Source organism: Oncorhynchus kisutch, linkage group LG6 (genome assembly GCF_002021735.2).
Source record: "Oncorhynchus kisutch isolate 150728-3 linkage group LG6, Okis_V2, whole genome shotgun sequence".
Lineage (NCBI taxonomy): Eukaryota > Metazoa > Chordata > Actinopteri > Salmoniformes > Salmonidae > Oncorhynchus > Oncorhynchus kisutch.
Genome location: NC_034179.2, coordinates 70467794 through 70539882, shown reverse-complemented (window position 1 = coordinate 70539882; position 72089 = coordinate 70467794). Strand labels below are relative to the sequence as shown.

At 44.2% G+C, this 72089-nt stretch overlaps 2 protein-coding genes across 8 annotated transcripts in view; one reads left to right on the top strand and one right to left on the bottom strand.

Annotated features, from left to right (window-relative positions):
* The first annotated feature begins 22913 nt into the window (after nt 1-22913).
* LOC109893327 (serine/threonine-protein kinase 17A) lies at nt 22914-63086 on the top strand. 3 transcript variants are annotated; one of them, XM_031827328.1, is made up of 8 exons: nt 46944-47399; nt 51910-52015; nt 52952-53164; nt 58313-58457; nt 59765-59891; nt 60016-60064; nt 60239-60418; nt 61128-63086. In XM_031827328.1, exons 3-8 carry the CDS (start codon nt 53052-53054, stop codon nt 61411-61413), a joined length of 900 nt encoding a protein of 299 aa, XP_031683188.1. In that variant the 5' UTR covers nt 46944-47399; nt 51910-52015; nt 52952-53051; the 3' UTR covers nt 61414-63086. The 3 variants fall into 3 exon arrangements, with proteins under 3 accessions (XP_020342096.1, XP_020342095.1, XP_031683188.1); XM_020486507.2 differs by lacking the exons at nt 46944-47399; nt 51910-52015 and adding an exon at nt 22914-23362; XM_020486506.2 differs by lacking the exon at nt 51910-52015 and having other exon boundaries at nt 46926-47399.
* Nucleotides 63087-71131: 8045 nt separating this feature from the next.
* LOC109893326 (V-type proton ATPase 116 kDa subunit a-like) overlaps nt 71132-72089 on the bottom strand; it is a 22241-nt gene continuing 21283 nt past the window's right edge. For all 5 annotated transcript variants that reach the window (XM_031827323.1, XM_031827326.1, XM_031827325.1 and 2 more), the window contains one exon: nt 71132-72089. This exon is cut by the window's right edge and continues 146 nt beyond it. The gene's annotated coding sequence lies outside the window, so the exon portion shown is untranslated.

Below are 72089 nucleotides of genomic sequence, written 5' to 3'. Positions count from 1 at the left end.
AGATGAAAGGTATTTCTCCATTCTGTGAAACTCATCAGGTCTGCAGGGACAGTGGTGGGAGATTTAAAGAAATCCCCCTTTGAGAGAATTTGATCCAAAATGATAAAAACCAAGGAGCTATAACTTTATATGCCTGCTTAATGCTTCTAAACCACAAAAAGATGGGAAATGTGAAGAGTAGGAATAGTTCCATTCTTGCTACCATGGAGTAGATGGCAGGTTTACAGAGGCCGAGAGAGAAGAAAGAGCCTGAGAAATGCACAGCACATTTTTCACAAGCTGGCACGGAGGGAGCAGCTTTCACTCCTCTCTGGTAAAGTCATCAAGGCCCAAACACAAGAGGAAGTGTGGAAAGAATGGATCGCTCTGAGCTAACAGACTCACTTCGAAGCACAATCAGCACTTTTATACTGTGCACTTTTCACATTAGATGAAATGGAATAAGTTAAGTTCACATGTTTTCTAAATTACTCACTTGACAAAACAATAAAAATGGTTGAGGGAGCATGTCATACTGAAGTGATAATGCATGATAATAAATACGTCGTAATGAAATACGTTTTCAGAACATTGATCTTATCTTACCAATCTTATTGGTATTTGAAGCCGTGCCGTGGCACCGCTAATATCAATAATCTGAGAACTGGACAAATAAATGATAAATTGTACAGCTCATTGCAACTGCATTTCCAGGAAAAACATATTCGACATCCAATGGCTCCAGCAATAGTCTCCAGGGAAGCCACAGGCCAATCATATGCCACAGGATAAAGTAAAAGGTCACTCAGATCCTGTCACGGCCATGGAGCAGAGGGTCATATATTATGAATGTGTCTTTTCCCAGGGAGCCTTGGTGCAGGTCTGCAGAGTGATGTATTGGGCAATGGTGGGTATGGAAGTGTCCTTTACGGGACCAGAGTCTCAGTGCGTCGGTTTTAACAGCAACCGGTAGTTTGGCATTCCACTAGTCCAGTTTCTGTTTCGAGTCCCAGCATTCCACTAGTCCGGTTTCTGTTTCGAGTCCCAGCATTCCACTAGTCCAGTTTCTGTTTCGAGTCCCAGCATTCCACTAGTCCAGTTTCTGTTTCGAGTCCCAGCATTCCACTAGTCCAGTTTATGTTTCGAGTCCCAGCATTCCACTAGTCCAGTTTCTGTTTCGAGTCCCAGCATTCCACTAGTCCAGTTTCTGTTTCGAGTCCCAGCATTCCACTAGTCCAGTTTCTGTTGAGTCCCAGCATTCCACTAGTCCAGTTTCTGTTTCGAGTCCCAGCATTCCACTAGTCCAGTTTCTGTTTCGAGTCCCAGCATTCCACTAGTCCAGTTTCTGTTTCGAGTCCCAGCATTCCAGGAAATGCCGGGGATTGTGTCGTGGGAAATTTCCCCCCATCTACTTGAATAGACGGCCGGCCATTCTTTATTTTCAGTTATGTTGGGGACATCCTGTTCCCGGCTTCTCTTTTAGTCCGGCAGCTCTTGAGTTTGCTCTAGGCCCAGTGCAAGTCTGTTTTCATCCCTGAGGTCTTGGCTGTTGACTACGTCATGGTCTGGGTCAGTGGAGGACAGAGCTAGTGGGGATACGTGACCTGGCTATGCAGATGAAGCATCATGGTGGCTTTTCTGATGAATGAGTCCGTCAGATTGACAGGCATAAAAAATACATGTCAGAATGAACAGGGCTAATACGTATCTTCCCTGTTCAGTCATTACAGTGAGATCTGTCATGCTGGATGTTGTACATGGGAACGACAAGCCATTTTACTTTCTGCATAGATTCATCACATCATTAAATCACAGGTCAGATCAGGTAAACCCCATACTTTTAACATACGTTTACAAGTATGACATAATTCAAACCATTGTTGTTTGAGTGCATGAGACATGTACGTCAACCGTGAAAACAAGTTAGCAATAAGAGGACCCTGGCTCCATACTCAGAAGGTAATTGGAACATTTGATGTACAGTATCACAAATAGTATCCCAAATAGTGTGCCAGTAAACTAAATGCCAGAGCACTTTATCTTCTCCTCTCTGGCACAGTGTACCTAGCCCCAGGTGCTGCTGGGTCAGACTGCTAGGGAGAGCTCTGCCTGCTCACCTGTGATGAGGGAAGCTATAGTGACAGGGGGAACGCAGGCACAGCAGGTGAGTCAACCATACAGATATGCACCTAATTGTTCCCTGCAGTTTAACCAGACACATTTCCACCCCACTGCACAGCGCTCAGATAGGTTCACACACTATATACTCCCTCAACCAGTGCTTTCTCAACCTGCTACAGCCTCCTCCTGTCTCTATTCTTGTTCTCTCTCTTTATTTTCATCTTTCTCTTCCTATAGTACTGTATATGGAAGTGGAAATGTATTTGATCCTTCCTCCGTTCCCTCTCTCGCTCCCACACACTCACTATCGATCTCTCCATCTCTCGCTCCCACACACTCACTATCGATCTCTCCATCTCTCACTCTGACACACTCCATCTCTCGATCCGCCCCCTCATTGTTTCAGTATAGCTGCCTGCTGCCTGGCATGATTGTCTGTGCTCTCTCATCGATAGAAAGAGCTGATGAGCTGTGTGGACCCGAGGGCAGTGGTGTGCTCTTTCACCACCCTCCGTCCCTCTCTGTTTTCAGCTGACTCAGTGTGTAGGCATGATGAAGTGGGTTGTGGAGGTGGTTGCGACTGTCTGAAGGACAACAGAGTGCCTGTAGAGGTAAAGGTAACATGGGCCCTGACACACACACACACAAACACATTACTTTTGCACGTTTTGGCAAAACGTGTCTCTGCCTTCTCTTGTCTGAGGCTCTTTCCTGTGTTCTCTCTCGGTGAGTTGCAACACTTTGTGTGCTGGTTGCTAAGACCCACTTCCTCAGCCACTCTAACACAGGACATAGAACAGAAAACAAACACCACATCATTCTACAATGAAATATGCTTGTGATTAGGCTTTGGCTCTGCACAATACTACAATTTGTCAGGTGCCACCGTGGATTTTTTTTTGTAACAGTATTTTTATTGGAATTTCACAATTTTCACCCATATTAAGAGATACAACAACAGAGACTAAGCATACAGAAAATAAACAAGACAAACAGCACCCACTTACACATATCTACGTGTATATATACATACATACACACACACACACACACACACACACATACACACCCATACATATACATACATACACTCATGCATATACACACATATGCGGGTACGCACACACACACACACCCATACATACGTACACCATTTTCCTCTTCCCGTTCGGTGCTTCTCTCACCCCATCACCATCATTGCGTCTCTCAATACATACATTTTAAACCAACTTACAAACAGAAATTAAACAAAAAAGCTCAGTTTAAACCAAAAGGTTAGGTTCCACACATGGAACGTACAGTGTAGTTCTGAAATACATAGATCCCCGCCATTCTACGAGAATCCTTGCAGCATAATAGCTGATACTTCAGGTTCTAGGTAATTTAGATAAGGTTCCCATACTTTGTAGAACTGGTCTGTTTTAGAATGCAATGTACAAGTCAGATATTCCAGAGGCACCCATTCAAATAGTATCTTATGCAAATCTTTAATAGAAGGAACCTTATCACTAATCCACTGTAAAAGGATGTTTTTCCTCGCTGCAAAGGTAAGGATGTTGTAAAGCCTCCTCTTACCCACAGAAGTAACATGCCTACTAGGGAGACCTAACAGTAAAGAAACTGGGTCCAATTCTAGATCAACTCCTAGGATCTTTTCAATTTCTTGCAGAACACCAGACCAGTATCTTTGTATTTTGGTACATGACCATAAACAATGTGTTAGGGTGCCTGTATAAGTTTTGCATTTAAGACACTGAGGGGAAGAGGAAGTGGGGCTAAAAGCATGCCTGCGATTTGGGGATATATGCAATCTGTGTATTATTCTTAATTGGATTGCTCTAGTACGATTACATATAGATATTGTTTTTGCATATCTCCAAATGTCCTCCCACATCTCTTCGTCAATAGTAACAGACAATTCTTTCTCCCACACTTGTTTCACCCTCTGTGTGTTGACAGCAGAAAAGGACCTTAAAGTATCATAAAACAGACTTACAGACATTTTCCTTTGTGGGAAAAAAAAAGCATTATTTCAATGACAGACACATCAGGGTTACCAATTAAGGTGGTGCTCTTCAGAATATAATGTCTTACTTGTAGTAAGCGGAAAACGTCCTGCTTTGGGAGTTGATATTTCTCGACCATCTGCTCAAATGACAACAAAATCTTATCAGCAAATAAGTCATTTAGCCTGCGTATGCCCTTATTAAGCCAAAAGTTAAATCCAGCGTTCAACAATCCTGGACTGAAATCTGGGTTGTTAAGAATTGGGGTAAGAGCAGAGGTTAGTTTGGACCTTCCCAGGAAGCGTTGAACTGACCTCTATACTTTGAGTGTGTTAAGTGTAACGGGATTATTGCAGTGATCTTCTACAGACTTGAAACTTCTGAAAAATAAAATATCCTGTAAGGGGTATTTTGAAAGAGAAGTCTCAATGTCTAACCAAATAGAGGAGTCATCATTTGGGATCCAGTCAGAAATATAACAAAGGTGGGCACACCATTGATAGAACCTGATATTAGGCAGGTCCAAGCCGCCCATAGAACTTGGCAGCTGCAATATGGCCATCTTAAGTCTTGGCTTGCATTTACTCCATATAAAGGAACTTAGCCATCCATTTACATCCTTTATTACCTTATTGGAGAGTAATACTGGGATCATTTGGATTGGGTAAAGTAGTCTAGGTAAAATGTTCATTTTCAAGAGGGATATTCTACCCAACCAAGAAATCGGGAGAGAGTTCCAGCGCTCCAGATCCTGTCTTATTGTATCAAACAAGGGAACAGAATTGGCTTTATACATTTGCTGGAATTTAGGAATTACAAATATACCCAGATACATGAAACCTGAGGGAGACCATTTAAAAGGGAAGGGGGAGAAGTATTAGGTACAGAGTGTAGGCTACCAAGTGGCATAGCCTCTGACTTAGTTAGGTTAATCTTGTAGCCTGAGAATTCGCTGAATAATTCAATAATATTAATAAGAGATGTAATTGAAGTCTCGGGACTAGAGATGAATATCAGGACATCATCAGCATACAAGCTTATTTTATGGTGAACATCACCAATGAGCAGCCCCTGTATAGCAGGCGTTACCCTGATGGCCTCGGCCAGTGGTTCCATAACGAGTGCAAAGAGGAGGGGGGATAAAGGACAGCCCTGTCTGGTACCTCTGTTTATAGAGAAACTATTTGACCTTAGCCCATTAGTAAGGACAGCAGCCTAAGGATCATCATATAGAACTTTCACCCATTTTATAAAGTTGTCACCCAGACCAAATTTATTTAGAGCAAATAATAGGTAAGACCACTCCACACGATCAAATGCTTTCTCAGCATCTAGGGAGAGCACAAGACCATCCACAGCACTTTGTTGGTAGGCTTGAATTACATTAAGAAGCCGCCTGACATTGTTGCATGACTTATGGCCCTTAATGAAGCCAGTTTGGTCTCCTTTCACAATTAGTGGCAGTGAGTCCTCTAATCTTGTGGCTAGAATTTTAGAAAGCAATTTTCTATCCACATTCAGAAGGGAAATTGGTCTGTACGAGGAACAAGACTCTGGACATTTTCCCTTTTTGAGAATAAGTGAAATGTTGGCTTCTCTCAGCGTTTGAGGGAGTTGGTCATTTGAAAATGAGTGGTTAAACATATCACGCAATGGCTCAAGGATCAGGCCATGGAACTCTTTATAGAACTCACAACAAAACCCGTCTGGTCCTGGGGCCTTACCATTTTGCAGATTCTTAATTGCGAACATTATCTCTTCCTTGGTAATAGGGGCATTAAGGAGGGACCTCTGCTCTTCGGAGATAGTAGGGAGCTCAATCTTACAAAAGAAGTTCTCCATTAATTTGGGTGCATCATTTGGCAGTTCTGAGGCATAAAGGTTTGTATAAAATGTCTTAAATTAGTCACTTATCAATTTATTTTCATATAAATGATTACCATCAGAATCAGTAATAGTAGCAATTGACTGAGAGTCAGCTCTCTTTTTAGCTAGGTATGCCAAGTACTTTCCTGGCTTATCGCCATGTTCATATAGCTTTTGCCTGACAAATCTCATTTTCTTTTCAGCGTCCTGTGTTAGGAGAGAGTCTAACGTTGATCTAATGACTGATATTTCCTTTAATAGGGCAGGAGTGGGCGTTTTAATGTAGTCCTTCTCTTTAGTTCCTAATTCACCCTCGAACATTTTTAGCTTTTCACGCTTTTTCCGTCTCTTAGTAGCTGTGTATGACATAATCAGACCCCTGGCATACGCTTTACAGGTCTCCCAAAGGAGCGAGGGGTTATCTGTTGATTGAGAGTTAATAGAGAAAAATGCTTTAAACTCTGTAATAAAATATGATGTGAATGTATGGTCTTTAAGAATGGTTGTGTTCAACCTCCAATGTCTTGAACGATTGAATGCCCCGTTGAGTTTTATGTCCAGGATCACCTCAGCATGATCAGATATGACTATGCTTCCTATCCTAGCGGATAAAACAGACTGCAGAGACGTCCTGGGCATAAAAAAAATAATCTATTCTAGTCTGACATCCATGAGGTGCAGAGAAAAAAGTGAACTCTCTGTTGGAGGGATGGAAAGCTCTCCAGACATCCGCATACCCCAGATCATCAGAAATAGCTTGAAGTGACATAGCTTGAGGAGAGAGTGAAGCTCTACACTCAATAGCCTCATCCTTTATATGTATGGAAAAGAAAATCAATAGAAGATTGAGGCTCTTCCACCTAAAACCAAGCCTGGGCACCAATATGGATTCACACATATCTCAGCCTGAGCTATAGCGGCTATTACTTTAGCAAGAAAAATAATTAAGATACGAATATTACTGAGCCGGAGTACGTGAGGACTCACACCACTGTTTCATGATCAGATTCAACTAGAAATAAACAAAGTTATCCAATGCTGCGGAGGTGCAGCTTAAAAGTTATTTACCCGAGAGAGTCAATAAATGCAGCAGCCTCTTCAGGTGTGTAGAGCTTTTTAGGTGATCCGTTGACCATAATCTTCAATGTGGCCGGGTATAACAGTGCGTAGGCCATCTTCATTCTCCTGAGTCGAGCCTTTGCCTCATCAAACGCTTTGAGTCTTCGTACAACCGCAGTGGAATAATAATTGAAGAATGAGACCTTAGGACTTTTACGTTGACTACCATCAGAGCCGATGTTTCTAGCCGCGTCCATGACACGCTGCTTGTCGGTGAAGTTGTGGAACTTTATAACCACCGGCCGTGGGCGCTGATTGGGACCGGGTATCGGTGCTTGAGAGCGATGGGCTCTGTCCAGCTTCACACGACCAGCTTTAGTGTCCATTTGTAGGTAGACAGGGATCCATTCCTCAAAGAAATTTACTGAACGTGTCCCTTCAGAATTTTCCGGGAGTCCCACAACACGAATATTGCATCTGCGTCCTCGATTATCCAAGTCGTCAACGTGCTCCGCCATTTCGCGCACCTGTTTCTCAAGTGCTTTTATCTTAGCGTCCATAGATGTAGTTGAAGTTTCCACTGCATCAATTCTTCCTTCCGCCTCAACAACACGTTTCACAACCCTCTGTAGTTCAGCTGAATGGCCTGCTATTGCTTCCAAGACCGTTCTTATCTTAGCATCGATCACTTTAGTAATGTTATCAGTCATATTTTGAATCACCAGGTCCATTGTGCCTGGATCCGCAATGGTGTTAGCCTCGCTAACGTTAGCTAGCTCCTCCTGCACATCCACAGGGGTGGTGGTTTTGGTCGACTTCTTAGTAGTTCTGTTGGGCATGTTGTCTGAGATTTTTGCGAAATAGCCGTCAAGACTCATTATATGGTAACTTATTTAGCCAATTCTACCACTTTTTCAAGCTAGGAGATTAATGTTCAAATATAAATTTACGAATGCCACGAGAGCTCACTGAAACACCGTGTTCTCTCTAAGGCGCCATTTTGTCCCCCCCCCACCGTTGCTTTTTTAAAAAGAAGATCAGCTTCTAAAACCATATCTCTCTGTTACTTTTGTCTTTCGTGAGTTACAGAGATTCTTTTGCATCATCTCTTGTTCTGTTGCTTCTTTTTTTTTTTGTTAAACATATATGTTATCTTTATTACACATTTCAAAATCTATTCAAATCTGATTGGTCACAGAACACGACAGGTGTAGACTTTACAGTGAAACGCTTAATTATGAGCCTGTTCCCAAGTTAAAAAGTACACCTAAATACAGTATCTCTTTGGTACTATTTTCAATTGACAAAGTACAACACACAAAATCACACAAGTTACTTTTTCACCAAACCTAAATCAGTGTTTCATCTAGAAATATCTTTCATATAGCCTGATTCTCTTCTCATTTAATTACATCAAATCAAATTTTATTTGTCACATACACATGGTTAGCAGATGTTACAGCGAGTGTAGCGAAATGCTTGTGCTTCTAGTTCCGAAAATGCAGGAATAACCAACAAGTAATCTAACTAACAATTCCAAAACTACTGTCTTATACACACAAGTGTAAGGGGATAAAGAATATGTACATAAAGATATATGAATGAGTGATGGTCCAGAGCGGCATAGGCAAGATACAGTAGATGGTATCGAGTACAGTATATACATATGAGATGAGTATGTAAACAAAGTGGCATAGTTAAAGTGGCTAGTGATACATGTATTACATAAAGATGCAGTAGATGATATAGAGTACAGTATATACGTATACATATGAGATGAATAATGTAGGGTATGTAAACCTTATATTAGGTAGCATTGTTTAAAGTGGCTAGTGATATATTTTACATCATTTCCCATCAATTCCCATTATTAAAGTGGCTGGAGTTGAGTCAGTGTGTTGGCAGCAGCCACTCAATGTTAGTGGTGGCTGTTTAACAGTCTGATGGCCTTGAGATAGAAGCTGTTTTTCAGTCTCTCGGTCCCAGCTTTGATGCACCTGTACTGACCTCGCCTTCTGGGTGATAGCGGGGTGAACAGGCAGTGGCTCGGGTGGTTGTTGTCCTTGATGATCTTTATGGCCTTCCTGTAACATCGGGTGGTGTAGGTGTCCTGGAGGGCAGGTAGTTTACCCCCGGTGATGCGTTGTGCAGACCTCACTACCCTCTGGAGAGCCTTACGGTTGTGGGCGGAGCAATTGCCGTACCAGGCGGTGATACAGCCTGCCAGGATGCTCTCGATTGTGCATCTGTAGAAGTTTGTGAGTGCTTTTGGGGACAAGCCAAATTTCTTCAGCCTCCTGAGGTTGAAGAGGCGTTGCTGCGCCTTCTTCACGATGCTGTCCGTGTGGGTGGACCAATTCAGTTTGTCTGTGGGGCCCCAGTGTTGAGGATCAGCGGGGTGGAGATATTGTTGCCTACCCTCACCACCTGGGGGCGGCCCGTCAGGAAGTCCAGTACCCAGTTGCACAGGGCGGGGTCGAGACCCAGGGTCTCAAGCTTGATGACGAGCTTGGAGGGTACTATGGTGTTAAATGCCGAGCTGTAGTCGATGAACAGCATTCTCACATAGGTATTCCTCTTGTCCAGGTGGGTTAGGGCAGTGTGCAGTGTGGTTGAGATTGCATCGTCTGTGGACCTATTTGGGCGGTAAGCAAATTGGAGTGGGTCTAGGGTGTCAGGTAGGGTGGAGGTGATATGGTCCTTGACTAGTCTCTCAAAGCACTTCATGATGACGGAAGTGAGTGCTACGGGGCGGTAGTCGTTTAGCTCAGTTACCTTAGCTTTCTTGGGAACAGGAACAATGGTGGCCCTCTTGAAGCATGTGGGAACAGCAGACTGGGATAGGGATTGATTGAATATGTCCGTAAACACACCAGCCAGCTGGTCTGCGCATGCTCTGAGGGCGCGGCTGGGGATGCCGTCTGGGCCTGCAGCCTTGCAAGGGTTAACACGTTTAAATGTTTTACTCACCTCGGCTGCAGTGGAGGAGGGGCCGCATGTTTTGGTTGCAAAGCGGGCAAAAAAGTTATTTAGTCTGCCTGGGAGCAAGACATCCTGGTCCGTGACGGGGCTGGTTTTCTTTTTGTAATCCGTGATTGACTGTAGACCCTGCCACATACCTCTTGTGTCTGAGCCGTTGAATTGAGATTCTACTTTGTCTCTATACTGACGCTTAGCTTGTTTGATTGCATTGCGGAGGGAATAGCTACACTGTTTGTATTCGGTCATATTTCCGGTCACCTTGCCCTGATTAAAAGCAGTGGTTCGCACTTTCAGTTTCACACGAATGCTGCCATCAATCCACGGTTTCTGGTTTGGGAATGTTTTAATCGTTGCTATGGGAACGACATCTTCAATGCACGTTCTAATGAACTCGCACACCGAATCAGCGTATTTGTCAATGTTGTTGTCTGACGCAATACGAAACATATCCCAGTCCACATGATGGAAGCAGTCTTGGAGTGTGGAATCAGATTGGTCGGACCAGCGTTGAACAGACCTCAGCGCGGGAGCTTCTTGTTTTAGTTTCTGTCTGTAGGCAGGGATCAACAAAATGGAGTCGTGGTCAGCTTTTCCGAAAGGAGGGCAGGGCAGGGCCTTATATGCGTCGCGGAAGTTAGAATAGCAGTGATCCAAGGTTTTGCCAGCCCTGGTTGCGCAATCGATATGCTGATACAATTTAGGGAGTCTTGTTTTCAGATTAGCCTTGTTAAAATCCCAGCTACAATGAATGCAGCCTCAGGATGTATGGATTCCAGTTTGCAAAGAGTCAAATAAAGTGCGTTCAGAGCCATCGATGTGTCTGCTTGGGGGGGGAATATATACGGCTGTGATTATAATCGAAGAGAATTCCCTTGGTAGATAATGAGGTCGACATTTGATTGTGAGGAATTCTAAATCAGGTGAACAGAAGGACTTGAGTTCCTTTATGCTTTTGTGACCACACCACGTCTCGTTAGCCATAAGGCATACGCCCCCGCCCCTCTTCTTACCAGAAAGATGATTGTTTCTGTCGGCGCAATGCGTGGAGAAACCAGCTGGCTGCACCGACTCCGATAGCGTCTCTCCAGTGAGCCATGTTTCCATGAAGCAAAGAACGTTACAGTCTCTGATGTCCCTCTGGAATGCTACCCTTGCTCGGATTTCATCAACCTTGTTGTCTAGAGACTGGACATTGGCGAGAAGTATACTGGGGAGTGGTGCACGATGAGCCCGTCTCCGGAGTCTGACCAGAAGACCGCTACGTTTCCCTCTTTTACGAAGTCGTTTTTTTTGGGTCGCCGGCTGGGATCCATTCCGTTGTCCTGGGTGAAAGGCAGAACACAGGATCCGCTTCGTGAAAGTCATATTCTTGGTCGTACTGATGGTGAGTTGACGCTGCTCTTATATTCAGTAGTTCTTCTCGACTGTATGTAATGAAACCTAAGATGACCTGGGGTACCAATGTAAGAAATAACACGTAAAAAAAAACAAAAGACTGCATAGTTTCCTAGGAACGCGAAGCGAGGTGGCCATCTCTGTGCTTAATGGGGCGGCCAACTGCGCTTAATGGGTTAACAGAGGCCTTACCATGACAGAGGCTGACAGATTAGTTTACCCCAATCTGAAGAAAATCAACAGTCAATTCGATCATGACAACATTTAGCCACTTAAACCGGTTAGCTCTTCAGGATATGCACTATTCTTTACCATTACATTTACAGTAAATTACATATTGTAATGTCAAACATGTTACAGTATTCTTATAGCATGATCTGTTGACAGTATACTCTGTCCTACTCTCAGAATTGACAGAAGACCCCATGGTGGTGGCCATGGCCATGTGGTGACCAACCAGAAGGAGTGGACAGTGGTGGAAATGGTGAGGGCCAGGAATAAAATACAGCTGTCTGAAATAAAGCAGGACATTGAGTTGAACGATGACACCTTTGTCAATGTAGCATCCTTCAGCCTACTAACAGTCGCCCGTCTTTTGATGAGGAACCAGGTATCTATGAAAAACATTTACCTGGTGCCTTTTGAGAGAAACAACGACCGGGTGAAACAACTGCGGGCCGAGTGTTCAGGTACAGCAGTATATACTGTATTACTGTTGCTATTGATGCACATGCTACTTCACTACATCCTATTAGAACTATACTGTAAAATATATTTGTAATGGGTGATGGTGCTTGATGCTCCTGTGAACCACCACAAGTATATACACTATTTGTTGATGAAGTGGGCTTCAACCTGGCCAAAACTCAGCGCCGTGTGCGGAACTTCATCGGCTAACAGGCCTGGACAAAGTACCGGGACAACTTGGCGGAAACATCTACGTGTATGCAGCTGTCTCTGAAAATGGTCTGGTAGGACGCTGGATCCGACAACGCTGCAAACCTAATTGTTTTTTCTCAATTAAATTAAGCAGGCCTGTAAAGATGAAGGGGTCATCTATGTCATTGTGTGGGACAATGAAAAGGTTCCACCTTGCATAAGTGGTTCAGACATGGTTTCGGGCCCATCCCAGATTCATGACCCTATACCTGCCCCCATACTCTCCTTTCCTCAACCCTATTGAGGACTTATTTTCAGCATGGAGGTGGAAGGTGTACGATCGCCATCCTCATGAGCGTGCCACCCTCCTTCTGGCCATGGATGAGGCATTCAACAACATCAATACAGACCAATGTCAAGCTTGGATTCGCCATGCCAAAAGGTTTTTACCGCAGTGCATGAACAATGAGAACATTCACTGTGATGTGGATGAGACAGGCTTGATGCAAATGAATTTGTGCTAAACGTTATTTTTTATTTTCAATCATGTCATTTGTTTTATTACATTTCTTAAATGTTATTACAGACAGTACACCTATGTTGCAATTATATATTTTTTTTAATTGGGGCATGAATGATTGTTGAGGATGTCTTCATTGATCACACTTTTGATTACACATTGGATAGATATTATAGAAATTATAGATTTTCTGTACATTTGTCTGGGTAATGTAAGTGTATTGCCTAATGTGAAAACGGTGTAATCTACTGTAATTTACAGTACTGTAGCATGTTACTTTGCGCAGCAGTACTTCCAAGGGCAATTTGAAACATACTGTATCTTGCATTGCTTGCGATTGGATTAACTGGTAGTTAAAACAACTAAACTGAAAATATATTATTTTGTGTTTTGGTGTGTGTGTGTGTTGGAGTGTCAGTGTAGTTTGTGTGAGTGTGTGGGTAGAGTCAAGTGAGTGTGCATATAGCCAGTGCATGAAAGTCAGTGCAAAAAATGACAATAAAGAATGAATAGTAAAGTGGGTCAATGTAAATAGTCCATTTGATAAGCTGTTCGGCAGTCTTATTGGGGGTAGAAGCTGTTCAGGAGCCCTTTGATGTCAGAAAGAACAGTCTATGACATGGATGGCTGGAGTCTTTGTCAATTATTTGGGCTTTCCTCTGAAATCGCCTGGTATAGAGGTCCTGGATGGCAGGCAGTTCGGCCCCAGTGATGTACTGGGCTGTATGCACTACTCTCTGTAGCGCCTTGTGGTTGGATGCCGAGCAGTTGCCGTACCAGGCGGTGATGCAGCCAGTCAAGATTCTCTCAATGGTGTAGCTGTATAACTTGTTGAGTATCTGAGGGCCCATGCCAAATCTTTTCATCCTCCTGAGGGGGAAGAGGTGTTGTCGTGCCCTCTTCATGACTGTGTTGGTGTGTTCGGACCATGATACCCCGTTGATGTGAATGGGGGCATGTTCGGTCTTCCGTTTTCTGTAGTCCACGATAAGTGCCTTTATCTTGCACACGTTGAGGGAGAGGTTGTTGTCCTGGCACCTCGCTGCCAGGTCTCTGACCTCCTCCTTATAGGCTGTCTCATTGTCATCGGCCGCACAGTCGTAGGTGAACACAGAGTACAGGAGGGAACTGAGCACGCACCCCTGAGGGGCCCCCATGCATGTTGAAGGTCAGTGTGGCGGATGTGTTGTTGTCTACTCTCACCACTTGGAGGCACTCCGTCAGGAAGTCCAAGATCCAGTTGCAGAAGGAGGTGTTCAGTCACAGGATCCTTATCTTAGTGATGAGCTAGGAAGGCACTACGGTATTGAACGTTGAGCTCTAGTCAATGAATAGCATTCTCGCGTAGGTGTTCCTTTTGTCCAGGTGGGAAAGGGCAGTGTAGAGTGCATTAGAGATTGCGTCATCTGTGGATCTGTTGTGGCGGTATGAGAATTAGAGTGGGTCCAGTGTTTCTGGGATGATGGTGTTGATGTGAGTCATGACCAGCCTTTCAAAGCATTTCATGGCTACAGATGTGATTGCTACAGGGAGGTAGTCATTTAAACGGGTTACCTTGGCATTCTTGGGCACAATCTGTCTGGCCCTGCGGCATTGTGAATGTTAATCTGTTTAAAGGTCTTACCCACATCAGCTACAGAGAGCATGATTGTACAGTCGTCCGGAACAGCTGGTGCTCTTCTATGCTCGCTTGACTCAAAGCGAGGATAGAAGGCATTTAGCTCATCTGGTAGGCTTGCTTCACTGGGAAGCTCTCGGACGGGCTTCCCTTTATAATCTGTGATAGTTTGCAAGCTCTGCCACGAGCATCAAAGCCGGTGTAGTAGGATTTATACTTAGTCTTGTATTGACACTTTGCCTGTTTGGTGGTTCATCAGAGGGCATAACAGGGCTTCTTATAAGCATCCTGCTTAGTGTCCTTTTCCTTGAAATCGGCAGCTTTATCCTTTAGCTCAATGTGGACGTTGCCTGTAATCCATGGCTTCTGGTTGGGATATGTCCGCATGGTAAATGTGGGGACATTGTCGTCAATGCACTTATTATTGAGCATGTTACTGGTACTTCCTGTTAATGTTTTTGCTTGTAAACAGGAATCAGGAGGATCGCGTTATGGTCAGATTTGTATGCTTTGTATGCGTCTCTGTGTGTGGAGGAAAGATGATCTAGAGTTTTTCCCCTCTAGTTGCACAGGTTACATACTGGTACAAATGAGATTAAACACATTTTAGTTTTCCTGCATTAAAATCACTGGCCACTAGGAGCGCAGCCTCTGGATGGACATTTTCTTGTTTGCTTATGGCCATATGCAGCTCGTTGAGTGCGGTCTTAGTACCAGCATCGGTTTGAGGTGGTAAATAGACAGCTACGAAATATACAGATGAAAACTCTCTCTGTAAATAGTATGGTCTACAGCTTATCATGAGGTATTCTAACTCAGGTGAGCAGAAACTTGAGACTTCCTTAATATTAGAGCTGTTGTAGAAAAAGACACACCTCCCCCCGATCTTACTGGACTCTGCCATTCTGTCCTGCCGATGCATAGAAAACCAGCTAGATGTACATTATCCATGTCCTTGTTCAGCCGTTACTCTGAGGATCTGAAGAGAAGAATGGGAGAAACTCCAAAAATACAGGTGTGTAGCATCATACCCAAGAGGACTTGAGGCTGTAATTGCTGCCAAAGGCGCTTCAACGAAGTACTGAATAAAGGGTCTGAATACTTATGTAAATGTGATATTTAAAAAACAGTTTTTGCATTATGGGGGGAAAAAACAATTTAATCAATGGGATCAAGGGGTCTGAATACTTTTGCATGCCCTGTATATGTTTTTAGGGGGGTTGGTTATATTTCGCTGGTTGTTTGGGATCAAAGAGAGGTGATTAAACCAGACTATACATTTGTTATCCTTTTTGTTAATTCAGTAATTACTATGATTTAAACAATGCCCAAAAAGATTTGGAAAACTTCAAGTGAAATGGTTGGATAACAAAGATATGATAAATTAATTGAAATTTGAAACATAGAATATACAGTATGTCAACTGAAAATACTAACGAAAACTGACCTGTGGAAAATTATGAAGTCCAGAATATTTGTACTTTTTTAAAATCAAGTGCTAGTATTAAGATGAACCACAAAATAATAGATAGGCCTATATAGAGATATTTAAATGATATCTTAAATATCTCGTCTTTGAATAGGCACATTGTCCGTAGTTTGCAGTAAATAAGTTAGCTTACCTTACTTGTTTTTCCTCCTTTTCTTCTTCTCTCTTCCCTCCTCTCCCAGAGAAACCCCCTGTCTTTTCAGACCTTCCGTGATGATGGGAGTGCTGGTGGTTGGGCCATCATTGGGAGGTAGGGGTGGAGGGGAAGTGGGGAGGAAAAGAGGGAGGGATGGGAAGAGGGACAGGGATAGGGACTGGTTCCATGTCTTTCTTCTTCTGTCTTAGCTCTCTTCTGGGCTTTGTCACAGCTCCTGGACCAGCAGCTGTGGTTGCACACACTGCCAAAGCGTGAGCGGTAGTCTTGCTGACTGTCTGGGGTGCTGGGTCAGATGCCGTGGGTTCACTTTCTCTCTCTCCCTCCTTGTCAGGCCTGGGATTAGAGGCTGCAACTGTTCTTACCAATGTCCAGGCCACACTGGTGTGACCTTCACCTCCACACAGGCTGCACATGTCTTCTTCAGTACAGTATTTTGCTTTATGGCCCAGGCCAGCACATTTCCAACATTTGACATTATGACAATCTCTGACCTGATGGTCTAGACTCTGACATTGCCAAACTTGCATTTCAGGTATTTTTCTAGAGAGGGTGCTCCACCCAGAGCTTGTTATTGAAGGGAAGATTTGCACTGATTGGCTGCCAGCCACACTCTAAGTATATTGTTACCTGAGCAACCTAACTACAATAACACACATATGAACACATTACGTAAGGGCAGTGGTGGAAAAAGTATCCAATTTTCATACTTGAGTAAAAGTAAAGATACATTAAAAAGAAAATGACTCAAGTAAAAGTCACCTAGTAAAATACCACTTGAGTAAAAGTCGGTTTCAAATGTTTGGTTTCAAATGTATTAAGTATCAAAAGTAAAAGTATAAATCATTTAAAATTCCTTATATTAAGCAAACCAGACGACACGATTTTCTTGTTTTTAAAATGATTTATGGAAAGCCCAGGGCACAGTTCAACACTCAGATAAAATTTACAAACAACCAATTTGTGTTTAGTGAGTCTGCCAGATCAGAGGCAGTAGGGATTACCAGGGATGTTCTCTTGATAAGTGGGTGAATTAGATTAAAAGTAAAAGTTGTCAAAAATATAAATAGTAAAGTAAAGTACAGATAATCCCCCCAAAAACTGCTTAAGTAGTACTTAAAATTATTTGTACTTATTATAAGTACTTTACACTACTGTGTAAGAGAACATATTGAAGGGAACATAGGGCTGAGGGAACACAGGGCCCAGGGAACATGGTGCTGAGGGAACACAGGGCCCAGGGAACATAGTGCTGAGGGAACACAGGGCCCAGGGAACATGGTGCTGAGGGAACACAGGGCCCAGGGAACATGGTGCTGAGGGAACACAGGGCCCAGGGAACATGGTGCTGAGGGAACACAGGGCCCAGGGAACATAGTGCTGAGGGAACACAGGGCCCAGGGAACATATTGCTGAGGGAACACAGGGCCCAAGGAACATAGTGCTGAGGGAACACAGGGCCCAGGGAACATATTGCTGAGGGAACATAGGGCTGAGGGAACACAGGGCCCAGGGAACATAGTGCTGAGGGAACACAGGGCCCAGTGAACATAGTGCTGAGGGAACATAGTGCTGAGGGAACACAGGGCCCAGGGAACATAGTGCTGAGGGAACACAGGGCCCAAGGAACATAGTGCTGAGGGAACACAGGGCCCAGGGAACATATTGCTGAGGGAACACAGGGCCCAGGGAACATAGTGCTGAGGGAACACAGGGCCCAAGGAACATAGTGCTGAGGGAACACAGGGCCCAGGGAACATATTGCTGAGGGAACATAGGGCTGAGGGAACACAGGGCCCAGGGAACATAGTGCTGAGGGAACACAGGGCCCAGTGAACATAGTGCTGAGGGAACACAGGGCCCAGGGAACATAGTGCTGAGGGAACATAGGGCCCAGGGAACATAGTGCTGAGGGAACACAGGGCCCAGGGAACATAGTGCTGAGGGAACACAGGGCCCAGGGAACATAGTGCTGAGGGAACATAGGGCTGAGGGAACACAGGGCCCAGGGAACATAGTGCTGAGGGAACACAGGGCCCAGGGAACATAGTGCTGAGGGAACATAGTGCTGAGGGAACACAGGGCCCAGGGAACATAGTGCTGAGGGAACACAGGGCCCAGGGAACATAGTGCTGAGGGAACACAGGGCCCAGGGAACATAGTGCTGAGGGAACACAGGGCCCAGGGAACATAGTGCTGAGGGAACACAGGGCCCAGGGAACATAGTGCTGAGGGAACATAGGGCTGAGGGAACACAGGGCCCAGGGAACATAGTGCTGAGGGAACACAGGGCCCAGGGAACATAGTGCTGAGGGAACATAGTGCTGAGGGAACACAGGGCCCAGGGAACATAGTGCTGAGGGAACACAGGGCCCAGGGAACATAGTGCTGAGGGAACACAGGGCCCAGGGAACATAGTGCTGAGGGAACATAGTGCTGAGGGAACACAGGGCCCAGTGAACATAGTGCTGAGGGAACACAGGGCCCAGGGAACATAGTGCTGAGGGAACACAGGGCCCAGGGAACATAGTGCTGAGGGAACACAGGGCCCAGGGAACATAGTGCTGAGGGAACACAGGGCCCAGGGAACATAGGGCCCAGGGAACACAATGTTATAATGTAATTGCAGTTTCACAACCCAGGTATGCAAACAACACTAGGGAGATCACCTGAAATGTTTTTCTTCACTGCTCTAATTGATGCTATTAGATGATTATATTTCCTGCTAAGAATGTGTTGTCACCTAGCTAGCTACCTACTCCCTGTACTCGCCCAGTAGCCCAGCCTAGCTACCTTGTTTTCACAGTGAAACTAATCCTCACAATTATATCAACTGTTCCTCCTCCCTGAATAGGGCTGAGACCTCAATAGAAAGAAATGTCACCAGTCTTCATTTTGAGCATTCCTGTCATAGTGAGTCATTGTTGAGACCTTGTTGATTCTTATTGATTGTTTTCTTCTTTGTTCAGCAGTTTCTAGACATGTAGTATCTGGATGGGTGGGGTTTACCAGAACCATGTTTGTATGGCCTAGATCTGCCATACCATGAATCACCACAGATAGTTTTTTAGGTGGGATGACTATATATAGGCATCAGTGGAGAGACAGGTGTGCATCGGCAACGCACATAGATGTTTATTTTCCTTTCCTTCTCACTGTTCTGTTCTTTCAGAATGTTCTTATAGACTTCAGATTGATCTTCGTGATTTTTCTAGTGGTGATATGAGCCTGTCTTCGATGGAGAGGCACTACGGCCGTTTAATGGCTTAACTAACCCTCTGAAATCTCACTGGGTGAAATCAGCTGGCTAGGTTCATTTGAAAGACAGGCCCAGCAGGAGTTTCACCCATTTTGACTGGTGTCCAGACCAGGGACTACCTTCTGGTGTTTTTGTTTCCACTGGAGGGAATAATGTGTCACCACCATACTCAGATAGCCTGTCGACACAAAAGTCTGCATATTATTCTGGTGCCTCAATTTGACATGGGGGAATAGCTTAATTGAAAGACACTGCTCCCATAAGTCTCTCCCAAGCTGGGAAAGTTTGGGAAAATAGAAGTAAGAGTGGGAGAATGGTAAAGACATCCAGATCAGACTGAGTTTGGTATTTTAAGGGCATTTAACTCTAAAATCCCATGATTCATTTCATGAACCAGGGCCAATAAAACGTACATTTAAATCAAACCTTAAGTAACAATCACAAAGCAAAAAAAGTCTATCATACATCTCAAATTCATTCTCCAGACACATTGTTGGCCCCCTCAACATTAGGAAAGGATAGAAGCGAGTTGGGATGATTCATTATATCATGGCCATTTTCCAGAAATCCCGTGAATCCCGTGAATCTATTTGTTCTATATAGACTCCCCCGTGTCCCCCCCTACTGTTTGAGAGGCTGTGGATGCACATCCAATGTACTCAAAAACATTCCACAGGCCCATCTGTCTCTTATCGTTTCACAGCATCACTTCCTTCTCATAAAAACCAGGGAGACCATGGAGAAATGAAGCCAAGTTCTGAATTGTGTGAGTGTTTTTAAAAGGCCGTACGTGCCTATCAGACATCGCCACTGCCTGTTTGTTTACCTTGTCCCAGGACCCCGGGCCTCACTTGACCTGTTCTACACATCTGTCAATTCATTGGCAGTAATGATACATTGCAACTTGCATTGTTAAGTGATATTTTAAGTGCATTGTTAAGTGACATTATCTCGACAAATGAATGGGTCTATGCCATTTTGTCTGGCCCAGTACATTGACCAGGTCTACTTACTGTCTTGGGGTGGATATGGGGTGATTTGACCAAGGTCGATGACCATTTCTCGGGAACACGATGTGCTGCACGTCTCCCCGAAAGTCTCTTAAAATTCCTCCACCAACAACTGATTCCTCAGCTACACTTGACCCTGATTTGTTCTGTTCTCTGTTTGCCTGAAATCTGTCATACTTACAGTGATTTTATAGTTATGTATTTTAATAAACATGATTTATTGGTTTTGACAGTAAGTCACGTTGATTATGTAAGGACTGAATGAGAACAGTAGAATAATACTGCTGTGGGTTCATTTCTCTGGCACACAAAGTCTGAATAGCGTCATAAGCAGCCTGGTCATGTGGCTGTAAAATCATGTCAAACCTGTCCTGTGGCAATTCAAGTTTAGCTCTGGGAGTATTTCCATTAGAGTATTCTATTGATGTTTGAGAGGAACACCAACTCCACCCAGATTAAAGACATAACAGAGCTTCCAATTCAAGTTAACTCTCCTTTACGAGTTCCAGTCATTCAGAAGGATACTTCCTATGCTCTTTTCTAGGTGTCATCACGAATCCCTCTCAGCTTTTCCTCATCCACTGTGAACAGCACCCTGACCAGTATTCTAAGGCTTTACCTAGAACATAGTGTTTAACATGTAATCATAGAGGACACTTGTCATGACCGGAGTCCTCTGCTGAGCGGCTGGTTGTATATTTCCAACCCAGGTCCGTCACGCTCTCATGCCTGACTGAGTGAGATCACGTGACTGTTGTTATGTGTCTGTCTCTTTGATCAGCGCCCGGTATTGTACACCGCAGTGGACAGCTATTGTGGTCGTCAGCAAGGTCACTCTGACCACAAGAAAGAGACAGCTTCAAAGGAACTGGGAAAACACTGAGCCAGATCGGGCTTGAATTACATCTGTTCGCTAGAACTTTGATAATGTGTGAAGCGTGAGAAAGATTTTCAGACACATTACATTAATGTCATAAAATATGTCATCCACGGCATGTGGTATAAGTATTTTGATCATGTCATTGTCTATTGAGAGTAGAGGGAGTGATTCATGGCATGTGACAGTAGGGTTGGTGATGTGTGTGAAATGCTCTCTGACTGCCCCAGTGTTGATCTGCTCTCAGAGTTGGTCCACAGACAGTCTCAGGCCTGTCTCTGAGTTTAACACTGGAGTGGCAGCAGATTCTTGTTGGCCCAGCCTTGCATCAGCAGGGGGATTCCTCTGGGCTCTTTGTCTGTGAGCTGCATTCCTCCCGGTCCCCACGAGTTGCCATCCCCACACTCACGCGCCAGCACAGTGGCCCTGCTGCACACAGAGACACAAGCAGGGCCTGTGCTGCAGCTGAGGAGAGGCAGGGGTGTGAGAAACATGCACACTGAGGTCAGAGTTATGGTCCGGGAGGCGAAAAGTGGCCCACACCCAAGTAACCTCAGCCTACAGTGAAGAGCGCTCCCTCTTCATCAGCACCCCTCAACCCCCTAACAGCCCCTCCTCAGGCGAGGAGACGGGACAATGGTGCAATTCAACATCTCTCAACACAAGAGCCATCAAAATGCTCAATTCTGCTCTATGTATGGAAAGGAAGTGTGGTCAGCCTAAGTTACCCGACTTCAAAAACACAACAGCAGGACTTTGATCTAATCGGGATGGGAGAAAAAAAACATCTGGAGAATCTCCACCCACAAGCTCCACCACCACCACCAACACCATGTAGTAATCTCAGATCGTAACACACCACTGATATTGATTATGAAGAGGCTGTTTAAGCTAACAGATGGTGTGCTGCACCCCTTCACCCCTCCCTCAATGGGCTTTTTGGAGGAGTGTCCCCCCCGGCCCCCTCCCACAACCAGAGGTGTATCCGTCTAGGGTGCAACAGTGGTGGGACATCCATTCTAGACAAGCCACTCCCCGTGGATGTCAGTAGACAGAACAGGGGACCGGGTGGCTGAATCACAGCCAGTGTGTTGTGTGGCCACATTTACAACACAGAGAGACCTGAGCAAGGTGCAACACACCAGACCAGTAAAAATCTGACACCCTCTGAGTTCCTTATAGTATATTTGGCAGAGACCATATTTCACCAAACTTTCACCTTTCATCATCTTACACATCCGTATGTGTACATTTGTACCTAATCCTCTGGAGTACTGTAAAACGTGAACTTCTGTTGAAGGCTGGCTTTGTAAATGTTTCTGGTGGAAAATCTGGTCATCTTGAACTTAGAAGGCAGTGTGTGAGGGAATTGGTGCTGTGCGTTGATGGTCCGGTTAAGGGAGTGATGTGTTGAAAAGCAGAGGGGGAATGGGGAGTTGTATGGTAGGTCGTTTTATTACTGGGGTCATGAGGGACACATGAATAACTGGCTGCTGATATGTGCTATAACTCATACATGTTGGGTCCTCAAGCTGGAGGAAACACTGACACTCTCAAGATGTGTGGTCGCCCTGAAGTGACTGATAGGCCAAGGGGTTTATGACTACTAAAAGAACCCAAAGAGTGGGTTTATGGGAGAGGAGAGAGCTACACCCTCATTTAGGGTTTCAAAAAAATCTCCAACTTCTGCTTCAGGATTTACAGGAGGCAATCTGTTTGTGTGGAAGTGAACAAAACACAGGAAGCACAAGCAGGCTACTGGGCAAGCGTCAGTACTGCTTTAATGGGGTGAATCTGAATGACTTCACCAGACAGACGAGCAGGACTGTGCATGATCAGCTCACACGGACAGAATCAAAGAACTAGAGCCTGGAGAGAGAAGTACCCCCCAGCCCTTCTTCCTTCTTTCGTCAGATTCTGCAATGGGCTGCTTGTGTTGCTCCCCTCAGAGTTTTCAAGGACTCATCAGCTCTGCCCTTCTGACCTCATCTCTTCTTACACGCTACGACCCCTCACTGAAGCCAGCTGTGAGCTGGATCTGGTCCAACGTCCTCCTTTCATCCAGCCACTTTGAAGTACCGCAGGAAATCCAGGAAATTCCCGAACCGATCTGTGGTCCAGTCCAGTGTTCCACATGGGGAGGTTCAGGTTAGGAAACGCTCGCTGTCATCTAGTGTCTGTGGAACTGTAGCGACTATAGTGTAAGGATCATGTACACTCAGTGGTGATGAAGACGTTGCTCATGGCTTTGTTGTGGTGCTTGTATGATTATTCTGGCTGCTGTTGTGTATGAGGTAGACTACATTCCAAGGCCCAATATTAAGATTAAAATAATTTCTCCATGCAGAGATAGTTTGGACTCCAGACGCCAATGGTCATACATTTGCTGTAATGTCAGAGTATGAGTGATCTATCAATATTGTAGCTGTAGACATTATGTATAACGTCTGGATTACTCATATTGAAGAAGTAAATCAGTGAAATAGGCCTCTTTTTTATATTTTCCATTTATTTGTAGGGGAGAGGGAGAGTCATCATTTCATGGAGTATGTGAGGGAAAAACCACATGGAAAAGGTGGTAAGCAAGTTGGGTCCACATTTATTTTGTTCTAGGTTTCATGATGCTTGTATCTAAAACAAGGTAGATGTTTAAAGATTGTTTTATACATAAGTTGAAGTCTCTATAAACTACAATATGAGGTCCTAAACCTAGCCTGTGTGGGCTAGTATACTGTAGTATAAAATGTTTGCCTTGGATTAAGTTGAGCCAATAGCCATGGGGTAAGTTGATAGCCAATAGCCAATAGCCACCATACCCCATACAAATTATAATTATGTTTTATGCATAATATGCATAGTATTTTTGCAATGTGTCATAGGGCTTACGCCATACCTTACACATACCGGCATACGCCATATCATGAAGGCAGTCAAATTCAGTCACGGTAATTAGGCTCCAACCTCTCATGCTGCTTCTGGTCATTAGTAGCCTACAAAACTTGCTAACTGTCTGGTACTCAGTACTCTATTGTCGCTCTAATCACTCTGACATCAATGCAAATGTTTTGTGTAACTTGTGTGCACGTCTGTGGGTTACGTGTTTCCCATTTCGTGGGTTTTGCTGGACTGTTTAAGTGCCCGTGTTTGGGGCATTTGTTTTGTTGTGTGCCCTGTGTTTCGTGGGGTTGGCGTATGTTCGCCGTCTTGTGCATTAAATATAGCACTACCCTGAACTCTCTACTTCCTGCGCTTGACTTCTCACCCACTACACCCAGTACGTTACAGGCCTATTATATTTATTTTTCAACTTTCCTAATATTAAGCACATTGCTTATATGTACAGCAGGAGTATAGCCTACCTGGCTGGCATGAAAATAAACCACAGGGAAAACGTCCTCCATTCGTTATTTAAGTGCATAGATTACATATATTTTACAGCTGCCCCCGTTTCGATACAGGTGCATGATAATGGTCCATTCCAAATCAAACCAATGTCACATATATATTATTTAGACAAGATTAAATCAAGAATAGTCTGATGGGTGACAATATTAGCCAATCACTTGTGAATTGTATATTATAACGTGTGAAAGATGCCCAGCATCATTTTTGGGGGGTCCATTACGGCTACAAAGGGGATGAGGCTGTAAAATCGAGGCATTATCAAGTGCTTGTCAAATTGTGAATGAGAGACTATTGGAGTGTGTACAGCCTGCACAAAAAAAAACAAAGCAGAGCTCATGCCTTTCAAACAACTTTTTTCAAATCATCATTAGAGTCTCAGCATGCAGCCTTACAATGTCTTAAACATCAAATCACACAGCCCAATGTTTGTAGGACAACTAAAGTTACAATAATAACTCTAAATTAAGCATTTAGGAGTACATATTTCTTTGTTAAACGTTCATCACAGAATAGCTGCATGTGCACACTCAAATCATTTGGAGAAAATATTTATGTTTTATTCAGCTTTGTTCAGTTTTATTCTTCATACTATGAAATACTATAAAATAATGCCACAGAATTATAAGCAACACTTGTCTGCTAAATTAACTAGTGTAGCGCACAGCCATTTATCATAGCCACATTAGGACCTAACATAAGGACACATCGAAACATGAATTGGCACATCGAAACAACATCCCCATCCCAGACAACAGGTCAAGAAATGGAAGGGTACGTGATATTGAACAGAGAGACCTATATTTGAATGTAGGCATACATTTAAGATTTACAATATACCACAACCCCATTCCATGAATGAAACTTTGACCTTCCAGCACCATCACCCACTCTCACAGGACATCGCCCACTCTCACAGGACATCGCCCACTCTCACAGGACATCCCCCACTCTCACAGGACATCCCCCACTCTCACAGGACATCCCCCACTCTCACAGGACATCCCCCACTCTCACAGGACATCCCCCACTCTCACAGGACATCCCCCACTCTCACAGGACATTGCCCACTTACCCCAAGACGGCTCACCTTACTCTGTCCCTATGCTCAATGTACCCCATAAATTGTGGCAAGAGACCATGTTTTTTGGACAAGCTGTTTTCAAAACTGTTATGTTTACATGAATTCTGATTATTTACAGGGATACACAAGATTCTGACATATACAGTACCTGTCCAATTTTGTTTTTACAAATCAAAATATATTTTAGATTCTTCAAAGTAGCCACCCTTTGCCTAGATGACAGCTTTGCACACTCTTGGCATTCTCTCAACCAGCTTCATGAAGAATGCTTTTCCAACAGTCTTGAAGAAGTTCCCACATATGCTGAGCACTTGTTCGCTGCTTTTCGTTCACTCTGCAGTCCAACTCATCCAAAACCATCTCAAATTGGGTTGTTGGGTGTTTGTGGAGGCCAGGTCATCTGATGCAGCACTCCATCACTCTCCTTCTTGTTCAAATAGCCCTTACACAGCCTGTAGGCGTAAACCAGATGGGATGGCGTATCACTGCAGAATGCTGTGGTAGCCATGCTGGTTAAGTGTGCTTTGAATTCTAAATAAATCACAGACAGTCTCACCAGCAAAGCACACCCACACCATCACACCTTCTCCTCGATGCTTCACGGTGGGAACCACAGATGAGGAGATCATCAGTTCACCTACTCTGGTCCCACAAAGACACGTAGGCTGGAACCAAAAATCTCAAATTTGGGCCAAAGGATACCTTTCCACAGGTCTAATGTCCATTGGTCATGTTTCTTGGCCCAAGCAAGTCTCTTCTTATTATTGGTGTCCTTTAGTAGTGGTTTCTTTGCAGCAATTCGACCATGAAGGCTTGATTCACGCAGTCTCCTCTGAACAGTTGATGTCGAGATGTGTCTGTTACTTGAACTCTGTGATTTATTTATTTGGGCTGCAATCTGAGGTGCAGTTAACTCTAATGAACTTATCCTCTGCAGCAGAAGTAACTTCCTTTCCTGTGGCGGTCCTCATGAGAGCCAGTTTCATCACAGATGGTTTTTGTGACTGCACTTGAAGAAACTTTAAGAATTCTTGAAATTTTCCGCATTGACTGACCTTCATGTCTTAAAGTAATGATGGACTGTTGTTTCTCTTTGCTTATTTGAGCTGTTCTTGCCATAATATGGACTTGGTCTTTTACCAAATAGAGCTATCTTCTGTATAGAACCTCTATCTTGTCACAACACAACTGATTGGCTCAAATGCATTAAGAAGGAAAGAAATTCCACAAATTAACTTTTAACAAGGCACACCTGTTAAATTGAAATGCCAAGAGTGTGCAAAGTTGTCATCAAGTCAAAGGGTGACTACTTTAAAGAATCTCAAATATAAACTATATGTTGATATGTTTAACACTTTTTTTTGTTACTACATGATTCAATATGTGTTAATTCATAGTTTTGATGTCTTCACTAATATTCTACAATGTAGAAAATAGTAAAAATAAAGAAAAACCCTGGAATGAGTAGGTGTGTCCAAACTTTTGACTGGTAATGTATGTAGATATCTTTGTTAAAAAGAATACATTGTTGTGGTGATGCTGAATGTACCCCTCTCTCCCCTACTCAATAAACTGTAAACACAAGTCAGCACAAAGCAGGAGAATAAAGCACAGGATATTGATGATTTTTTAGAGGTAAGAACGCCTACTACTTACAATAACAATACCCTAACACGTAAGAGTTGAGAGAATTGGGAAATGTGCTAGTGTATGGAAGAATGTATCTGGTGTATGGAAGAAAAGGAAGAGGAGGGTGACCGTTGCAGAGAGAAAGAGGAAGATTATCCACCTCCTCTGACCTGTGACCCCTACCTCATGTCATGTACACTGCAAATTGACCACAACTAAGCCCAAAAAGAGATTGTATTTGAAAATAACTATAATTTTACATGATCACATATGTATTTATTATTTATTTGTGGCAATACTGGGTGAACAGATTTCCTAAATGAAACCCATTGTTAGCTGAATTCCTGGTGATTTTATTATTTTTTGACCAAAGAAAATCACTGTTTTTGACCCCTGTTGAAGAACATAATGCTGAGTAAAAGGTACATAGAGTATGACATTCAGAACTTGGGTATTAATCCCGCCTGTGCTCTGAGTTACCCGTGAGACCCCCAACGGTATGTGGACTACGCCTCACACATTTTGACTGTTGTATATTTTAATGAGGTCTATTAGGATTTTTGACTCTACTTTCAATGCATTTGACGTTGAGACATTCCCCTGACCCAAACCACACAACTCTCCTTGTCAGTCTGGTCTCTGTGGTGCGATGGATATAAGGTCCATGGCAACCTCTTAAAGATCTTGTTGGCTGGCGTTTAAATCAACTTCGTCCTCCCACACTCATTTCTTCTCTGGGAAAAAAACTCTGCTGGAGCTTTTTCAATTCCTCATTAGATCCTGTAACCAAGAAGGTGTTGTTGAGGATTTCGATTTGTGTATTCTCTGATATATTTGTTGTTTGTACTTTTGTAGTAGTGCACACTGTCTGAACATGTTTCATGGTTAGTGTTGTTTACCAGTTTCCTGTGTAGTGTTAGAGCTGATTATAACCCATGTTTCATGGTAAGTGTTGTTTACCAGTTTCCTGTGTAGAGTGTTAGGGCTGATTATAACCCATGTTTCATCCAACAATTTGTGGACAGTGAGTATACAGAGGCCTTAATCCTTACGAGTCTATTAATGCACCCGTGCTACAATCTAAGTAACATAATGAAAAATACCCATGAAACTGCATGAACTGCATGAAAACAAGTTGGACTACAGGAAAAGGAGGGCCGAACAGGACTCCATTAACATAAGCAGGGTTGTAGCGGAGCGTGTTGAGAGTTTCAAGTTCCTTGGTGTCACATCACCAACAAACTATCATGGTCCAAACACACCAAGACAGTCGTGAAGAGGGCACAACACCCTTTCCACCTCAGAATGCTGAAAAGATTTGGCATGGGTCCCCAGATCCTCAAAAAGTTTGACAGCTGCATCATCGAGAGCATACTGACCTGTTGCATCGCCGCCTGGTATGGCAACTGCTCAGCATCCGACCATAAGGCGCTATAGAGGGTAGTGCGTACAGCCCAATTGTAACGGTTCTCTTGTGTTGAAGGAGAGTCGGACCAAAATGCAGCGTTGTGATGATTCATGTTATTTTAATAAAGGAAAACCTATACATGAATAAACTACAAAATAATGAAAATGTGAAAACCGAAACAGTCCTATCTGGTGCAAACACAGAGACAGGAACAATCACCCACCAACACACAGTGAAACCCAGGCTACCTAAATATGGTTCCCAATCAGAGACAATGACTAACACCTGCCTCTGATTGAGAACCATATCAGGCCAGACATAGAAATAGACAAACTAGACATGAAACATAGAATGCCCACTCAGCTCACACCCTGACCAACCAAAACATAGAAACATACAAAGCAAACTATGGTCAGGGTGTGACACCAATACATCCCTGGGGCCAAGCTTCCTGCCATCCAGGACCTATATACTAGGCGGTGTCAGAGGAAGGCCCAAAACCTTTTCAAAGACTCCAGTCACCCAGGTCATAGACTGTTCTCTCTGCTACCTCACAGCAAGCGTGCCGCAGCACTAAGTCTAGGTCCAAAGGCTCCTTAACAGCTTCTATCCCCAAGCTATAAGACTGGTGAACAATTAATCAAATGGCCATCCGAACTATTTACATTGAACCCCCACCACCTTTGTGGTGGGGGTTCTACCTCGACTAACCTGTACCCCCGCACATTGACTCGGTACCGGTAACCCCTGTATATAGCCTTGTTATTGATATGTCATTTTATTGTGTTACTTTTTATTTTTTGACTTTAGTTTATTTAGTAAATATTTTCTTAAACACCATTGAACAGGATTGTTGGTTAAGGACTTGTAAGAAAGCATTTCGCTGTAAGGTCTACTATACCAGTTGTATTTGGCTCATGTGACAAATACAATTTGATTTGATTTGGCTACGGCATCTCAAAATGGACAAACAGTACTTTTGCCGCTTTCAATTAAGGTATTTTAAGGGAGTATGTGAAAACACTTGTTTGCTTCGTCTAGCCGTTGCTAGGTGCCAGCCGAACTGAAGCCTGCTGGCGCCTTTAGTGGGTGCTGCAGTTGGAAGGGGGGGGGGGGCATATTGTTTGAGGTTAGGTGGTGTTGCTAGTAGAGCCCTCTGCAGCACCATCTCTCGGTTTTTCATTTTGAAGTAGAGACGTTACCATATTATTCTAGGACCTTTTGTTTTTGTTTCCTGGAAGTGTGTTTGTTACGCCTAACTGCACAAGGCGATAGCAGTGAAGTGACTTTTTTTCTCCCTTGTTAGGAGAAATTAGAATTTTTAGAAGTTACAACCAAAAGCCTCTAAAAATTAATGCAAATTAATTTATCATAATATCTGTTATTCTCAGACGATGGTCTGGGACTGTGTGTGCAGTGTTACGGTATAAGTTTACAATGCTCTGTTCTGGAGTCTTGTGTTTTACACAGGTTTTTTTTTCAGCGGTGGGAGTGATTGTTGTGTAGTGTCTCCAGCTGCTCCTTGTCTGACTCAGTCAGACCATGGTATTTCCGCCTGCCAGACTAGTGTTCTCTATCTCTCTCTCATTCTCTGCACACCACTAATCACAGAAGCCAAATCAAATATATTTGACAATCTGTGGACCTTGAGTCAGGTCTTCTAACTTGACTCCTATCTCTTCACCTCCTCCTTTCCTCTCTCCATCTTCCTCCCTTCTTCCACCACCTCTTCCACATCCTCCGTCCTTGTGTTTTTAATATTCAACCTCATGCAGCTTCTTTCCTCATTCTTCACTTCCATTCTTCCTCTATAGTCTTTCCCTCTGTGTTTGATTTGGTCTTGACTGTCTAGGTCAAGCCTTGTGCTATAGCCGTCTCCTATTACTTTCCCCCCATTTATCCACCAGTCATACACAAGCCCATACATAGGAAGCGTAGGCATACGTGAGGCTCTGCAGCTGAACCCTTCCCATTGAGAAAGGCTCCTCTCCCACGGTTTAGCAGGATGTTATGCTGGCCATCTAGAGATGGTGGAGACAAATACCAGTGCTTGTATGTTTGTTTTGGGAGATCATCTGTTTCTCTTGCTTTCAATCTGCAATTATTTGTTCCATTTTTTCCACATCATCAGACAGCCAGGAAGAGACAATAGTAGCTTGTTTTGGTTACAACTAAACCCTGACACAGGCATGCTGTTGATGGATGGCCACGGGTGCAACGTTGCGGTTGCCCAACACAATCCTCTCGTCTGGGCCTGCAACAGGCCTACAGTTTCAGCAATCTTATTTCATCTTGTTTGATCACATCTGACATCTAAACTTCATGATGAGGTATAGCCAACTGTATGTACAGTAAATCTGGCCCATGTCATTTCTAGGTCTCGTGTTGCCTTGTATTGGATTAGGGAGACAATGTGCCGGCTATGAGGGGAATGGAGTCTGGAGACACTTGGCTGCCTACAGGAACAGCTGAAAAATCTCTGTCCGTCTGTCTTTTTGTCTGTCCGTCTGTGCCTGCCTGCCTGCCTGTCTGTCTTCCTGTCTATCTGGGGCAGGGCAAGGCTGCATCTGCTAGAGCCATGCAGACCTTAAATGTCTTTATGATGGTGTAATAGCTGCATGTAGTATGTGACCACTGAAACTCATCTGGGCAAACTGTAACATGCATTTGAAAGCCTCTGGTCATGTGACCATTTGTGGCATTAGCTTGACAAACCTGAAACTATTGTATGTTTGTCTGATTTAGCTAGCAGTGCTTACTGTTTATGGTTTTCAGTAACTCACAGGTTTGGCTTCTCCTTTTTGCAGAGACGTTCCCTGAATCTCAGTGTAGCCCAACCAACATATTTCAATAGCATGGAATCAAGGTTGCTCATACTGTATCTCTACCCTAATCCAATTTCTTGTCACATTTTACAAGTATATCAGTCCATACATGTATATATTGCCTATTTCGACCTATCTGCATGCTATAGACACACCTCAACACATGAAGACACGTGCAGTGTGTGTCTGAAAACCATGTGCAGTGTGTGTCTGATAACCATGTGCAGTGTGTGTCTGATAACCACGTGCAGTGTGTGTCTGATAACCACGTGCAGTGTGTGTCTGATAACCACGTGCAGTGTGTGTCTGATAACCATGTGCAGTGTGTCTGATAACCATTGGCAGTGTGTGTCTGATAACCACGTGCAGTGTGTGTCTGATAACCATGTGCAGTGTGTCTGATAACCATGTGCAGTGTGTGTCTGATAACCATGTGCAGTGTGTGTCTGATAACCATGTGCAGTGTGTGTCTGATAACCATGTGCAGTGTGTGTCTGATAACCACGTGCAGTGTGTGTCTGATAACCACGTGCAGTGTGTGTCTGATAACCATGTGCAGTGCAGTAGCTATCGTTTTGTCTTCCTCCAGTCAGAGAGTTCACACAGAGCGATGGAGCGCGGCAGGATGTGGCTGAACATCTCTGCTGCCTTTACCTGAGAATGGCTTTCATCTTCTCTTTTTTACTCTCTTTCTCTCTCACTCTTTCTTTCTCTCTCTTCCTGTGTCTGCTTTGCAACAGCCCACGCAGCTTGAGCTCAGAGAGAGAAAACATCCTGTCCTCAAGAAAAATGTAAGTGTGTTGAAAAGATGATTGAAACATCAGCAATGGGCATCCTGCCGTGCATCTACAGAGCTACTGTAGCCTACTGTGTGTTCATTCTGGGGAGCGATAGCTATATCTCTGTTTTCCCAACCGATGCAGACCTGTTTCAGTGATAAACACATGCTGCTGCCAGAACACTGTAATGTACTGTTAATGAAGCAGTGTGTGTGGGAGAGACAGGCCGCTGAGCTTCATGCTCCTAGCGTGCCTCAATCTGTCTCTCATCATTGACTCACCCTCAAGCTCTCTCTCTCGCTCTCTGAGTCCGTCCCATCATTCCTTCCCTATTAGACAGTGTTCAGGACAGGAGAGCTGAACTGGGACCAGCCATTATAGTTTGATTAACAGTCATGATTCATCTAGTCGGCCTGTCTCTCCTGTTGATATACTATTGTAGGTGTGAAGAAATGACTAACATTATTCACGCTTATGAATGGCGCTCCCAGGCTGGCAAACAGGGGGTGTTAGCTTTGGCTGGGGTTCAACTCGGAGAAACGCAAGCAATCAGGAGTGTATATACTCCCTGGGGGAAAGGCTTGATAGATGAGGGCTATTTGGGTCTGCCGGAGGAAAATAAATAATTTCACTCCATTTAGACAGGGGTGTGTGGTTTTTGCACTAATTCAGCCCAAACAGTAGTCTACCTTGATAGCTGAAGGAGTTCCCCCATTTTGGTCTCCAAGGATAAGTTAATTAGACTGGAACAAAGAGAGTACTTTTAGCAGTTAATGAAAAAAGTAATTCATTAAACATATTTTACCTTAAAGCAAAACAGAGAAACTCTCTAAGCCTAAGGTTAGATGCCAATCAAAAACAAGTTGGTATCTATGTGTAAGCTCAGTGCATAAATGATATAAAGTACCCACAGTTGAAGTCAAAAGTTTACACACACTTAGGTTGGAGTCATTAAAACTTGTTTTTCAACCACTCCACACATTTCTTGTTAACAAACTATAGTTTTGGCAAGTCGGTTAAGACATCTATTTTGTGCACGACACAAGTAATTTTTCCAACAATTGTTTACAGACAGATTATTTCACTCATAATTTATTGTATCACAATTCCAGTGGGTCAGAAGTTTACATAAACTAAGTTGACTGTGCCTTTAAACAGCTTGGAAAATTCCAGAAAATGATGTCATGGCTTTAGAAGCTTCTGATAGGCTAATTGACAACATTTGAGTAAATTGGAGGTGTACCTGTGTATGTATGTCAAGACCTACCTTCAACCTCAGTGCCTCTTTGCTTGACATCATGAGAAAATCAAAAGAAATCAACCAATACCTCCACAATTGTAGACCTCCAGAAGTCTGGTTCATCCTTGGGAGCAATTTCCAAATGCCTGAAGGTACCACGTTCATCTGTACAAACAATAGTACGCAAGTATAAACACTATGGGACCACACAGCCATCATACCGCTCAGGAAGGAGATCTGTCTCCTAGAGATGAACGTACTTTGGTGTGAAAAGTGCAAATCAATCCCAGAACAACAGCAAAGGACCTTGTGAAGATGCTATATCCACAGAAGTATCTATATCCACAGTAAAATGACATAACCTGAAAGACCGCTCAGCAAGGAAGAAGCCACTGCTCCAAAACTGCCATAAAAAGCCAGAATATAGTTTGCAACTGCACTTGGGGACAAAGATTGTACTTTTTGGAGAAATGTCCTCTGGTCTGATGAAACAAAATTAGAATTGTTTGGACATAGTGACCATCGTTATGTTTGGAGGAAAAAGGGGGATAGTTTCCTCCATCAGATTGCATTGTGAATGTGTCAGCTCTCACCTAGCATTGGAATCTAAATGGGAACACACAGAAATGCTCACAAGACCCACCCTCGCCCTCCATTTGGCAAATCAGACCATAACTCCACCCTCCTGCTTCTTACTTACAAACAAAAACTCAAACAGGAAGTACCTATAATACAGATGTCGTCCGATGAAGTGGATGCTAAGCTGCAGGACTGTTTTGTTAGTACAGACTGGAATATGTTCCAGGATTCATCCGATAACATTGAGGAGTTTACCACATCAGTCACCCGCTTCAGTAATAAGTGCTGTGGCAGAACAGGGGTTTTATCAAAATGTTTACACTGATCAGACATGGACACGTGTGATCGTTCAGTTTCAAGGGTGTTTATTAAAATAATAAAGAAAAATAGGGAAATGGCCTCGGGATATCAGGTGGCATAATCTACTATTACCAGGATGTACCGGAGTCCTCGTGTCGTTTTTACCAGGGGTCCCACTATATCCATGGCGAAGCGTACAAATGGCACAGGTTTCGGAAGTGTGCTTGGATTACCTGCATTAACCCATTTTTGCACTAACTCTCTTGCAGTGACTCTATGCACACACACCGGACACTACCCACACACTAACACATACTTACACTAACACCCCAACACACACATATACACACACACACATACTACATATGCCCATACACACATAACACGTGCACGCATGCATACTGACGCCACACACACGCGCGCGCGCGCACACACACACACACACGCACGCACGCACGCACGCACGCACGCACGCACGCACGCACGCACGCACACACGCACACACGCACACACACCACATAAGCTGTTATTGTCTGTTATCTATCCTGCTGCCTAATCACTTTACCCATACTATATGTACATAGCTACTTTAATTAACTCGTATCCCTGCACATCAACTCAGTATTGGTACTCATTAATGTTATTTGTTATTCACTGTGTATTTATTCCTTGTGTCATTATTTCTATTTTTATTTTCTATCTTCTCTTTAACTTTGCCTTGTTGGGAAAAGACCCGTAAATAAGCCTTTCACTGTTTGTCTACACCTGTTGTTTACGAAGCATGTGAACAATTGTATGGGAAGCCTATTTTTCACACTGGTTAAAAACGACATGTGTCTGATAAATCTACTTAGGAGCAGGCAGCTGGGTGACCCCCTCTTCCTGTATGATTGACCAAAGTCACACAGTTCATCAGGAAATGTTTCTTCACGTTTCATCCTTAGAGTTGGAGAGGCTGCAGCAGTAAACGAAGGAGAAGGAGATTGCACTATAGGTGATTGACCCCATTCTTATTCAGCCTCACTGATCAAAATGCAACAACAATGGTTTGACTGTTATCATCCAAAACAAGATGATTGGGCATGAAAGCAGTTTTAGGATAAAGTTGATGGTCTGCATGTCAAAGGTCATTTGGTGTTAAACAGGCTAGTCAATATTTCTCAGTATCAGTCACCCCCTCAGATAGTGGTAAATAATCCTATCAGGGATCTCACTTTGACAGCTTTATCTAAATCTCAATTTAGCTACCCTACCTTTGTCGTCACCAATTCTAAGTTCCTATAGCTTATACTGCATGTTAGTCTCCATGAAGAAGTGACTTCAAAGCCAATCTAACATGAGTAAATACCAGTGGGGGCTGGTGGGAGCTATAGGAGGACAGGCTCATTGTAATGGCTGGAATGGTGTAATGGAACAGTATCAAACACATCAAACATATGGAAATCACATGTTTGACTCCGTTCCATTTAATCAATCCCAGCCACTACACTGAGCCCATCTTCCTATAGCTCCTTCTACCAGCCTCTTCTGGTAAATACACATTGATTTAACCCCATTAATTTTGAACCTGACTGCTCTTTGTTCCTCCGATTACCAATGAGTGAATGATATCACTTTGACGTTCTCCTCTTTAATTCGCTCTTTCCCTTTGTTGTTTTATTCTCTACCCTCAGCTTCCAACTATATTTGGAATCAGTCTTTTTGTGCCTTTTCTATCACTTGAACGTCACCACGGTACGTCAGCAAGCTCTGTCGTGGCGAGTGACGCACAGTACCATTGTGTGGCCGGCGAGTGATCAGGACAGTACAACGGCTCCCCGCCAGCCCGATGGAGGGGACATTTGTTCCTTTTGTTAGCCACAATAGATGTGCCACAAATGCCACTAGTTGGAGAAAGAGGGCTGGGGGCAAGACATGAGAGGTGTGTGTGGTAAGGATCTAAATCAACAAAAGCTATTAGCCCTATGTGGGACGGCAGGTAGCCTAGTGGTTAGAGCATTGGACTAGTAACTGAAATGTTGCAAGATCGAATCCCCGAGCTGACAAGGTGAAAATCTGTCCCTCTGCCCCTGAACAAGGGGTTCCTAGGCCATCACTGAAAATAAGAATGTGTTCTTAACTGACTTGCCCAATTAAATAAAAAATGGGGTTTGATGTGGTGTGAGACCTTCCTGATCCTTCAAGACATCTTTCCACTGAGGTCAGAACCAACACAGAGGCGAGAGCAACAGTGTGTGACCTGGGCCCACCCTCATCACTCCAGTGTCACCATAGTGACTCTGCAATGATATCGTCCAATCATTCTGCACTTTTACAGGACTTTAATTACCAAACCTACAAACCTTACAAGGCTAACAACGTTTAGACAACCTAAGCACATGCAAAATCCTAGAGAAAAACTTGAATCAGTCTGATTGTAACAGACACTGGGAGACAAATTCACCTTTCAGAGGACAATTATCTAAAACACAAGGCCAAATATTCATTGGAGTTGCTTACCAAGATGACATTGAATTTTCCGTAGTGGCCTAGTTACAATTTTGACTTAAATCATCTTGAAAATCTGTGGCAAGACTTGAAAATGGCTGTCTAGCAATGATCAACAACCAACTTGACAGAGCTTAAAGGGCAAATATTGTATAATCCAGGAGTGCAAAGCTCTTCGTGACTAACCCAGAAAGACTCACAGTTGTAATCACCTGTCACGACTTCCGCCGAAGTCGGTCCTTCTCCTTGTTCGGGCGACGTTCGGCGTTCGACGTCACCGGGAATGCGAGGAAAATTAATAAACACATACATGTGAGCAGCACGGGGCTCTGGGTGAGCCTGGTGCCGACACACCTGGGGTGACACAATAGTGCCCTGCCTGCTGCCTCGACTCCCTGAGGAACCCCCCCAGCACCGACCAGCAGTGTGCAGGGAATGGCCCCTCCTCCGGTCGCCCTAAGCGCAGCACCTCCATGGGTGTCGAAGCGGAGGTGCTGGGGGATGGAACTGACAGGCCCCGATCTGGGTGTCTGTGGGTAACCAGGAGGGTGTCCAGCCGGATGGACAGGTCCATTAGCTGATCCAACGTGAGGGTGGTGTCTCGGCAGGCCAACTCCCGACGGACGTCCTCGCGCAGACTACACCAGTCATGATCGATCAGGGCCCTGTCATTCCATCCCGCGCTGGCGGCCAGGGTCCGAAAGCCCAAGGCGGAAGGCTCATCCGGATCCCTCTTTGGCGTTCATAGTTGAGGTGGACTCGTCCGAGGCTGGGATAGGAGCCGTGCTCTCTCAGCTCTCGGGCACGCCACCAAAGCTCTGCCCCTGTGCTTTCTTTTCTAAGAAGCTCAGCCCGGCGGAGCGAAACTATGATGTGGGGGACCGGGAGCTGTTGGCTGTTGTCAAGGCTCTGAAGGAGTGGAGACATTGGCTTGAGGTGGCTAAACACCCTTTTCTCATCTGGACTGACCACCGCAATCTGGAGTACATCCGGGCGGCGAGGAGACTGAACCCTCGCCGGGCAAGGTGGGCTATGTTCTTTATGCATTTTTTTTCCATTCTGTCCTAGAGACCAGGTTCCCAGAATGCTAAGGCAGACGCACTGTCCCGGATGTATGAAACAGAGGAGCGGTCCATGGATCCTACTCCCATAATTCCGGCCTCTTGCCTGGTGGCACTGGTGGTGTGGGAGCTGGACGCGGACATCGAGTGGGCGTTACGCACCTAGCCCACTCCCCCCCAGTATCCAGCTGGGCGCCTGTACGTTCCGTCTGCTGTCCGTGACCATTTGATCTATTGGGCCAATACGTCACCCTCCTCTGGTCATCCTGACATCGGTCGGACGGTGCGTTGCTTTAGTGGGAATTACTGGTGGCTCACCTTGGCCAAGGACGTGAGGGTTTATGTTTCCTCCTGCTCAGTGTGGGCCCAGTGCAAGGCTTCCAGGCACCTGCCCAGAGGGAAATTACAACCCCTACCCATTCCACAACGGCCGTGGTCGCACCAGTCGGTGGACTTCCTTACGGATCTTCCTCCCTCACGGGGCAACACCACGATCCTGGTCGTTGTGGATCGGTTTTCTAAGTCCTGCCGTCTCCTCCCTTTGCCCGGTCTCGCTACGGCCCTACCGACTGCGGATACCCTGTTCACACACGTCTTCCGTCACTACGGGGTGCCTGAGGACATAGTTTCTGATCGGGTTACCAAGTTCACATCCACGGTCTGGAGAGCGTTCATTTTCCATTTGTTCTGTCTTTGTCTTACACACCTGGCTTCTCTCAACTAAATACAGTGGGGCAAAAAAGTATTTAGTCAGCCACCAATTGTGCAAGTTCTCCCACTTAAAAAGATGAGAGAGGCCTGTAATTTTCATCATAGGTACACTTCAACTATGACAGACAAAATGAGAGAAAAAAAATATCCAGAAAATCACATTGTAGGATTTTAATGAATTTATTTGCAAATTATGGTGGAAAATAAGTATTTGGTCAATAACAAAAGTTTATCTCAATACTTTGTTATATACCCTTTGTTGGCAGTGACAGAGGTCAAATGTCTTCACAAGGTTTTCACACAATGTTGCTGGTATTTTGGCCCATTCCTCCATGCAGATCTCCTCTAGAGGAGTGATGTTTTGGGGCTGTTGTTGGGCAACACGGACTTTCAACTCCCTCCAAAGATTTTCTATGGGGTTCAGATCTGGAGACTGGCTAGGCCACTCCAGGACCTTGAAATACTTCTTACGAAGCCACCCGGGCAGTGTGTTTGGGATCATTGAAGGAGTGGAGACAATGGGCTCGCTATGTTGCCTTGTATTATTGTATTTTTGAGTAAAGTACGTTGATTACTCATATCTGCTGTCCTGCGCCTGACTCTCTACACCATCTACACACAGGACCATTACATAGCCACCAATCAAGATATTAGTGTTTAAAATGTCTATTAAGTACAAAAAATATATAGAATTCTTCTTCCACTTTAACTTCCCAGAGTATTTTGTGTAGATGACAACTAAATCAATTTTAATCACACTTTTGTAACACAATAAAATGGGGAAAAAGTCACGGGATGTCAATACTTCCTGAATGCACTGTATGTACAGGTATGGTATTATACTGTAAACATGCAATGACAGGCAATGCATCTCATTCATCCAAGATGGATTTAGGCTGAGATTAACTAAAGTAAACTTTCGGGGCATCACCCGTTCATTACTGAAGATCGCATTGTGCGTAAGTAACAGTTTATATCTAAGAACCGTAAACACAGCAGGTCGACAACCAGCAATCATCCTCCATGGGGATTGAACATGGTTTAAGTCTGCAACTGAAGTCTTTCACCCCTTTTAACATGGCAAATTTCCTCATAGGGGTATATCAAGGACTCTGTCTTAGTGAACATTATATTCACTCTATAACTAGTCAAGAAAGCCCCCCATGTTAATTTCAACCAACAGCCCTATGGTTGGTTGCTTCAAGGCATCACTAGCTCAATGTCTTCTGTCTGTAACCACTGAAAAAAATAATTAAAAACTAAAGACATATGTCTAAAGACATGTGTGCCAGAAACTCCATCGTCACCCTGTCAGTTCTACACTTTTAGAAAAAAAGGTGCTATCAGGAACCTACAAGGGTTTTTCAGCTGTCCCCATAGGATAACCCTTTGAATAACCCTTTTTTGTTCCAGGAAGAACCCTTTTGGTTCCAGGTAAGAACCCTTTTAGGATCCATGTAGAACCCTTTCCACAGACGGTTCTACCTGGAACCCAAAAGGGTTCTACCTGGAAGCAAAAGGAGCTCTAATTGGAACCAAAAAGGGCTCTATCCTGTGGGGACAGCCAAATAACTATTTTGGAACCCTTTTTTTCTAAGAGTGTAGAGACGTGTTCAGTGTGTGTCAGATAGGGCTTTGAAATGCGATGCCTCTCATTGTTGATACCACACTTGGCGTGTGTGGAGACGGCACACCCTCCTCAGACCGCCTGCCTGCCTGCCTGCTGGTGCCTGTCCATGACATGCTGCCTCAGCCACGCTAACTCCCTCGCTGTAGAAAAACAACCAAAACAGAGAGAAAAGGTCATGGTGTTCCTTCCCTCAGACAGAAAAGGAAAGTCACAGTGGTTTATCAAAGCAGAAGATCTCCACTTAACTACTCTAGGATGGTTTCTGAGGAGCCTCATAAAGGAACAGCAGCAGATGTCTATCTACCAGCATGTGACAGGGTCTAGGCCTAGGGAGAAAAACACTTATATAACAAATATCCCCATTAACAGACCCTAGTGGCACTAAGAAAGAGAAAAGAAGAGAAATGACCATATTGATTAATTGGACAAAAGATCTGTTTCACTAACTTAACGGCTGTTGTAACTAAGGGTGCTTGGCAGCGTACATTCCTCCTGATCTGTCTTCCAGTCCTTAAGTTCCCAATTCCTCCGCTACGTTACACTCATCTCTTTCTCCCTCCACACGGATGATGGCAGACACCTCATGTTAGGAAGGATTGTATGTCACATGATCAGTCTTGTGAGGAAAGATTCACTTAGAGGGCCCTTTGCCTTGACATGTTTGTCTGTGTCTCTAGCTGGTCTCTCAGTGCTATTGGATGCCATTGGATTTGCAATGTTGTGACTGAGACAACGTGCCCAGCCACACCTCTGTGCTTGTTTGTTTCTTTTTCACGTGTGCTTACCGTATGGTCATGTAAGACTTGCACACAATTTTAAGCTATTCTTTTTCTGAATGGAACCATTTAGCTTACGTAGATAGCTAGGAGTTCAGATGTTCCCTGATATACAGAACCATTCAAATGCCAATTGAAGAACATCAGGCACATAACTTTGACACTTTATTTATCGGTACCGATCCAAAACTTACACACAAAGCTTCTTTTTTTTAAAAACCGACAGCAGTCCAGACAGATTGGTTCCAGTCCCTCTGAATGTGCTCACGGTCTCCAGCTCACGGCTGAACATCTCGTATGTATGTGAGTTGAACTGCAGGCTGGCAGGCTAATTCACTGGTATGTTTTCATTAGGTCTCAGGGGCCGAGTAGAGCCCCCTCCTTAGCGTGGCTTGTATGGACTCTGACCCCGGTTTAATGCAGGGTGATAGCGATGGGGGTCAAGGTTTTGGAACGCACCCAGCCCAGACTTAAGGTAACAATTTGAGGAGGCAGGCAGCAACATTACAGGGTTATGTAACCCATAGTCGCTGGTCCTTAATGACTTCACAGGCCCCCTGGAATGTCCAATTCTCAATAAGTCTACTTTTTCACCGCTCTGTTTGTGGCAAGACAAATAAGGTTTGGTATGGTAACCTTAAACAAATCCCTTGTCTGTGCTGTCCTGTGCTGTGCTGTGCCGTGCCGTGCTGTGCTGTGCAGTGGTGGGGAAAGTACTAAATTGTCATACTTGAGTAAAAGTAAAGATAAACTTAATAGAAAATTACTAAAGTAAAAGTGAAAGTCACCCAGTAAAATACTACTTGAGTAAAAGTCTAAAAGTATCTGGTTTAAAATGTACTGAAATACAGTGGTGGAAAAAGTACTGAATTGTCATAATTGAGTCAAAGTAAAAAGTAAAAGTACATTTCTACTTAAATACTGTGCACCAGACCGGTGGCGATTTTCTAAGACGCATTAGTAGTTTTCAATGGCCACCTGACAACCAGAAATAGCCGTCTGAATTTTAGATTGGGTTCTTTCCATTTTTCTTTTGTTCTGCATTATTTATGCATTCCTGTTCTTTCCCGCTTATCTGCTCACATATCTCTCCTTCAGTATAAACACAGGGAATGAAGATTGGGCTATCATGTACAAAAACAAAGACTCACCCAATTTCAAGATAATTATGTTTCCTACCATTATGACACCATTGATTGATATTCAACGTCAACAGCAGCAGTACATTTGCATTCTGCTACAGCAGGACGCTGTAAGCTGACTGGTCCTGTGAATGAATGGCTTGATAAAGATCAATATGGCACCTTGCCACATGTGGTCTTTCCACTCTACACCATTTGTAAAGTGAGGTCATAACCTCAACCCCCCCCCCACCACTCCTTTATTGTCTGGGATGTGTCTCAGCTGTGTAGGAAAACTATCCCCCATACAGAATGACCAGCTCTGTTTGTCCAGGGGGCAATCCACCCCAACACAGGGGCCTTCAGCCCTATAACATTGAACATCCTCAGCCCAGGCCAGCCGTGATGTCAGCAAGCCTCTGGTGCTTAGGTGACACATTTCCCAGGGGACGGAGCCCAGCCCAGGCCTGGTGCTGCTGCATCATGGGCCAACTCACTCTGCTCTGCTCTACTGACAGTTGTAAACAGCAATTACTTAATGAGGATGCCTGAAGTCCTGCCATGCATGTTGCCCAATTTACTGGGACCCATTGTGGCTGCCCAATATACTGGGTCTCTTCCGTGGCTGCCCAATCTTCTGGGTCTCCACTGTGGCTGCCCAATGTACTGGGTCTCTTCCGTGGCTGCCCAATCTTCTGGGTCTCCTCTGTGGCTGCCAAATATACTGGGTCTCCACTGTGGCTGCCCAATATACTGGGTCTCCACTGTGGCTGCCCAATTTACTGGGTCTCTTCTGTAGCTGCCCAATTTTCTGGGTCTCCACTGTGGCTGCCCAATATACTGGAACTCCACTGTGGCTGCCCAATATACTGGGTCTCCACTGTGGCTGCCCAATTTACTAGGTCTCTTCCGTGGATGCCCAATTTTCTGGGTCTCCACTGTGGCTGCCCAGGGAGGGATGCTTTCTTATTATTTTGGGTCCTGATGAAATTATGTCATTGTAAAATAAAGGGAAAACTGCGATCCTTGACGACTGGCCGACTTTAACATTGTTACGGGCCATGATATTTCAGGCCATGGTAGTTCTACTTTGTGTGTTCTTTGTCTGAATCTGTCTGCCAATGGATGGGGACATGTTGTACGTTCTTGCTCGATGACAGGCAGCAGGGCAGGGACACTGACATAAAATGTGCCACTCCCAGTGGTGGGGTGAAGGACACATGTTCAGGAGAAGAGAAGAGCAGTTCCTAGCATCATGCCCCATGGGCAGTCTGACTGACTGCCATAATTACAGTATATGTGGGAGAGATGCATGTCTCAATTGGTAAAATCTTGCCCAAAGTAATGATTGACACATTTGATTGCTCATTTGCCTACAGCATGTTTCTGTTACATCAAACCCTTATTGTTTTTAGGTGTGTGTGTGTTGCACAATCTAAGCAGTAGGAGGTAATGTTTGGTTACTTACTACCTGCATACCCAACTATAACATCTTCCGTCAAGATAGAACTGCCAAAGGGGGAGGATGGGGGAGGATGTTAATGTCATACTTTCCAGGTCCATACCCAAACAGTTCGAACTACTAATTTTGAAAATTACTCTCTCCAGAAATAAGTCTCTCACGGTTGCCGCCTGCTACCGACCCCCCTCAGCTCCCAGCTGTGCCCTGGACACCATTTGTGAATTGATCGCCCCCCATCTAGCTTCAGAGTTTGTTCTGTTAGGTGACCTAAACTGGGATATGCTTAACACCCCGCCAGTCCTACAATCTAAGCTAGATGCCCTCAATCTCACACAAATCATCAAGGAACCCACCAGGTACAACCCTAACTCTGTAAACAAGGGCACCCTCATAGACGTCATCCTGACCAACTGGCCCTCCAAATACACCTCCGCTGTCTTCAACCAGGATCTCAGCGATCACTGCCTCATTGCCTGTATCCGCTACGGAGCCGCAGTCAAACGACCACCCCTCATCACTGTCAAACGCTCCCTAAAACACTTCTGTGAGCAGGCCTTTCTAATCGACCTGGCCCGGGTATCCTGGAAGGACATTGACCTCATCCCGTCAGTTGAGGATGCCTGGTCATTCTTTAAAAGTAACTTCCTCACCATTTTAGATAAGCATGCTCCGTTCAAAAAATGCAGAACTAAGAACAGATACAGCCCTTGGTTCACCCCAGACCTGACTGCCCTCGACCAGCACAAAAACATCCTGTGGCGGACTGCAATAGCATCGAATAGTCCCCGTGATATGCAACTGTTCAGGGAAGTCCGGAACCAATACACGCAGTCAGTCAGGAAAGCTAAGGCCAGCTTCTTCAGGCAGAAGTTTGCATCCTGTAGCTCCAACTCCAAAAAGTTCTGGGACACTGTGAAGTCCATGGAGAACAAGAGCACCTCCTCCCAGCTGCCCACTGCACTGAGGCTAGGTAACACGGTCACCACTGATAAATCCATGATTATCGAAAACTTCAATAAGCATTTCTCAACGGCTGGCCATGCCTTCCGCCTGGCTACTTCAACCTCGGCCAACAGCTCCGCCCCCCCCGCAGCTCCTCGCCCAAGCCTCTCCAGGTTCTCCTTTACCCAAATCCAGATAGCAGATGTTCTGAAAGAGCTGCAAAACCTGGACCCGTACAAATCAGCTGGGCTTGACAATCTGGACCCTCTATTTCTGAAACTATCTGACACCATTGTCGCAACCCCTATTACCAGCCTGTTCAACCTCTCTTTCATCTCGTCTGAGATCCCCAAGGATTGGAAAGCTGCCGCAGTCATCCCCCTCTTCAAAGGGGGAGACACCCTGGACCCAAACTGTTACAGACCTATATCCATCCTGCCCTGCCTATCTAAGGTCTTCGAAAGCCAAGTCAACAAACAGGTCACTGACCATCTCGAATCCCACCGTACCTTCTCCGCTGTGCAATCTGGTTTCCGAGCCGGTCATGGGTGCACCTCAGCCACACTCAAGGTACTAAACGATATCATAACCGCCATCGATAAAAGACAGTACTGTGCAGCCGTCTTCATCGACCTTGCCAAGGCTTTCGACTCTGTCAATCACCATATTCTTATCGGCAGACTCAGTAGCCTCGGTTTTTCGGATGACTGCCTTGCCTGGTTCACCAATTACTTTGCAGACAGAGTTCAGTGTGTCAAATCGGAGGGCATGCTGTCCGGTCCTCTGGCAGTCTCTATGGGGGTGCCACAGGGTTCAATTCTCGGGCCGACTCTTTTCTCTGTGTATATCAATGATGTTGCTCTTGCTGCGGGCGATTCCCTGATCCACCTCTACGCAGACGACACCATTCTATATACTTTCGGCCCGTCTTTGGACACTGTGCTATCTAACCTCCAAACAAGCTTCAATGCCATACAACACTCCTTCCGTGGCCTCCAACTGCTCTTAAACGCTAGTACAACCAAATGCATGCTTTTCAACCGGTCGCTGCCTGCACCCGCATGCCCGACTAGCATCACCACCCTGGATGGTTCCGACCTAGAATATGTGGGCGTCTATAAGTACCTAGGTGTCTGGCTAGACTGCAAACTCTCCTTCCAGACTCATATCAAACATCTCCAATCGAAAATCAAATCAAGAGTCGGCTTTCTATTCCGCAACAAAGCCTCCTTCACTCACGCTGCCAAGCTTACCCTAGTAAAACTGACTATCCTACCGATCCTCGACTTCGGCGATGTCATCTACAAAATGGCTTCCAACACTCTACTCAGCAAACTGGATGCAGTCTATCACAGTGCCATCCGTTTTGTCACTAAAGCACCTTATACCACCCACCACTGCGACTTGTATGCTCTAGTCGGCTGGCCCTCGCTACATATTCGTCGCCAGACCCACTGGCTCCAGGTCATCTACAAGTCCATGCTAGGTAAAGCTCCGCCTTATCTCAGCTCACTGGTCACGATGGCAACACCCATCCGTAGCACGCGCTCCAGCAGGTGTATCTCACTGATCATCCCTAAAGCCAACACCTCATTTGGCCGCCTTTCGTTCCAGTACTCTGCTGCCTGTGACTGGAACGAATTGCAAAAATCGCTGAAGTTGGAGACTTTTATCTCCCTCACCAACTTCAAACATCAGCTATCTGAGCAGCTAACCGATCGCTGCAGCTGTACATAGTCTATTGGTAAATAGCCCACACTTTTCACCTACCTCATCCCCATACTGTTTTTATTTATTTACTTTTCTGCTCTTCTGCACACCAATATCTCTACCTGTACATGACCATCTGATCATTTATCACTCCAGTGTTAATCTGCAAAATTGTAATTATTTGCCTACCTCCTCATGCCTTTTGCACACATTGTATATAGACCCCCCCTTTGTTTTCTACTGTGTTATTGACTTGTTAATTGTTTACTCCATGTGTAACTCTTTGTTGTATGCTCACACTGCTATGCTTTATCTTGGCCAGGTCGCAGTTGCAAATGAGAACTTGTTCTCAACTAGCCTACCTGGTTAAATAAAGGTGAAATAAAAAATAAATAAAAAAATAAGAGGTGTAGTGGTGTCCAATATTTTAAAGACATCTACTGAGGCAGTAGGAGTAGGCAACCTGTTGAATGCCACCCCAAGTAAGGCTAGTGCCTGTCTATCAGCCGTGTCGTAGTATGCGCACTGACTTTAACCCTCCCCCTTAACAAAGTCAAATTACCATTGGCTTTCATGTCACAGCGTCACTGAGAAAGCCTGGCCCTGAGATAGAGCTCAATTTTGGGACTGTCTATCCACACGCAAACCAACATGCCGCGCTTGTCTTGATTACAGCTGCGGTGTATTACCAGTTCCTTCATATTTGAATGATTAATCTTTCTATTTCTTGTCAGTCAACGTCTATTTCTGAGGGTCACAGAATTCACCTGGGCATTTTTTTGTGCTGAGAAGTTTGCTGTTCTATTACAACATATTTTTCTCTTAATTTATCTTCCTCTGTATTTTTTGTGATGAAATTAACTTGAACGTATAGAACAGCAAATATAACTTCTGACAAGGAAATATATTTTATCACCTCTCTCCAAACGGACTGCGAAGCAATGATGAACAAGAACGGGATGGTGACAAAAATTCACACCAGAATTAGGACCGATCCTTTCACGAGCAATTATGAGTTGCTTGGCAGAGAATTGGGCAGGTAAGTCGCTTGAAATTTTTAATAGTGTACCCTGTCCAGATCATTAAATGTTTAATATGTTACCCTGTCCAGATCATGAAATGATGCGCTACAATAGGTGTCAATGCGTGCTGCAGTGCGAAGTAAACACGGGGAGGCAGGGGTAAACACACTGTTCAGTCTTTAAAGTGAGAGATTACAAATTGGAAATGTTTGTATTTTTCTCTGCACGTGCAAACGGGAATACGTAAACATTTCACGGTGTCGGCCCAATCCGGATGAGTTGCGCTGACACTGCTATGAAGACTCTCGATCTGCGCCCATGAAATTGTTTTGTGTAGTTGGCATTTTGTTTTTTTTGTAAGGGAAATCTGTGGGATTTATTCTTTGTGAGGCCTAATATTTCTGGAATTTGATTTAAGTATAACCAGCCTTGTCTCAGACTATACGTAATATAGTAAACGTACATCCGGAATACTTAAATTTAGTGTATGTTACTTTTGGTATGGTTACTTATGGCAAAAAAAATTGTTTGTTGGCCAGGTGTTTAACGCGAACATCTAGCATGCGTGTTGGATTCTCATAATGGACAATTTTAGCAACTTTGAAACGACTTACTACTTTTTTGCAACTTTGCAACTACTTAGCATGTTAAGTGGTGGCGTAAAGTACTGAAGTACTATATCTGTTTTTTGGTTGTATCTGTACTTTACTATTTATAGTTTTTTACTACTTTTTACATTCCTATAGAAAATGATGTACTTTTTACTCCATACATTTTCCCTTACACACAGAATTACTCATTACATTTGAATGCTTAGCAGAACAGAAACATTGTAAATTCACACTCTTATCATGAGGTCATACCTACTGCCTCTGATCTGGTGGACTCACATGCTTCATTTGTAAATTATGTTGGAGTGTGCCCTGGCTATCCCCTAATAAAAAAATGTAATTGTGCCATCTGGTTTGCTTAATATTAGGAATTTGAAATTAAGTATATTTAAAATGAAATACTTTCAGACTTACTCAAGTAGTATTTTACTGGTTGACTCTTACTTGAGTCATTTTCTAGGTATCTTTACTTTTACTCAAGTATGACAAGTGAGTACCTTTTCCACCATTGATGCTTAACCCTAACTCCTAGCCTAGCGAACGTTAGCAGCTAGCGAACGTTAGCAGCTAGCGAACGTTAGCAGCTAGCGAACGTTAGCAGCTAGCGAACGTTAGCAGCTAGCGAACGTTAGCAGCTAGCGAACGTTAGCAGCTAGCGAACGTTAGCAGCTAGCGAACGTTAGCAGCTAGCGAACGTTAGCAGCTAGCGAACGTTAGCAGCTAGCGAACGTTAGCAGCTAGCGACAGCAAATTGGAATTCGTAACATATCAAACTTTTTGCAAATTCGTAACATAAATAACATGAATGAATTGCAATTTGTAATATCATACTAAATGAATGATGGACAGCCACAAATGAATACATACCATATGAAACGTGTCATACTAAATGGAGTGTTCGGATGACACCAACGCAGGCGCATATTTTCAGTCGCAATAAAGAGCATCATAATTATGTCTCTCTTGTAGTCTGAGAGCTGGTTTTGTTTTGGTATGTAGGCTACATGTTTTTCATGGCTGATTTTCCATGAGTAAGGACTTGAGATGATACATTGATGCTAAATCAACCTTGTTTTTCCTGTGTGCTGTTTTATTTTGGGGTGGATGGTATGTTGAATGTTACTTAATTCAGGACCATTTTTATGCTCATGATACACATACAGTATCAACACTAGCACAAAAAAATGTCCTCCATTTGTAATTTATCCCTAGCCTCAATCAATGGCTTGTGAGACTTCTTCGATTCTCCTTCAATTGTGCCACATTCTGTCCCCTGTAAACTGAATTGAGATAATAATTTGACCCTATATCCCCATCTCTCCCCTCTTTAACTGTAACTGCTGTGGGGGCCCTCGGTAGAAAGGTGAATATGCAATGCATTTTACCAGCCCCAGTATTATTAGCATGAAATATGCTCTGACCTACATGTACCATCACTGGCCTCAGTAGCTCCCTATCTCTATATCTCCACCATCCAAGGAATCCCTGGCACACACACAAGCTATTAACACAGGAAGTGATGTTTGCTATTATTCTGTTTGTTCCAGACCATGCCTACAGCCTCACCCATGGCTGTTTGTTTGGGATTGTTACAGTGGGCTAATTCCCTGCCAATCAGCCCTGTTTTGTCCTGGAGGTCAGGGTGGGGGATAACGTGCAATTACCATCAGTCTCCCTCCGCCCTGTTCCGGCCCCCTGTTGTTCTCCACAGATCAGCGAGTGTGACCTACAATGCATTTGAACCCAGACACTAAAATGTGTGCATTCCAAGGCAGTTGAATGGGGGGGGGGGGGGGGTCTCTCAGAGATTTTTAACTCCTGTTAAAAAGCCAGTAGCCAGGCTACTACTTCCCTAGGGCCAAAATGTTTTAGTTCTAACCTGTTGACTAGGATTATTAACTCATCTGGACTTGGGTCATCACATCGTTTCTGTCTCAGGTGATATTGTACCAATACCCCATGCAACCGTCCTTCATAACTTCATAGGGAGTGGGAGACCGGGAGTTGTTACATGTTTCTCTCTTTTCTGGATAGTATGCAGTCGGGTGCTAAATAAAGACTCATTCACTTTGGCAGTTGGTAGCAGCCAGATTTCCCTGTCTGACACCATGGGACATCCTGGGCCAGCAGCCAGGACCTGGGGGGAGCTGTTTGAGCTCCGAGCGAGCCCAGCGTCCTCTCAGCACTTCTTCCGCCCCCATCTCTCTCTCCTCCTCATCCTCCTCTCATTACCTCCTCGCCCCCACAACATCCTGACCTGGCCTCATAAATCCCATTAAGTGCAGGAATGTGAGCTGTGTTGGATGCCAGGAGAGCAGCTTGTCAAGATTTAGATGGCCAGTAGAAGAGGGATGGATGGACCCCCCCCCCCCCCCCCCCCCCCCCTCTTCACTATGTTTGAGACATTGTGGCCCCTGGTAAACCTGCAGTAACACCTTTTGAAGGCTTCTGAAATCTGCCCCTGATTGCTTCCCTTCAATGACCCCCCCCCCCCCCCCCCCTCTCCCTCTCTGTAAATATACTCACACAAAAATCAGGCATTTAGATAACGTAGAAGAGTTTTGACTTTGAGAACAAGTTACAAGAGTTGACATGAAAGATATTGACTTTGAATTAGTTGGAACCGATCCCTGTTTCTAGGTCAAATGGGTGTCCTCTGATATTTACTTAGCCTAGATTTTCACTATCTTCACTATGATTTAGAAGGACAGCAAAGGGGTTGTCAACAAACATGTGTAGGTTTTTGTGTCGTCTGAGAGGAGTTTATGAAGAGGAACCCAGCCTGTACTGTGTGAGGCAGCTGGAGGCGATCAGCTGTCTGTTTCTCAAAAGGGGAGTGACTCATGTCTGGGTCACTCCCCTTTCGAGAAACACAGACCCCACAGGAAAAAACGTTTCTCAGTTAAATTAGTGCCATCATTATGCATACTGAATGAAAACTTCCTTTTATGATCCCCTGTTGATTTGGGGAGTGACACACCACATACATGCAGACATGATGATGTGAAGCTGCATAATGATAGATCTGCAAATCAGGTGTTGGTGTGTTTACATAATTGCCTTTTCTGTGGGATTTGGGATTTGCACAAAATGTTAAAGACAAACTTCAAGTGGCAGACGTGATTTCTGTCTGAGTGTCTCTAAGGAGCAGCTTCCTGCTCAAGGAGAAGGCTGAAAGTCATGTATTCTCTCATGGGTCAGACATTAGAAGCATGTTGAATTTGATGTCTGTATCCACCTATAACCCCTGTGCTCTTGTCTCTGGTGTGTTACTACAGACTGTGTGAAAACAGCAGGGTAATGATGGCCTAGTTTAGCAACCTTTGACCTGTTGTCACCATCTTAAAAGGCCTCCTGTTGCTCCTCAGCATCGCCTGTGGTTATCGGCAGTTCCCAGCACAGAGGTAGCTGCTCTGAACTTGTGGAATTGGCTAATTAAAGGAGAAAGGCTTTGACTGGTTTGGGTCTTTTTGATTTGGAACAATGTGCCCTAGCAATCCTCACTAGGGCTGGGAACCAGTGAGAGTGAAGAAAGGGGAAGGAGGAACAGCCCACAGGGAATGGGCTTGTGCCAGCTAACATCCAGGAGGAATAGCAGGCTTAGGTTTACAGTACAGCCAGCCTGGAGGTAAGATGACCAGCACCAAGTTTACACTCCCTCTCCATACAGACACTGCTTTTAATAGCAGAACTGTAGGGATGCCATTGTCTACCTGTGCAGTTTTTATGAATGGTTGCCTTTCACTTCCAGGCTCTGTCTGGCCAAAGACGTTGACTCTAAAACAGTGTCTGTTGTATGTCAAGTAACATGGCAGAAACAGTTGTCAGTTGAACCAGGGAAGCGAGGGAAGGCCAACATTCACTAACAGGGATACCAAGTGATTTGGTAAGTGAAGTTGCGGACTCTGTTTTTCAGGGGTTAGGAGGACTCTGCTGTGGCCTCCTGGACCCACTTCTCCCCGAGTCCAGCCCCTGGAAAGTGGGTGGTCCTGGTCCTAGTGCAGGGGCTGCCATGTTTGCCGGTAAGCCTGCACAGGCCTTTTGTGTGGCTGTCCGAGGAGATGTAGGGTCCTGCTTAAGGTCTGGGTGGAGGCGTTTGGGAATTCCATTTGTCCCCCGCTGCTGTCAGCTGTAAGAATGGGAAGTGTACAAGGCTCCGTTATCACCCTGGGATAGTATTTGTAGAAGGCTGGACACAGTGGGGTGATTCTACACATTGGATTTCCTGCCCACACCCGCAGCCTGACCCACAACACCTCTGCTGAATCCATCAATGTATGCAGCAGCAAATGGAATGCTCAGATGGTATTCTAGAATTGTGGTTGTACGTTCCTCTTTTCTTTTCTCTGGGGGTGGGGCTTGTGGACAGACAAGCCCAGCTGTTGCACTCCTCTCTTTATGTTGACTTTTAAAGAGTGCTATTAGTCTTATTCCACCCCCCCCCGCCTGTCCATACAGCCACTCAGGAGTGACAGCTGGGGCCCACCTCCTGCCCGTCAGTCCCTCCACCGAGGAGGAAGAGGAGAGAAAGGCTCCCTCATCAGTGTAGTAAGATTTCTATCACTTGGTGCTCATCGTTAGTCCTATATTGCATAACAATGGTTGATAACTCCATGTGTATCCCTCTGTTTTGTAATACCACTCAGTCCACCTCTTCATTTTGCTTGGTGGTCTTCCAGTGGCCTGTGCATCCTACCTATTGTAATCTGTTTCACTGCACTGCATTTATTTTAGTTTTTGCTTTATTGGTTGTGTTATAATTGTTTGGAGCTCTCAGTGCTGTAATTGCTGTTTATCTCTCCCATGATTACTCCCTGCAGGTTCATGGCCAATCAGATTTACCGATAAGACATTGAAGACAACCAAATCAAACGTGTAAGCCTACTGTAAATGAAACTGTTAATTGTGTTTCTGATTATTCAACATATCCCTTTCCCCCACTATTTTTCTTTTCCCAGGGGAAAGTTTGCTGTGGTGAAGAAGTGCATTGAAAAGGCGACAGGGACGGAGCACGCTGCCAAGTTCTTGAGGAAGCGTCGGAAGGGCGAGGACTGCCGCATGGACATCCTCAACGAGATCGCTGTTCTGGAGTCAGCCAAGGCTAACCCTTATGTGGTGGCGCTGCATGAGGTCTACGAGACCAACTCTGAGATCATCCTCATCCTCGAGTGGTGAGTTAACTCGTATGCATCAAAACGCAAAGACCATGGAAAAACGTGGTGTGCACAGTATGTGTGTGTGTGTTTGGATCTCTGCACCACCCTTAGCTCATGTCGCCAGTGATGGGAGAAAAGGCTGGTGATGGTAATCTAGAAGACCCTTTAAACTCTCCGTACATGTTGATGCTCCACCACAATGCAGCACTGGCAGGAAAAACGGGATGAAATGATAAGGTTCCTAATGAGGAGGGAAATGAAAACCCATTATGCGCCATTTAACGAAAAAACTTTCAGTCTCTGCAGGTTCTTCTCTTTCTGTGTAGTTTCGAGAGGTTTTGATGCGGTCGCCTGAGTATAAATGTATTCTGCTCATATAAAACATGGGATTTTTTTAATGTCTTCTTTGTTTCAAAACCGCATGAGATCTTGCGTGGACAGGATGTTGAGTGACGCGAATGTCAGCGTTGAATTTCTTGAAAAATGGTAGATTACATCTCTCCAGTCTAACCCTCACACGTCAACTTCCTGTGTTTGCACTCTTACTGCTGAGGATGCAGCTGCGTGTCACTCAAGAGTTTCTCACCTTTAAAAACAGCTGCATGAACACGCACGCCAAACACACGCAGGCCTGCTTGAACCTTGTAACCTTATAAGGAAATGATAACTCCCCTGTGGTTGGTCGCTGTGCTCATAGCCACATCTCCGATTCTTGTTACCTTACCTGACTATGATTGTGTCAGTGCTTCTATAAACAGACGGACGAAGATGGACCAAATGACTCAATTTTGAAGATTCTTGAGAATAAGTATTTGTCACGTGATACATTTTAAGGAAAAACTAGCATCAGTCAAATTATTCCATCATGCTTCAAAGCATCCATTCCATCCAAACACAGGTGAACCAGTCAGCATCTGAGCTGCATCCATCTGATCAACAAAGCAATGAGGTCAGGGTGGAAGAAAAGGCTCTGTCTGGTGTCATATCCTATGACTACTATCTAGCGTATGTGTCATGGCTGTCCTCCGTGACCACTCTGGTCTCATTCTAATTAGGAGCCAGAGATGGTAACAAGCATTGTAATGATCCCCAAGCCCCATTACAAATAGACAACACCCCACCAACCAGTTCATCTAGAAGAGCAAAAGACTGTGTCCCCTCCTGACCCTGGTGGGTGGTTTATGACCAGACATCTCCACCCATTCCCGTCCTAGACATAGAATTCTCCCGCAGAACAAAGGTTCCCTATAGGGGGGGTGGTGGTATGTGCTTGGCCTTGGACCCCAGTTCGAAAGAGGAAGCAGAGCCACTGTTTCCTGCCTGCAGGGGCAGGCACTGGTCCATAGCCCTGCACTAGCTGCCAGATAACTTTGTGCTTCCCTGTGCATTCGTGCAGTTGTCCTTTGTCTGTCTGAAAGTTTTGGGGATTCTTTGGAGATTATTCTAGGCCTATGTTCATCCAGATCCCAGTATAGGTTATGGTTCCTAGTGAAATCCCCTACTAACCTGGTAATCTGCAGCCATTGAGATGCTGTTGCAGCCTGTAAGACTGTGAACTCTTTGCCTGTTAAAGGGCTCTCTGACCTCAGCGTGGGCTAGCTTTGCTGCAAACCAGAGAATAATGTTCCATTTCCTGTGGGTTTACATAGAAGCAGTTAGTAATGCTCCCAAAAGTAGAAAACACACACACACAAAGTAGCATGCGCATACACTCACACTCCTACTCACACATTGGTCTGCACATAGCCACAACCACATCCCCACGCAACGTATGAGAAATGGGAGCGCGAAACAAACTTTTCCTCATTAGTAAGTCTAAACCCAGTCTGTGCGAGCACCACACATAATGACTAGTCTAACCGAAAATGCCACTTTAATGAGAAATTAACCTGCATCATCTCGGCTTAGAACGCATTCTGACGGTTTAATCATAATGGTTTTCTGTACTATGGGCACAGTCCATGGCCTGCTTCTGATGGTGGTGAATAGTTGCACGAAATAAATGTCTTCAATGGTTCTCCAACAAACATTAGATTGTCATCTGTGTGTTCCCAACTCTACATGTCTTGTCAAGGAAACCCATGATGTTACCAGAGATCAAACAACCCTCTAGCATGAGACCAAACATCTTACGTTTTTGTCATATTGACTAATACAGTATTGTGCAGGTGCATTTCTAGAGGTCTACATTATATGTGGGGAGAATGAGATGAACCAAGTCACCCGACGTTTGTTTTTCAAGGTCAGTGTACGCACGGAGAAGGTTTGGTCCAACCCTCAGTCACTACATATTTGTTTATCTGGCAAACAATATGAGTTACACATTTTGTGAATACTGTACTTAGCCATTTCACCTCAGTCTTTGAACTCATGACACTGCTGTAAACTCTGAGGAAACTTCAGATAAGAGGAACTCAAAATCTTAACCAATTACAGGCAATCGGATAGTCTTGGGAATGGCAGTCGGGTCCACAGATTGCCCGGCCAATCATAACCCGAGAGCAGCTTTAAAGCTTTACAGGGTATGTTGATGAAAATGTAGAACTTTGACTCACTCAAGCTTGATCTTTTAGCGCTGATGGAATCATTCCTGAGGTTATTTTTCTAGAACAGTTTTTCAGCCCCTCTGTAATTGGGAAAGAGGATAATGTTGTTGTTTTTTTCTCCCCCTCTGTCCTCTTAATTCTGCTTTCATCCTCAAGTGTAACTGTATCTGATGTTTTTGGGGGGGTTTTGAAACATCTTACGTAATGCAAATTGAAACCCTCACCTCCAGTCCATGTCAGCCATTTATCTTTGTCACTTCAAAATGTATGCAGTCCTCGGATAAGTAAATGGATTATATACGAGTCTTTGACACACATCTCCACTGTCTGACATGGGCTGGCCTTCATTTAAAACTGCAATATATTCTTCAGGAAATCTTTTTAGGAACTAGTAAGTGTTTTTGAGGATGAGGGCTGTCTAATAAATTGTATTTCAATTTTCTAAATGGAAAAAGCTCCTTGAACAACTGTTTGTACTGAGTTCTCTTCGTTCTAGTAAAGGTTTGACACATCAAGTCTCCTGTAACGGAGGATGAGTGTTGTCACAGCATAGTCTCATCTAAATGATGACAACTCTGAAACCAGAGTCTATGTACTGTGCTGAGTACACTATGCAGTCAACACACAGGCCCTGTGAGAAGTGATCAGTAGTAGGCTTTGAGGTTTGGTAGCTGGCCAGCAAGAGTAAAATGCCTATTCCTGGAGATCTTAAGCCCAGACTAACCAAGTTGGCTTGTGAGAATGCAGCCAATATTGTGAAGCACATACGTAAATACACACTCTGTCCCACATCCTCTCATTGGGAAGTCATGGCTCGTCGGTCTTCAGCTCATTCTCAAGTAGCTCTTTGCCCGCCCTCCGCCCAACCCTAATGTTCTGCGGGTGACGGCTACTGTGAATCTCTTTGATGGGACTCTGCACAGTTATTCTGTCTTAAGTGGATGGGAAACCATTCCATGTCATCTGTCTGCTGACTGACAGTGGGGAGACTGATCCACTGAGGCATAGATGGAGAAATGAGACCATAAAAAACATGATGGCAGGAGATGTATCAGATCTTTCCATAGTGCTTGGAGAGTATGTCCTCAGTCCATTTAATTTCTACAGGATGGCTCTTGTTAGTACTAAAAGCCTTGTCTCCTCCTCCTCCTCCTAGATGAGAGTTTATTGAAGTATTTTGGAGGGTATTTTTGTTTTTGCCTTTTGGTAAATAGTTAAAACTGGGAAAGGAAGGGGTGGGATAATTAGACCTATTTGAGTCAATTGTATTAAATTGAGACCCAGCACATGGAACAGACGAATGATGAGTGGCACAATCAATTTTTTAAAATTTTTAAAATCATGCAGTTGTCAGCAAGCATAAATCAAAGCCATGCTTCCAACGACACACTGATGTCTCTCATTTCCTCTATCCTAAAACTGGTCAACTAGGACTGCTATGCATATTTGGTATACATGTGTACTGTAGGGACTTTGGTCCTTTCTTTTAGTAGTCTTCCACCAACACTTTTTTTTTGGGGGGGGGGGTCAAAAGAGACCGCCAGCATTAAATGTGTGGAGCCCCAAGCGAAAGGGGATTTAATGATGGATATCCAGAAAAACACAATCTCATATTTTCACAGCTGAGGACAGTAAAGGTAGGGATGCAACAGTGCGGGGCTACCCAGGGATTAGATGGTAACAGTTATGCCCGGGCCATGGTCATAGATAAAAAGCATGTGTGCTGACTAAATCCCCCACACATGGCTGTGCTATTTGGCAAGTGTCCTCTCTCCAGGCTTTTCATCTGCTTTGGAGAAACATCCAACATAAATCTGCCATGTCCCGGACGGCATTGCTTACCATTGTTACACAAGCATGACAAGAATTGACAAACCAGGCATTTGCCTCAACACAAATGAGATGTCAGCGTTTTTCATTTGTTAATTGGCCATTCCCCCCCCCCCACTAATCCTGAGCAGTTGGGAGTGGGTGCCCAGATTGGATAAACTTCCAATTTTGGGGGAGCGACACAGCAGTGTGGTGGTAATCCACTACTGTAAACTATGGGATTGTTTCAGTGTGCTGTCACTGTCTCAAGTCTTAGGTAACTCTTTATTATATGACAGGGATCTCTAGTTCGATAGATTTGAAATTCTTTCCCCTTCGTTTTTTGTTTTTGACTTAACTGATCTGGAATGTGTAACTCTGGAAAGCCTTATCCGGGGCTGGCACTGACTGATATGGGTCCTCGTATCTCGAGTCAAAGCTGAGGTCAGGGAGGCACCATTTTTCTTCTGATTTCCGTGTGGGAACGTCGGAGTGCCACAGACAGGAGTCACATGCTTTGTGTGTGGATGTGGAGCACGGACCCTGTTCCCAAGCCCAAAGTACAATAACCACAGGGCCAGTTGCGTAACACCTCACTGTGTATGTGATAACGGGATAGGGGTGGGATTGGCATTGTCGCCATGTTTGAGTTGATAGTTGTACAAATGCAGTGATTTACAGTAAGGGTGTAGACTTCATGAGTGTAAATGCTCAGTAAAAACTACAGATATGATAAACATGTACTGTTTGTTGTTCATCTCATCACTATGGTTCTATTTTGATCCTCCTTTGCCTCTGTGTTTTCCAGTGCTGCCGGTGGAGAGATCTTCAACCAGTGTGTTGCGGAGAACGACGAGGCCTTCACAGAGAAGGATGTGATCAGGTTGGCCAGACAGATCCTCACCGGCGTGGCCTGTCTGCACAGCAACAATGTGGTCCACTTGGACCTGAAGGTCAGTAGAAAGCTCTTCTTGGAACCCAAAACCAAATCCGCTACAAGTTACGGCTGTCAAAGCGAGACTAGTGAAAAAAACAGGACCCCTGGAATGGACGACTGTTTCTCAACTGCCATATTTCTCCCCTTAAGCAATGAGAACCCCTTAATATGGCAGAGCAGTAACTCTTCCTGTATTCTAGCAAATAAAGACGCCCATCCAAGTTACTCTGTTAACTTTTAACGAGTGACAACTGTTTGTATGTGAATGCTGTGTAGTTTTTGTCCTGTAGTTCCTGCTCTTACATATGAACCCTGTCAGGGTCTGGTTTCTCTCTGGAACCTATTTTGTAAATACTGCAGGGTTGTGTAACAGAAGACACAGAACAAAAGCTGTAAGTCTTATAGGTCTGTTTTGTGATGTCAAAAACATTTGTATTGTTGATAATGATGAATAAAAAGCTGTTTTGGAACATGTTAGAACTTGGCAGGCAGGTTATATATGAAGATGGACTCCTCTGATCCTGGGGGTTTATGAGCAGGGTTTTTGGGTGAGGGGGACTGAACCGACTGTCTTCAGACTAGATTTTATTGGCTCCCCATTTTCCTTTTCTACTCCCCCAGTGATAGACAGTATTAAATCTATTCCTGGTGAAATGTCACAGGTTTGCTGTCTCTGGCTCTGTTCTGTCTCTCTTGGTCCTTTATTTATCCTAGATTTTTCTATTTTATTTGACCTTTTATTTAACTAGGCAAGTCATTTAAAAACAAGTTCTTATTTTCAATGATGGCCTACCCCTCCCCTTACCCGGACGACGCTGGGCCAATTGTGCGCCACCCTATGAGATTCCCGATCACGGCTGGTTGTGATACAGCCTGGGATCGAACCTGGGTGTGTAATGACAGCTCTAGCGATGCAGTGCCTTAGACCGCTGTGCCACTTGGTCCCCCAAGATGTCCTGGCCAAAGGCCCCAGGCCAGGAATCTAGCCAGTATGACCCAGAGGTTAAGCATCGTATATGATATAGGAGCCATCTAATGTGATAGGCCCTCCAAGACATCTCACCTTTCCTGGGAATCCTCTAATAGGCTAAGGGGATGAACCTGGTTTAGGGATCTTGAATATCTCTGAGGCTGTACACTCTGTGGGTTTGGCTTATTCATGTAGAGGTAGATTAGACTCTTTAGTGGAAGGCCTTGAGGCTCAATGACTACTCAACTGATTAACTATCTATCAAGCATGGTATGTGACCTCTGACTGTAAATTCACTTACCACGCACTCTTTGGATTTGGTCTAATCTGTCTATCTCGGTCTCGCCTCTCAGCCCCAGAACATCCTGCTGACCAGTGCCATCCCACTGGGTGATATCCGCATCGTGGACTTTGGCCTGTCCAGAAGCATGGACAGTGTGACAGAAGTCCGAGAGATCCTGGGCACCCCGGAGTATGTGGGTGAGTCCTGCCTCCTGGCTTCTACAGTCAGATTATATCAATAAGGAAGATAGATAAGCAATTCTTAACTTCAGTACTGTAAAATGTTTATTAGGACTAATTGGCGTTGTCTATGCTATTCCAGCTCCAGAGATCCTGAACTATGAACCCATCAGCATAGCGACAGACATGTGGTGAGTATGAGCTAAAGAGACAGTGTCAAGCAGATATCAGCTAGTGTCTTCAATACATCTTGGTTTTTCCAGAAGCCATAAAATATTGATCACCAGCCAGCTCCACAGTGGAAATCTGAGAAAAATACTTCCCCATGTCTTGTAGTCTGACACCTTTCCCTCCTCATCTCTCAGGTCCATAGGGGTCCTGACCTACGTCATGCTGACGGGCGAGTCTCCGTTCCTGGGGGACAACAAGCAGGAGACCTTCCTGAACATCTCCCAGGTCAATGTGGACTACTCCCAGGATGCCTTCGAGGGCGTCTCCTCCCTCGCCATTGACTTCATCAAGACCCTGCTGCTCAAAAACCCCAGGTGAGGAACAGGATAGGTTCAAGACTCAACACTCAATCAGTTCAGTGCCACAGCCCGACAGATGTTCTCCCACATGTCCCATAGTGAGTTAAACACTGATTAACAGGTGAATGATGTCATTCATACTGCTGTTTGCAGCACATCCTCATTAAGTCTCCCGATGCGCGGTAACGTATATTAATAATTTAATATAAGGATAATGGTCTTGTTACGTTTCGACTATTAACACATTCTGTGTCACCACTGTCACTATTTGATCAAGTGTTCCAGCACAGAAGGGCTAGATACTGTATGTCACCATCATGTCTCAATGACAAACAGAAGTGGTCTATCGCTGTGATCCAGGGCCATAATCTTCACTCAATATAATTTAATTGCTGCAGATTATCGGCAGTATAATTTTTTATACTGATTCCTGTGTGTCTGAGTAATCCCAAAAAGGGGAAAAGACTGGGATGAAACAGTGGGCTTTGGTGGTTTTTCAAAAAGACTGTGTCAGGGAAAGAGTGTCTGAGGGAATGGGAGGGACAGGAAGTTATATAACTGCATATTTGTCACCTTTTTACCATTGGCTTTCCTTTATATATATTCACATTAGCTATTTCAGTTTCTTTCAAAACTGATGAACAGAAGCTTTAAAGTCCTTGCTACCTAGACATTGATGATTGATTTGAGATCTGACACGCATCCTCTGTCTGTGTGTCCACAGAAAGAGAGCCACTGCAGCGGAGTGCCTTAACCACCCCTGGCTGACTGGACCAGCTGACCTCTACACCCAGCTCCACGCCAGCTCTCTACCCTCATTGGACGAGCCTGAGACCAGCCAATCCGAGTCTGAGCCTGAGAGCCCGGCACCCTCCCCAGAGCTGGAGAGCATGGGTTCGTACCTGATATGCCCCGGTCAGGTAGACCTGAAGACAGGCCGCAATGCCTTTTCCTTCACTTCTGAGCCCTTCCCCGCACTGCCAGAGATCCAACAGGAGCTCATCTGCTGAGGAAGGGCTCCACTAGACACTGTGTGTAGTGATTGACTGGACTGCTGTCACAGAATGGACACTGTCTGGAAGCCAGTGAGACCTGGTCTGGTCTGATGCAGGGCCTCCAGCTCTGTTTGACTCTGTATGTGTGCTGCTGCTACTGCTGCGATGGATGTGAAATCTGTCTGAGCTCAGCTGACCGTGTGCAGTAAATCCATGCGTGTTTGATGCATGTTACCCTGTGCTGATGCGTGGCGTCTGGTAATGAGCCACACTGACACACTTTAATGCATGTGTAGCGAGGGTACTGTAACTGTATGAGTGCTGTGAATGGAAGGAGTGGGCCAGTTCTTTGTGCTCAGCTATGAAGACTAGAACAGTGGGACTGACTTCATCCATCGCTTGGTCTGGTCTGCACTCTCAGTGAAGGAAGTCCTGCTTTGTCCCAGGCTGGGTTGATCCCTTGTTGGCTCTCACCTTGGCTGCCCTTCATGTTCCACTCCCTCACCGACCTTTGAACCAGGACTTCGCCTCTCCTTTGTGAGGATGTAACTGCTGAGAGGAAATGACGTTGGCCAACAGGAAGTTGGAACCACTTTGCTTTTTGTTGAGGTCTGAACCTTATATGCCTTTCATGATGATGTTGATTATGAAGGATGCCAATGTGGTTAGACAGATGTCCCTAGATGAGATGCTGCCTACGCATCAAAGGAAAACTGACTGACTGTGTTAGGGGAGTGCCCTCACAGAAACCAGTCAGAAGGGTTAAATAGTCTTCTCTGATTTTGTTTGTGTTCATATGACCACTTCAGGCCTCCAAACATAGAAAGCCATCTCAATCACCACATCTAATTAAATCACATCCTTTGTTTAGTGTAAGGACAATCTTGATGTCAATTTAAAGCACTTTTTATTTTAAAAATGAACTACACAAATGATCAAAGTATTAACCAAAGTCTTGATGAAATGGCTCAAAAAGCACAGTTTAGTTGAATGATTAATTAAGACACAAATGTACATGGCCACTTCCCACCATCTGTTGTTAATATATTTGCATCACCCGTTTCCACCAAGTGCCATATAGTTCACCTGCTGTGTTGATGTTTCTGTTTATTCTTGTAAGATTTTTGTTGTTGCTATTGTTGCACAATTTCCATGTACTCATGTTTTGAAATATCAGTTTGCCATATTGGATATGTCACAATATATTTCCCTTCAGGCTTTGTGAACAAATGTCTTTTTGAAAGGAAGTGACTAGGATTCAATGATGTCATAATTTTGAATTGTGGCGTTTAATGACAGTTCAATGAATTGCAACCAATTGAAAGGCTTTGAAGAAAGCTCCTTTGGATATGTGGTGTTTGAGAGTGAAGAGAAATTACTCTTGAGGACTTCTCAGAAATTACTGAAGTGTGTATTGTTTGATAGTGTTAGAATAATCTGTAAAATATTTTAAGATCTATAATGTATGAACATTTTAATAATTATTGTATGCCTTTCTTTTTTTTAAATCTCGACTCTGTACTTGTGACTTTCATTCCTGGTTACTGCTCATGAATTTCAGGCAGGTTTGCACTTGTGTCCAGGTGGACGTTACATTGAAATGAATAAATGTTGATGGCATTCCTCGCAAAATTTATCGAAGAACAATAAATGTACATTTTGTATTAAACTATTCATCTTGATGAATTGACTTCATTGTGTGCTCTGTTTAGGCATGGAACAACCACTGCGTGTCTTGTTCCCTCAACCACAAAGCTTAAGTCTGGTTAGAATGCATTTCCTTGTACAAAGGACCGGGGAACCATTGAGACCCATTTTTAAACTTATTCTCCTCTTGTGTGCTGAATATCAAGTCTCTCCACTTGAAAAACATTCCTCAAACTACAGTATCTTTAGTTTACACTGAAGACCATTTCCCAAGTGGCTGTCTTTCCTGTTTTTGGTCTTTTTGGGGAAACAAGTTAAATGTAGCAAGAAGAACTGATGGGTTTCCAGAAATATCTAGCTACTCTTCACAGGAAATACCAGTGTCACTTAAAGGGACATGCTGCAACGCTTTCTTCACGTGTGTGTGTGTGTGTGTGTGTGTGTGTGTGTGTGTACACACACTGTTTAACCTTCTGCAAGTAAACAAGGGAGACAATGTCCCTGCATGCCAACATTCTGGATTCTTGCTTTAATGTGCTCTTCCGCTGAGGGTCGTCACTAAGTCCAGCTAGCTCCACTCAGGCCGTGTTGAGCTCTGGACAGACGGAGAGACGGGCCCTGCCTGGAGTGACTGTTTCCCTTATATCCTGCTCCTCAGACCTTTGGAATGCAAATGTTAGTAACTTTCCCCCTCACTTTATTCACCCTTGTTAATATAGCCTTTGTTTTCTCAGCAGGAGTGGCTCTGTTTTACACCATTGCTATTTTTTCACACCTACCAACCCCATACACACATTCACACCCTCGCACGCACACATTATGCAAACCATGACAGAGGTAATAGTCATAGCCTATGTTGCTGGGTTTCACACAGTTGCGGGAACATTGTGTCCTGATATTTGGAAGACAGCCATTGTGAGGATTTTTAAAAATTAATTCAGGTGTAGTTCTATCAAGACTAACCCCTTCACGGAAGAACTACAGCTCAAAACCACTGGACCAATATAGATGAAAAGAATAAAGTCAAGCTTCCATAGACACTAAGATAACCTGCTCTGGAGGAGAAGCAGATGCAAAGGCTTTGGCGTAGAGGTTTTCCTTTAGCTTATCAGTCCTGGCCATCTTATTCCACCATAGCAGGACATATTGATTCAATGATCTGTTACAGCATCTAACTCATCTCCGTTGCCCTTCCCCTTCACATCTCCAGCCATGATGTTAGTCGTACTCTGTGTGAACTGTTTTGCTGATGTACAAAACAAAATGTGGCCGTTCGGAAAATGTCAGACGTCTGAATTCTAAATCGTTCCTGCTAAAAGCAGCCAGCGAGCTTTTTGTTCCCTGGTAACCAAGCATCCTAAAAGAGCAGAAGTTGTCACAACCTTGATCCCTGAGTTGAACATGTAACGGAATCAGAAAAGCAGAACGTGGGGAAGAGGAGGAATCTTTTGTCTTCCCATATAGACACCATTGACTGAACTCAACATCACCAGTTACAAAACCAAGATTGACCATGTTTGACAACAGGTTGGAATTAGGGATATGGACCACTGGACCGGTGTTCATTTGAATTGTTGGAGCAAAGAGCAAATACTATGCAAATAGAATGTTGGACTTTGTTCCATAAGATCATATCGATATGTCTCGAGAGATCTTCCTTATGAGATTAGTGCGAAAGCTGTTCGTATGAAAGACCAAGCCAACACATGTCCTTACCATGCTCTATTTCAATACTTAAGGACATTTAGCAGCTGACACCATGGGAATTTTCTTTTATACCCCTGCCTACTTCCTTATTTTTTTTCTCATTTTTCTCTTTTTTTGTTTGTCTTTATCCGTCATGTTTCTCTGGTGCTCTTTCATCTTTCATTCACCCCGTTCTCTTCCATCTCTAGATCTCTGTCAGTCTTTCATCTTTCATTCACCCCGTTCTCTTCCATCTCTAGATCTCTGTCAGTCTTTCATCTTTCATTCACCCCGTTCTCTTCCATCTCTAGATCTCTGTCAGTCTTTCATCTTTCATTCACCCCGTTCTCTTCCATCTCTAGATCTCTGTCAGTCTTTCATCTTTCATTCACCCCGTTCTCTTCCATCTCTAGATCTCTGTCAGTCTTTCATCTTTCATTCACCCCGTTCTCTTCCATCTCTAGATCTCTGTCAGTCTTTCATCTTTCATTCACCCCGTTCTCTTCCATCTCTAGATCTCTGTCAGTCTTTCATCTTTCATTCACCCCGTTCTCTTCCATCTCTAGATCTCTGTCAGTCTTTCATCTTTCATTCACCCCGTTCTCTTCCATCTCTAGATCTCTGTCAGTCTTTCATCTTTCATTCACCCCGTTCTCTTCCATCTCTAGATCTCTCAGTCAGTCTTTCAGCTTTCCTAGAAGCTGCTCCCTCACACCTTCCATAATGGGGAAATGATTTGATTCTTATGTTCCTGATTAAAGTTTCATTACGGTGTGATCATGTTGATGTCAGAATAGTCAAGAGGTGGGGGGATCACAAAACAATCCCTGCTCAGGGCCTTGGAGGGGTTAGGAGGCTCGGCTGCCTTAGGATACTCCCTCTCTCCACCCCACCCCCTTTACGCTCTTCTCTCTCAGGACCTGCTCACCTTTTAAATATCAGTACTTGTATCAGTTTGACAAGCTTTGTATGTGAACAATTATTAAGACATTGTTAATGGTACAGCAATTAGATTCCAGTGAACAAGCCTGTCAATCTACCAACCCCTCGTCACATCACAGGGCATTCCATTCCCCAGGCCGACAAATGATCCAACTGTGTTCCAGCAAATGACTCTAGTTGCCCTCTAGTAGCGCAAGTGTAGCCTACAACATTGACAGTTCATTGACATACCAATTCATCTGGTATGTGCCTGTTTGTCTGGCCCTCTCCAATTAGTTTACTTGTTGTGTTACATTCCAGCATTGACCTCAAGTATCTCATGTCATCAAGTGCAGTTCACAGGAGACTGAGAGAAAACTCAATGAGAAAAGACCCAGAGGTTCATATCTTTGTGTTTCATGGCCAGTAGTGTTTCCTATTGATAACAAGACCAACCATGGCACATGCAAATACTGTTCCTCTACTGTGTAGTGATGTTCTGCTTGTGTCCTCTGTAGATATAAGACAAAATAAAGAGAAAATTGCTTTCACAAGTTAAGTCACGCTTTGAAGAGAGAAAAAGAAAATGTTCAGAGAGCACAAAGCCTATCCTAACCACGGGTAATATGTTTCTCATGGCGAGGCATTCTCAGCCAAGACATTGAATGCCTTTGGTTAAGCACAGCTATTTATTCTTTCCTTGGAAAAGAAATCTTAAGAACACAAAAGCATTTTAAACAAAAAGTTGCTAGGTCAGATGGCTGATGTCTGTTTTTTCTCGGTCTGTGGCAACTGCATCCTGCCACAACATGGAAGAGGCAGGCAGCATTGGCAGAAATGATATTATTGAACTTGGTGATACTCAACTCAGGGGGATCTTCTCAACTTCAACTCAATACCTTTGAAAAGGCCACAATCAAAACAAGAGGCACAGCTAAGCCAGTCCTTATAGGGTTCATTTTCTGTGTGGTGGGTAAGCTCACTGACAGCAATAAAAATACTGCCAAATACAGTTGTTTGGGCGCACACACACACGCACGCAGGCACCTGCAATGAACTCTGTGGGCTCACTGTGACTCTACTAGCGTGTAAGGGAGTCCAGTGTTTCAGAGTGAGGGGGAACAGAACTGAATCTGGTGGTCTGGATCGTTCAGAGCTCTTAGTCATTTCCATCCCAATCACATGTACACGGTTCACTTCAGCTCTGGGGTTCTAGGGTCGGGGAACAGTCAAGTACACAACATGCTCTCTAGCTGCTATAGGCTGATACTGTTGGCCTTTCCCTCCTCTCCCGGCCTATCTCATGCTCCAACTGTCTTTCTCAATACCTCTCTACCCTGTGACTTCTACTACTCTGCCACGCTTGTAGTTGTCAAAGAGGAAGGGAACAATACAAATCTGGCTTCCTGGATTTAATTGCAAGCTATGACTTGCGATTCGCCAGTGACGTGACATAACTGCCACTTGGTGTGCCCATGTGAGATGAGGATCAGACTATTTACCATGATGGTTTCAGCTGGTGGCTGGCATTAGCTGTTTTTGGTTCTGGTTTGGTGACATAACTGTCATTTTGTGTGTGCGTAAAGGAGAATTGTGACAATGTTGTGCTGCGTGATGATATGATGGCCATGGCAGCTGGTATTACTGGTTCTGTTCCGGCGGGTGTGTTGATGAGGAGGCAGGGAAACCAATAAACCTGTGTTCTTACAGTTTAGGACCAGCTGATTTATCAGGATACCACGGAAGAACTTGTTGGAACCCTCTAAGAATACTTTCAAGGTTGCTCGGGGATCCACCGGACACTTTAACGAGAAGGCTGTCATCGTTTCATTTGTGTGTCTGCAGCTTCTTCTTCCTCCACTCCACCTCCTTCCCTTTCTGTTGTTATGTAACTCACTCCCACAGAGGTGTGTTTGTGTATGCGTGTGTAATGCCGTCATTAGAGTCAGATGTTCATATTGTGAGAAACTTCCTGATGTAATCGGCCAAATCGTTGTGCACAAAAAAACCCAGCTGATAACAATGGCGAGGCCAGACAGGTCGTGGAAAAGTGTTTCTGTAACAATGTTATCAGAGCTCTTAGCAGTAATAACACTATCGCGAGGAAAAGCCTTAGCCCTCAGAATAGTGGGTTTCTCTGTCCCGGCCTCACCTGGGCGTTTAACATACCTAATGTACCAGTCACTCACGTGTCTAACGCTCTCCTTTTATCATCTGTCTCTCCGACTCTACCTTCTTACACCATCCGTCAGCTGTGCCAATTTAAGTTTAAGGAGTTTTTTCTTTAACCTGTCTCAGGAGAAACTGACAGATGGCACATTATTTAAGTTTAAGAGGTGGCTACTGCTGTGGGGAATGAGAGGGGCCTTCAGAGGAATGTCAAGAGGTAACAAGTCCTACAACTCCCAGGACAAATTGTCTCGTCTTTCCTCCTCTGTTATTCAATGGCAAACAAACAGGAGAGACTTGATTTCTTCAATCAAAGTTTTTCTGTTTTTAAGTCAGATATTTTACTTGAAAGATACATCTTCTAAGACTGGGTCAGTCATCCTGGTCAAAATGGGCAACATGCTATGGTTAGGCCATGTTCCACAGTCGGGGTCATCCTGGTCAAAATGGGCAACATGCTATGGTTAGGCCATGTTCCACAGTCGGGGTCATCCTGGTCAAAATGGGCAACATGCTATGGTTAGGCCATGTTCCACAGTCGGGGTCATCCTGGTCAAAATGGGCAACATGCTATGGTTAGGCCATGTTCCACAGTCGGGGTCATCCTGGTCAAAATGGGCAACATGCTATGGTTAGGCCATGTTCCACAGTCGGGGTCATCCTGGTCAAAATGGGCAACATGCTATGGTTAGGCCATGTTCCACAGTCGGGGTCATCCTGGTCAAAATGGGCAACATGCTATGGTTAGGCCATGTTCCACAGTCGGGGTCATCCTGGTCAAAATGGGCAACATGCTATGGTTAGGCCATGTTCCACAGTCGGGGTCATCCTGGTCAAAATGGGCAACATGCTATGGTTAGGCCATGTTCCACAGTCGGGGTCATCTTGGTCAAAATGGGCAACATGCTATGGTTAGGCCATGTTCCACAGTCGGGGTCATCCTGGTCAAAATGGGCAACATGCTATGGTTAGGCCATGTTCCACAGTCGGGGTCATCCTGGTCAAAATGGGTAATATGCTATGGTTAGGCCATGTTCCACAGTCGGGGTCATTAATGATCCTGTAATTCACAGATCATTTTACTCCCGTTACTGAGTAATGCCTGTGGTTTATAGTGGTGCCTTGGATTAAAGCTAGAATAGGATTTCTCCATCATTTCAATGTGCCTGCAACTCAGACAGTAGAAGCAGATGCACATTGGAATAACTAAACAATAACTGGGGCCAGAAATGATTGGATGTGTGTGCCGCCAGTTCTTCACCTCTAAGAACCTTGTGGTTGGCTGAGCACTGGGGTTGTCACCTCCAAGGTTCATTGGCCCCAATTGTGGGAGGGAAGAAAAAGTGCCGACCTAAAGAAAAGCATATGATCGATCGAATTCCGAGTCACAGATTGTGGTAAACAAAAACAAAAAGCTTCCGTAAGCCTGTCAAGAGGATGTTAAAGGGGTGTTAGAATCAGAATAATGAGTTTAGCAAGGTACACAATGTTCCAATTCCATGCTGGAGTACACTGCCGTCCCTATAGACCTGTGTACTGTACACACAGGCCACACACACAGAGACAGGCAGTGTACAGTACACACAAGTGTCTAAAAATAGACTGTGCAAATAATGTTATTCAACAGAATACTGGGGGGGTGATACCTACCACAGAGCTGTGACTGTGCACATATTTGTACCTAATTGATTATCACATCTTGAGCCTGTAAGTCCCTATATCTTACTGTACCTGGATCATTGGATGTGAAGAGATTTGAGAATCAGAGGCAGTACAATTACAACAGCTGTAAAAGCGTATTTTAACCCAGTAGAAATCTCTTGTAACCATACTAGAAAAAGAACATTCCAAAGGAGATTATTTGTGGTCAGTTAAAAAACACTGTGTATATTTTAATTTGGTAAAGGAGAAAAATAAACTCATCCTTAGAAACATGACCAACGGGGGTGATGTAAACACAGTGGAGATTCTAGGCCTCTTACGCAAGCCAGCTCTTACTGCTTATCCATGACATGCTGGGAAATAAGTTGTAAAAAAAAAGTACACTAAATAAACAACTATTATTACTCTGTGCTGTTATGACAGATGGGGGGCCTAGTGTCAAGGGCCCTAGAAAACAAATATTGTCAGGAGAAGAACACAGTGTTCCCTCGTCTGAGGACTACTGTTTAAAAGGGCCCTTTAAAGTAACGCATAGATCAGAACCACACTAGCCTAGCCTCAGGGCCACACCATGTAGACAGAGACCCCATAGATATAGTTCAATAGAGGAGCCCCTCGATATGTCTTCCCTTGTCCTTGTTATTCCTTGAGATAAACCAGGTCAGGTTTAATTATGGGATTTTGGGGGGGGTGGGGTTCTATTTTCATGCTGTCTTCCACAGGATAAAGAGGGTCAATGTGACTCTGAGCTAGCTGTGCAACAGGAGAAATATCTAGTGTGCACTTAAGATGTTTGGAGAAATAATATAACACAATCCCCTGCCATTATAAATCTTAAATCAGGTCAATCCATTATGCAATGAAAAGTGGTTTACTATAAGAAAATACCTATTATGTGAGAGCGGATGAGTACCTTGATGTGCTACAGTAAGTGCCCAGCCGTTTCTGGACTCATTTCCTCTGGTTAGCACGGAGCTTTAAGATATCACATTCCAGTACACATGTAGAGCAGGTCATTCAAATAATTGATGTGTCACGGAGACATTTTAGCTGATGTTAAGACCTTTTTACACATATCGGATTCTGGTAGGACAGCCAAGGAAAAGTTCCCTTACGGTGCAAATGAAGTTTCCTTCCATTGACAGCTAGTTTTGAAGAACAGAGCACTGTCTACTAAATAACATTTACCTTACTTGAATGATTCAAGGGAATAAGCTTTTACAGTGAGAATGTGTTTGGCTGCTTGATCAGTGATAACTCCAGTCCAATAGCTCCCTCATGGGGACTGCTGAGAAACTAGACACGGATGTTGAAAACCATACCTGCACTACACTCAGTAACCACCAGAAAGTGCCCTTGGCTTGGTTGTTGTCATCCCTGTATTCATATAGCCTGTGCTAAAACTGAAACTTTGGCTAAGACCTTGACGTTTGTGACTGTATATCGAAAGCATGCATAATGCATGAACCATTTGCCATACTACCCCCCAAAAAAGTGTGGTGCTAGCATTCAATATATTATTATCCACTTAACAGCATTTTACACCCTTAAACACTCAAAACCCAACACTAATTTACTTGATCTGTTAACTGCTCACCTGAAACGTGTGACCCTCCACCAATCCCAGCCAGAAGAATTGTAAAACGTGTTTGTTTAACTAGCTTTTTCCTGTTTAATGACAAACACATACAGACAGATTCTCAATGCAACCACCATCATATACAGATTTAGTTGATGTCAATACACAGATCCCCTTTACATATTCCTGTTGTGTGGTTTGTCCTTCCCTCTCCCCTCACACGGGCCTACACTCACGGTGTAAACACTTAATTAGACAGGTGTGGAACAAAAACTAATCAACACACAATGACCAATAATCTCATAGTCACAGATTATCACAGAAAATCCAGCTACTTTCTACACTTTGAAATACTCCACACTAATGTGACAGACCGGTTACCCATGGTTCACTGCACATCACAGATATGTAGTCCAAAACAGTGCAGTCAGTATAGAACACATCAGGTCAAAACGGCAGAAAATGATAGGACGTGTCAAGATCTACCTCTGATACTTGAGATTCAATTCACTGCGTCGCATAAAGAAGAGTCATTGTATGGTAGAAAGCAATCCCTTTAGACTTTTTTTTTTCAGTAGAGGTCTGTCTGATTTTATGTGCTGCAGAGAATGTGTGGGTGAACATTGTGTATTAATATGAGCAGCGACGTGAGAGGGAGAGGGAGACCTCCAGCCTTTACTGGAGCCTGGTGTCATTTTCTCTACTGTATCAATGACAATCTGTAGAATAACTAAATTTTAGACTACCGGAAAGCTAGTCCTCGTTTACAATGATCAGAAGTGCAATTTTCATAGGGAGGTTCAAACACATCATTGGACAGGTTTCACAACAACAAAACACATTAAATAATTTATCGAACAAACAAAACAATCACGGCACCAGGATATGAAATACAGATGTGATTAACTTCAGATGTTCAGAAAGAGCTATTTTACCCAAGATCCTGACAAGCCAGCTCAGAGTTAATCACACAGGTTCCTGTGGCAACGCCCAGGGTGGGTGGAGTCTACCTTACACCAACATCACA

Coding starts and splice junctions, on each gene's coding strand:
- LOC109893327 (XM_020486506.2), top strand. CDS start 47,302: ATGATGAACAAGAACGGGATGGTGACAAAAATTCACACCAGAATTAGG. Junction 58,458..59,764: donor TGGTCCACTTGGACCTGAAG/GTCAGTAGAAAG, acceptor CTCGCCTCTCAG/CCCCAGAACATCCTGCTGAC. Junction 59,892..60,015: donor GGGCACCCCGGAGTATGTGG/GTGAGTCCTGCC, acceptor ATGCTATTCCAG/CTCCAGAGATCCTGAACTAT.